Source organism: Cornus florida, unplaced genomic scaffold (assembly GCF_030987335.1).
Source record: "Cornus florida cultivar Cherokee Brave unplaced genomic scaffold, ASM3098733v1 CherokeeBrave_3.0.0_Hap2_Chr08, whole genome shotgun sequence".
Lineage (NCBI taxonomy): Eukaryota > Viridiplantae > Streptophyta > Magnoliopsida > Cornales > Cornaceae > Cornus > Cornus florida.
In genome coordinates, this window is record NW_026775578.1 from 54,346,818 (window position 1) to 54,407,527 (window position 60,710).

The 60,710-nt window shown below is 33.6% G+C and overlaps 1 protein-coding gene and 3 pseudogenes across 1 annotated transcript; 2 read left to right on the forward strand and 2 right to left on the reverse strand.

Annotated features, from left to right (window-relative positions):
* Positions 1–15,531: 15,531 nt before the first annotated feature.
* Positions 15,532–15,630, reverse strand: LOC132272221 (small nucleolar RNA R71; annotated as a pseudogene).
* Positions 15,631–23,186: 7,556 nt separating this feature from the next.
* LOC132272226 (small nucleolar RNA R71) lies at positions 23,187–23,285 on the forward strand (annotated as a pseudogene).
* Positions 23,286–33,870: 10,585 nt separating this feature from the next.
* LOC132270285 (glutaminyl-peptide cyclotransferase-like) lies at positions 33,871–41,852 on the forward strand (annotated as a pseudogene).
* Positions 41,853–44,537: 2,685 nt separating this feature from the next.
* On the reverse strand, positions 44,538–45,710 carry LOC132270286 (F-box protein SKIP23-like). The gene has a single exon (XM_059771472.1). The coding sequence runs from the start codon at positions 45,708–45,710 to the stop codon at positions 44,538–44,540; it is 1,173 nt and encodes a 390-aa protein (XP_059627455.1).
* Positions 45,711–60,710: the final 15,000 nt, after the last annotated feature.

Below are 60,710 nucleotides of genomic sequence, written 5' to 3' on the forward strand. Positions count from 1 at the left end.
ACAACAAAGCATCAATCCTAATCACTTAATGAGGCCCATACTCCCAAAATCAAATCAAAAATTAAAAATCTAACAAAATATATATACACGTATATACAAAGTGAGTCGAAGCTTTATCAATGGCAGAAATCATCATCAAAATAGCATGGATCTAACATTTAAAGCATGTATGCATCAAATCGAAGCTTGAAATCACAAGAGGGGTTCGGATCTCACCTAAAAACCGAGAGAGAAGTGGAGATGCGAAGGGGGTGAGATGCGAAATCCAAGGGGAGAGAGAGAAACGACGCTTTAGATGCTCGCCGGAGGTCTCGCCGGAGATGGAGAAGATTAGGTGCAGCGGCGATGAGGGACAAGGGTTTGAGAGTGAGAGAGGGTGAGATCGATCTTTGGAATCGATCTACAAACCCTTGGCTTCTATTTTTAAAAACTTTCCCGAACCGGTTCGATCGATCAAACTGAAACCTTAGATTGATCGAACTTGAATGATCTCTCCTTTGAATTTTTTTTTTTTATTTAGAATTTTTGAAATTTTTGAAAAATTAAACAAAAAATAATAATAATAAAAAAAAAAATTGAAAATATTTTTGAATTTTTGAAAAATAAAATAAAATGAAATAAAATCTTTTCGAATTTCAAAAATAAAATAAAATAAGATAATAAAATCTTTTTGGGATTTTTTTTTTAAATAAGAATTTAAAAATTAAAATTGGAAAATATTGAAAGTCAAAACAAAGTCAAAGATAGTGAGATGAAGAACAGAGATCGATCTCAACAAAATATTCGATCGATCTAACAGAGAGGTAAAAATATGCAGGTTTTTGAGTTCAAAAATTTTCTAAGTGTTGGACATTGCAGATCGATCCAATGGTAAGGTTGGATCAATTAAAGAATTTTAGATCGATCTAGGAATATCTTCGATCGATCTGACAGAGCAAAAATATGCAGATTTGTGCAGGCTCAAAATTTGTCTAAGTGTTGGAACTGAAGATCGATTGAACTTAAAGTTTGGATCGATCTGAGAACAAATTAGATCGATCTGACAGAGAGGTGATTTGGATGCAGGTTGAATGCAGGTCGAAAATTTTTCTAAGTGTTGGATGCAGGTAGAAGTTTGATCGATCTAATCCTCCTTGGAGATCGATCGAAATTATGCAAAATGCTCAATTCCAACATGAAAGCTCATGTAATCCTAATCACAAGTCCCAACAATGCATATGAACTCAAAGCAAATATCTAGACTTTGCAAAAAATGAAATGTAAGATAGAAATGAGGGAGAAATAGGGTTTTGACACCCTACGAAATGCTTTTGCTAGTCTTTAACGTCTCTAGCAAGACGTTGGGCTCTTTTAGCCTGGATCAAAAATCTTATAATGCATCCCCTCCTTGTTGGGGTTAGGGGTGGCAATATTTGACACGACACGCTGACACGACACGAGATAAGCGGGTTAAGGTTTGGGCTAATCGTGTTCATGTCATAATCGTGTCGACACGGATTGACCCGATTAATAATTGTGTCGTGTTCGTGTTTGACCCTGTAAACACGATTATGACACGATTAACCCGATTAACTAAACGTGTCAGATAACGTGTCGTGTTGTGTAAAAAATGACCCATTTAGCAAAATATGTCGTATTCGTGTCGAAAATGACTTAAATGTGTCTTTTCGTGTCGTGTCAAGTCTTGACCCATTTATTAAACAGGTTATGTGTGTCGTGTCGTGTTACATGTATAATAATCGTGTCGTGTTCGTATTAAGGGTCTTAGACACGATTAATAATCGTGTCATGTTCGTGTCAACCCTAATCGTGTCCGTGTCGTAATCGTGTTGACACGAACACGACATGCCAACACGACACGCCACCCCTAGTTAGGGTGATAAGTGTGTTGAACTCCACCTAACAAATGGTTCCCTAGAGAACTTGTTGAATTAAGCTCAAAAGAAGTTTTCGGTCTTTGGTCAAAAACTTGGTGTTGTCGCCATCGGCATAATGATCTACAAACCCTTGGCTTCTATTTTTAAAAACTTTTCCGAACCAGTTCGATCAATCGAACTGAAACCTCATATCGATCGAACTTGAATGATCTCTCTTTTGAATTTTTTTTTTTTTTTAGAATTTTTGAAAAATTAAACAAAAATAATAATAAAAATTAAAAATTGAAAATATTTTTGAGTTTTTGAAAAATAAAATAAAATAAAATCTTTTTGAATTTTAAAAATAAAATAAAATAAGATAATAAAATCTTTTTGGGATTTTTTTTAAAATAAAAATTAAAAATGGAAAATATTGAAAGTCAAAACAAAGTCAAAGATAGTGAGATGAAGAACAGAGATTGATCTAAACAAAATATTCGATCGATCTGACAGAGAGGTAAAAATATGCAGGTTTTTTAGTTCAAAAATTTTCTAAGAGTTGGACACTGTAGATCGATCCAATGGTAAGGTTGGATCAATCGAAGAATTTTAGATCGATCTAGGAATATCTTCGATCGATTTGATAGAGAACAAAAACATGCAGGTTTATGCAGGCTCAAAATTTGTCTAAGTGTTGGAACTGAAGATCAATCGAACTTAAAGTTTGGATCGATTTAAGAACTTATGATCGATTTGAGAACAAATTAGATCGATCTGACAGAAAGGTGATTTGGATGCAGGTTGAATGCAGGTCGAAAATTTTTCTAAGTGTTGGATGCAGGTAGAAGTTTGATCAATCTAATCCTCCTTGGAGATCGATCGAAATTACGTAAAATGCTCAATTCCAACAGGAAAGCTCATGCAATCCTAATCACAACTCCCAGCAATGCATATGAACTCAAAGCAAATATCTAGACTTTGCAAAAAATGAAATGTAAGATAGAAATGAGGGAGAAATAGGGTTTTGACACCCTACGAAATACTTTTGCTAATCTTTAACGTCTCTAGCAAGACGTTAGGCTCTTTTAGCCCGGATCAAAAATCTTATAATGCATCCCCCCTTTGTTGGGGTGATAAGTTTGTTAAACTCCACCCAACAAATGGTTCCCTAGAGAACTTGTTGAATTAAGCTCAAAAGAAGTTTTCGGTCCTTGGTCAATGCAATCTTTGGGCTTCCATGCCCTTTCACAACAAGAATTCGAAACAATTTTCTTAGAATGTAGGGTTGAAGATGAACCTTTAGAAACTTTGGTTTCACTTAAAAACTCTATTCCTTCACTTTTAAGGTCATGACATTTTTTTACAACATTAACCTTTTCATGCTTGTCAAATGAGTTGGGGGTTGGATTAAAAATATTCAACTTCACCTTCATGTGGCTAAATTATATTTTCATTATCCCCGTCCTACAATTGATGTTGGCATTTGCGGTTGCCAAGAAGGGACGGTCAAGGATAACGGGAATTTGGTTCTTAGAATTTGGAACCGGTTCTGTGTCAATGACAACGAAATGAATGGGAAAGAAGAATTTATCAATTTTAATCAAAACATCCTCAATGATACCCTTAGGCTTTTTGATTGATCGGTCGGCAAGTTGTAAAACCACCGACGTCTGTTTCAAGTCTCCTAAGCCTAATTTGACATAAATCGAGTATGGAAGAAGATTAACACTAGCTCCTAAGTCAAGAAGCGCCCGATTAACGATATGATCACCAATGATGCATGAAGTGGTAGGTGAACTGGGGTCCTTAAACTTAAGGAGAGTGTTATGCTGCAAAATTGAGCTCACTTGCTCGGTTAAGACCACTTTTTTGGGTACTTGGCTTTTGTTATTCCTCTTTTGGGTGCACAAGTCTTTCAAGAATTTGGCATAAGCCGGAATTTACTTGATCACATCCAAAAGTGGAAGATTAACTTTCACTTGCCTAAACACTTCCTTAATTTCATTTGTCTTGGCCTTTTGCTTGTCATTTGAAATGGATCCATTTAAGGCATCCGAAAACGGAGCTTTTGGCTCAAAAACCTTTTCAGAATTTTTCTTTGAAGTCTCTTCAACACAAGAAATTTTCAAATCATTTTGCTTCAAATCACTTTTCAATAAATCACTTTCAAGATTACTTTTCAAGACTTTCTCATTTATATGGTCATGCACATTGAATAAAAGAGGAATATGATATGAAACGGGATGGGTGTCAACTTGTGGTTGCACCGGTTCACTCTCTTCATTGGACATACCCACTTGGTTGTCCATAATCTTTCCGCATTTCAAGGTAGTCACCATATTGACATGCTTTATTGTGTGACCTTCCGATGAGGAATGAATCTCCACAACGCATTGTTGCTTTGGTAGGGCATTCATAGGCATTTTCCCCTTCCCTCTTGCATTTAATGTGCTAGCTATTTGCCCTACTTGGGTTCCTAGCTTTGCAATGGATTGAGAGTGAGAATGAAGTAATTGTGTGTTCGTCTCTTGATGAGCGCTGAAAAGTACATTTTTAAACCCCTTAAGCTTGAGTATTGTAGGACCTTTATCTATCTTATTTTCCTGTTTTAGTCTAATTTCATGTTATTACCGTTTTTAGGTGCTTATCCCAAAAATAAGCTAACTCATCCAAATAAGAGCTTAATTGAAGCAATTCTGGGATTAATCAAAGAAAGAAGCAAAGTGGAGCAAGAGAGAAGCAAAAGGAGCAAAAGGGTGGAATTCAGATTTTCGATCGATCCAAGATGAAGGTTCGATCGATCCAACATGGATCGATCTCAGCACTTCAAGATAGATCCAAACCTTGACCCTATACAGAAAGCCTAAAGTTCGATCGATCCAACATTACCATTCGATCGATCGAATACCTTTGTCCTTATCCAAATGATTGATCTTATCATGTTGTACCACCCTACCAACCACTTTTGTCCTTTTCCCAAAATATCTTAGATTTGTTCTTATCCAAAAAGGCACCGCCATCCTTGATCGATCCAGCCTAAATTCGATGGATCTCAACCATGTTCGATCGATCCAAGGTCAAGGTTCGATCGATCGAACTTCCTCCAGTGCGAAAAAGTTAAATTACCAGCTCATAAAAAGTTATCATCTATCCAATCATTGGGAGAACATTGGTGTGCGTGCCAGATCATTTTGGGGCTATATTCCTGACTTAGTGGCTAAGAAAAGGACTTTCTATATAAAGGGAAGTGACCCATTTTGTAAAAAGAGCTTTTTATCATTTTACTTTTACATTGTAATTTTATATTTCTCTCTCTAACAAAGTTAGAGATTAGGGTTAGAAGAATAGGGAGAAGTGGAGGCTCATCTCAAGAACACATCTCTAGACCCACTCTCTCTCCATCTCTAGAGCTTCAAAGAAGAAGAGGAAGAAAAATATGGAGCCATATTTGGAGCTTAATTCCATGACCATATCCACCTCCTCCATGATTGGCTAGATCTACACTTAGGGCTTGGATGAGCCCTAAGTCTTGTGTAATCTAAACCCTTGTATTTCTATTTTTGGGGATTTATATATATTGTTGTGATTTATGTTCTACCCTTCCTATTAATTCTCTAGTTTATTTACACGTCTATGTGTGATTAAATTAGGAATTATTTCTCACATGATTCATATGGATTAATTCTTTCTATTGATTCTCTATGTGATTACATGTTGTCTTATGTGTAATTATTTGGGCATTAATCTCTACACTAGTTTTTCTATATTAATTGCATGTCTATGTGTGGTTAATTGAGAATCTAGTGATGGCTAGACATGTGGTGTATTTGGATTGTGAGCGTAAAGAAAGAATTAATGGCTAGTTTTAATCTATTGTGCCTTTCACATGATGCTTAGACAATATATGCTTAATTGGTCATCCTTGCTTATTGAATGAACCAATTACACACACACCCCAATATTGGCTAGACATAGTTTTTCATTGAATGGGTTTGTCAATTAATTTGATGGTTTATACTTGTGCTTGATGGGTTGTTCTACAATTTAATTAATGCTTGTAGGTAGGTAAACAATCTATGCTTGTTTAGATACTCCATGGCTTATTATTGCAAATTCCATGATTTTCTAGATTGATGTGTGCTACAATTGTTACTAGTTTGATGGGTCATGCTTAGAATTGACGGGTTGTTCTACACTTAGTTTAGGTAAGACAATTTATGCCTAAATTAGATGGTCCATGCTTAATATTGCAATTTGTAGTCGCATTTTGTTCACAACAATGTATTCCCCATTAATGGAAAGTAAGTGGTTAATTACACGAGCTTAGTGGTGATTCCAACACCCTAAGTCCTCTCTTCATATCTCTTAAATCCCTATCTCTAACTAGTTTACTTTACTTGCATTTTAATTTCATTGTACCTTAGTTTAATCAAACCAATCTCTCTCTTTACAATCTTATGATACATTAGAGTTAAAGTTAAATTCCAACACGAATAATCCCTTAGGACGATCCCTACTCACTCTTGCTACGTTAGTAGTAGTGTTGGTTGTGGTTTTTATAAATTTAAATTTGACCCAAAAGGCTTTTCTTGAATTGCACATTCACTACATCAATTTGGCGTATAGGAACGACCTCGACCAAATTTTGGCGCCGTTGCCGGGGATTAACGGTTTTGTTGGACTTAAACTAGACAATAGTGTTTTCTAGATTGTTTCTATTTTTATTTTATTTTTCATTGTATATTCTTTTCTCTTGTTCTCATTATTATTTGTCAATTAGGTACTTGACTACAAGGAAGGCAAACTTTGGAACTTGAAGTAATCATTGGAGCTTAAAGCTAATGTTAAAATTTGAAGTTGCTTAAGGACTATTGTGAGCAATTCTTGGAACTCTTGTATTTTAATTGTGCATTTCTTTGCATGCTTGTGATTGCCCTTGTTGAGGCTCATTTTATTGTTTTATCTTTGTCCAAGCATAGGCCCTTGTCGAGGCCATTATTTGTTGCATTTGGGTTTTAATTGTGAATGAAGGAATTGTTTGATCCAAGTTTGGGGAGAAATTACATCCCTTCACCTTATGCCCCTCCATCATATTTTAATCCTTATGAGATTGAGTCCAATTCATTTCATGCATCATCTTATTATGGACTTGATCACTCATTTAATTCTTCTTATGACTATTACCCTCCCCCACCATTTTATAAAAAACCAAATCCATCACCTTCTAGGTACTCACCTGGATTTGAAGAAAAAGTGTTGACTTTACTTGATGGGCATATTTCACACACTTCACTTATTAATTCTCATTCTCAAACTTTAGCCAATTTAGAAGCTCAAGTTGAGCAAATTGCAAGTACTCTTTCTCGTCAAGAGGAGGAGGAAGAGGCAAATGAAAAAATGGCAAGAACTTCAATGTATATAGATGAAAATGAGGAGAGTGAGGAAGAAGTAGCAAGTGAGCTAATGCCTAGCACTCTATCTTGTATAGAGGAGGAAGTGGCAAGTGAGTTAATGGCTAATCCAATAAAACATAACATGATTAATGAGGACTTTTCTTGTTTTGATTATGATTTTATCTCGGACATTGCTACTTTAGAGAGTGAGGAGATGTTGACCACACTTGAGGTAGGAGAGAAGGTGGAGGAACTTGTTGAAGAGGGCCTTCCTTCTATTATCTCTAATGACCCTTTTGAGGAATGTCTTTTTGAAATGTATGAAAATTGTGGTTATGACTTTGAAAGCTCCAAAAATGAAGTGAACTCTCTAATGAACTCCTTAACTTACTTGGAAGGTGAAGAGATGGTTATTTTTTAGGGGGAGAAAAAGGATGAAGAGAAGGTATTTCTTGACATTCCAAATGAGTCTTTGAAAGACTTTACCTTGCCAAGTGCAAGGCCACTCATTATTGATTTTATTTTCAAGACCGTGGATGACAAGAACAATATCATCTCTTTTATTTCTTTTCAAGTTATTCTTTTGGAGGATGATTTCATTGTTGTAAGTGGGACATTAAATAAGAAAAGTGAAAAGAGGGTTAATAAAGATGTTTCATATCTAGTTTTTGATTTGTTTGATTAGTGAGTTGGCCCAACGTCTTGCTAGAGACGTTAAACACTAGTATTCGTAGAGTTTCACAACTCTATTCCTCCCTCATTTCTTTTTATTTTTTTATTTTTGTGTGCATTCTTCTATCTATTTTTCAATCTCCATTCTTGTTACCATCATTGGGGCTTAGCATAAGGATTGCATGAGCTTTCATGTCATAATTGAGCATTTTGCATAAGTTCAATCGATCTCAAATAAGAGTTCGATCGATCGAACTTCATTCCTGCATCAACCTGCATCCAAATCACCTCTCTGTCTAATCGATCTTGGAAAACCTGCATATTTTAGTTCTCTGTTCGATCGATCAGAAGATCTTCGATCGATCCAAATATCAAGTTCGATCGATCTGTGGTTTCAACTCTTAGAAAAATTTTAGAACCCAAAAACCTGCATATTTCACCTCTCTGTCAGATCGATTAAGCATTTTGTCAGATCGATCGAACATGTCTGCAGGTTTTGAAAATTTATTTTTACTTCTATTTTTTTTTTGTTTAAATTTCAAAAATCCCAAAAATATTTTATTTTATTTTATTTTATTTTTCAAAAAAAAATAAATAAATAAACTCCAAAAATATTTTCTTTTCTTTATTTTGTTTTATCTTTCAAAAATTCAAAAATATTTTCAATTTTTAATTTTCAAAAAAAAAAAAAAAAAAAAAAAAGACGATTTTTCAAAGTAGCATTCCGTCTTGCTAGAGACGTTAAACTTAGCACTCATTTTGTATATTTCTTACATTTTTCGTTTTTCTTTGCATGTTTTCACATAAAAAAAATAATAATAATAATAAAAAATTTTGCATCCCTTATTTCCTGGCATTTTCATTCCTTACATGTTTATTTGTTTTATTTTTGTGTGTGTGTGTATGCATATTTGTTATGTCATAAAAAAAAAATTTATTTTTATTTTTCATTATTTGGTTCTTGCATCCTTTCTTACTTTTATTTTTTAATTTTTTGCATTGTATATATTCTTTCATTACATTTTACCTTCTTTATTTTTCTTTTTATATTTTGTTCATGCATTTTATTCTTGGTTTTTCTTACATTTTGTATATATTTGTTTTCATTAAATGAAAAATATAAAAATATAAAAATATAAAAAAAATTCCATTGTGCCCTTATGTGTAGTCATACATATTTTATGATTTATTTTGGGCTTGATCTCATATCTCTTTTTCATCTTGTGCTATATTGCCTTAGATTGCATTATTTGATTATTCTTATCCTATTTGATATTTGATGTGAGTTTGCTAGTGTGATTATTCAAATAGGTTGTTGATTCCAAGTTTGGGGGAGACCCTTTTCATAGTGGATCATGACCGGGCTTCACGTCTACACCACCACGGTATACTCTTTCCATCTTTTTCATTGTTCTCATTGCACATTGAGGATAATGTGCGGTTTAAGTTTGGGGGTAAGGTGTCTTGTTGCATTCTACTTAAAAGTTGAACTTAAAATGCATAATTGAGAATTGAGATCTATGATTAGCGATGATTTTGATCTTTTGAGGACTATATTGCTTCAAATTTAAAAATTGCATGACTTGAGAGTCCAATACTCCTTGTATGCCTTGTGGATACCATTTATGAGTAAATTTTTCGAAAGATTGATATCTTGCTTGCATTTGTGGTCCACATCATCTTGATTTTGTGATTGTTTTGAGATTCATTCTAGGATTCTACACTAGCACAGGCGCATACTAGCATTCATTTGTGGGGTACATGCTTTGTTGATTATTGAATTGGTTATATCCAAATTGGGCTAGTAATGCATTGAAAGCTTTCATCTTGATAAAAGTGGATAACAAACCCTTTTCACTAAGTAGCTGGGATTCTAGTCTCATCAAGCATTGAATTTCTCGCGCCGAAAGGTGGAGGGCCCAAACTCTAGGTTAATAATTGAACTTGCTATTAAAAAAAAAAAAAAAAAGAAGTTGCAAAAGTAATAAAAAAAAGTGAGAACTTCTCCCAAAAGGTGAGAAGTGGGAAATAATTAGATGAAGGTTGTCTTGATTTGTAACCTAGTTGATTTGAGCTTGTAAGTCCGTAGGGGTGTTTGAACACCTAGTGCCCTAAAGCCGTCTGGTTTAGGAGTCATTGACCTAGCGCTCGATCTCATGAATCACTAGAAAGCTTAAGAGATCGACACATTGCACCATACTTCCATCTTTGATCCTCTAAAAATAAAATAAAAATATCGAGTGGAAAGAATAAGCGTACCTAGAACAATAAAACTTTAATAAAAGGTCCATTTTTTGTCTAGATGATCGGTACTAGATTTGTGTGCTAGTTTGAGGTTAAGGATGTGATTAATTCTTTAGTTGGTTAAGATAGCAACACATTTGATGCCAGTCCACTCAAAAGAATTCTAGAGTTGTTTTGATTTGCATGATCATTTTCTTGATGTATGGAGGACCATACTTGCTTGCTTGATGTTGAGATTTTGGGAGATTGCTTGGAAATGTTTGAAAAATTGCATATTTGAGGTAGTTTTCTCCCAATGCTTGTTTGCAATATTGGTGCCTCTTTTGAAAGAATGAGCTTAATGTTTGTGGGTATCATTTCTGGAAACCCTCACAAGACTTCACTCGTCCACTAGGGGTAACCTAGGGGTTTAAAAAGCTTGTTGCATATGCTAAATGCAATCGTGTTCCCTACGAAAGTGGCGTTATCCATTTATTGTTTTCTAGTTCATACTTGTATAGTTGTTCATTTCATTTCTTTACTTCGTAGTTCATTGCTAGGGACTAGCAATATTTAAGTTTGGGGGTGTGATGAGCGCTGAAAAGTACACTTTTAAACCCCTTAAGCTTGAGTATTCTAGGACCTTTATCTATCTTATTTTCCCGTTTTAGTCTAATTTCATGTTATTATCATTTTTAGGTGCTTATCCCACAAATAAGCTAACTCAGCCAAATAAGAGCTTAATTGAAGCAATTCTGGAATTAATCAAAGAAAGGAGCAAGGTTGAGCAAGAAAGAAGCAAAAGGAGCAAAAGGGTGGAATTCAGATTTTCAATCGATCCAACTTGGATCGATCTCAGCACTTCAAGATAGATCCAAACCTTGACCCTATACAGAAAGCCCAAAGTTCGATCGATCTAACATTACCATTCGATCGATCGAATACATTTGTCCTTATCCAAATGATTGCTCTTATCCAGTTGTACCACCCTACCAACCACTTTTGTCCTTTTCGTAAAATATCTCCAAAATATCTCAGATTTGTTCTTATCCAAAAATGTGCCGCCATCCTTGATCAATCCAGCCTAAATTCGATGGATCTCAGCTATGTTCGATCGATCCAAGATCAAGGTTTGATCGATTGAACTTCCTCCAGTGCGAAAAAGTTAAATTACCAGCTCATAAAAAGTTATCATCTATCCAATCATTGGGAGAACATTGGTGTGCGTGCCAGATCATTTTGGGGCTATATTCCTGACTTAGTGGCTAAGAAAAGGACTTTTTATATAAAGGAAAGTGACCCATTTTGTGAAAAGAGTTTTTTTATCATTTTACTTTTACATTGTAATTTTATATTTCTCTCTCTAGCAAAGTTAGAGATTAGGGTTAGAATAATAGGGAGAAGTGGAGGCTCATCTCAAGAACACATCTCTAGACCCACTCTCTCTCCATCTCTAGAGCTTCAAAGAAGAAGAAGAAGAAGAGGAAGAAAAATATGGAGCCATATTTGGAGCTTGATTCCATGACCACATCCACCTCCTCCATGATTGGCTAGATCTACACTTAGGGCTTGGATGAGCCTAAGTCTTGTGTAATCTAAACCCTTGTATTTCTATTTTTGAGGATTTATATATATTGTTGTGATTTATGTTCTAGCCTTGTGAATTTCATGAATCTTGGTATATTTCTATGGTTTAATTCTTCCTATTAATTCTTTAGTTTATTTACATGTCTATGTGTGATTAAATTAGGAATTATTTCTCACATGAATCATATGGATTAATTCTTTTTATTGATTCTCTATGTGATTACATGTTGTCTTATGTGTAATTATTTGGGAATTAATCTTTATACTAGTTTTTCTATATTAATTGCATGTCTATGTGTGGTTAATTGAGAATCTAGTGATGGCTAGACATGTGGTGTATTTGGATTGTGAGCTTAATGAAAGGATTAATGGCTTGTTTTGATCTATTGTGCCTTTCACATGTTGTTTAGACAATATATACTTCATTGATTAGATATATTGTGCCTTTCACATGATACTTAGACAATATATACTTAATTGGTCATCCTTACTTATTGAATCAACCAATTACACACACATTTCAATATTGGCTAGACATGGTTTTTCATTGAATGGGTTTGTCAATTAATTTGGGGGTTTATACTTGTGCTTGATGGGTTATTCTACAATTTAATTCATGCTTGTAGGTAGGTAGACAATCTATGCTTGTTTAGATACTCCATGGCTTATTATTGCGAATTCCATGATTTTCTAGATTGATGTGTGCTACAATTGTTACTAGTTTGATTGGTCATACTTAGAATTGATGGGTTGTTCTACACTTAGTTTAGGTAAGACAATTCATGCCTAAATTAGATGGTCCATGCTTAATATTGCAATTGGTAGTCGCATTTTGTTCACAACAATGTATTCCCCATTAATGGAAAGCAAGTGGTTAATTATGTAATACCCCAATATTTTAAATGATTTATTAATTAGGATTAATTAATTTTATTTTATATTGAAATGAATTGTTTGATTTAGATGTTTTTATTTTCTTTTTATACTATTTATTTTTATTTAAATGAGTGTTATGATTAATTATTTTATTTTTATTAAATTATATTTCGTGACTATATTTGATGAATTGGTGTGTTGGTTTGCTATATGAGAATGTCATGATTGTGTTGTTTTAAGTTGCTTATTTGACTAGGTGTAATTTTATGTTAATGTGATTTTATTGTGTTTTAATTGTAATTATTAGTTTTAATTTAAGTATTTTAATTAAGTGGTTTGGGCTTAAGGAAGGTTGGACCAAATGATATGGTCTTGGGCTTAAAGGAGGCCTTATTGGATTAATTAATAAAGGCCTATGGTTATTAATTATAAATATATATAAAATTATATATAAATATAATTAATTTATAATTGTTAGAGAAAGATATATATAGAGATATATATTTATGGATAGATGTAGGATTTATGATCTAATTAACCGATGGTTAATTATGGGAGATATGTATACGTATAAGTAATATAATATATGTTTATTATATTATTTAAATAATATTAGTTTAATATTTTAGTTAGTAATTCTACTAGTAATAGGATTTAGGATTTTATGCGTATAAATCTACACATAAGGATTAGGGTTAGAAAGTTAATACGTTAAAAAAATAAAAGAGTCAGAGAGAGAAGAAGAAGAGAAAACAGAGAAGGAGTAGGCCGGATCTGAGGAAGAGGATGTCGGGATTGGAGGAGACAACCAAAGATTAAAGCTTCGATTTCGTTTCGAAATCTTCAGGCAAGTTGTCTCTAACTCTCCTCTTAGGACCCATAAATTTAGCACCTTGGGTGCCGAAATTTTAAATTTAATTCATTAATTAAATCATGTTAGATCGGAATAATTAAAAATATAAATTATTATATATGATTTGTGGATTTTTGGGATTTTAATTGCGTGTATAGGTGATGTATATTTTTTTTAAATACTGTATAGGGGAATGTGTGACCCAAAAAGGGTTAATTATTTTTCTGGAATTTTTCTAGAATTTCTGGAATTTTATGCATTTTTCTGGATTTATTTTATATTGTTCTGATATTTTAGGAATTATATTTATTTATTTATGTGTATGATTATATATATATATATATATATATATATATATATATATAAATATATATACACACTGTGTACATACTGGAGATTATCGGCACCTAAATAGGGACTGAATCCAGTGTAGAGCGGCATATCGTAATTGTGTGTAGGTGGATCTTGGCCATTGGATTAGGATGATGAGGGGGCGAATGATCCAGTGAATCATGGTACAAGTTAATATGGTGCGCCCAAGATCTGGACCCTTAGATTTATTTAAGCTTAAAGTTGATGGATCCAGTGCATCGCAGCACATAGAAGTCTAGTGCACGCAAGCATCAGGACCATGGATGAGGTTTGGTCAAAGGTTGTTTAATCCAGTGCGGCGCGCGCATGAAAACTGAACACATTCAGCGAATGAGAGAGCGCCACATCAACCAGAGGAAGAATCAGGTGCATGTGCGGCGCGTGAGAGCGCGTGGGAGCATGTGAAGCCACGTGGATTCTTGTGGAGGCGCGTGCCAGAGTTTTAGGCGCGTTTGGCAGCGCGTGGGGGCGCGTAAGGAGGTGTTTGGAGTCCCAGAAAGGTCCTGTGGGGTCCGGTGAATTTTTAGAGTTGATGTTAAGCCTGTTAGGGTTGAAAATAACCACTTGAGGAGGTGTTCTTGATATTCTAAGAACCATAGAGTGTTACTATGAGGATTAGTAGTAATTATTTGGGGTAAATATAATAATCTATTATATTGTTATGGAAGGATGTAGATATGTGTATATATAAGTATATATATATTTACATATATGTATACAGGGATTTTATTTAAATTATGATTAGTAAGGAAAGAAGGATGTATATATATATATATACACATAGGATTTAAATAACCAAGGGTTATTAGGGAAAGATTATGCACATATATATTATGTAAATATGTGTATATGTGTGTATGTGAATTAAGATTATTATATTATTCTTTCTTATTTAATTTGGATAGACTAGTTATTAGATTGTAATATGCTTAAAATGTGCATGAGTTGTTTATGTATGAATTAGACATGGTTGAACTGTTGACATGGATGAGTTGTCATAGGTGTAATTATATTGCCTAGGTATTTGTATGAATAAAAAAATTCATACATAGGAAGCATGGATGAGTTGCTAGGTTGTTAGTATAAATAAATATACTTAGAGGGGGCATGGTTGAATTGCCAAATGTATAAATAAATATACTTAAAGGAGGCATGGTTGAGTTGCTAAATTTATAAATAAATATATTTATAAGGGCATGGTTGATTTGCCAAAGTATAAATATTGCTATGTGTTCGATGATTAAAATATATCATCTATAAGTATTGCATGTATAGGTTGGATTATGATTAATTAGATATTCTTAAATTAGAATAGTCTAATATTTTCAGGATAGTGTATTATTTTATACATGTTAACAAAATAATATTGGTGATGACATGGATGATTGGGCAAAGCCTAGTTGTGTGACTTAAATACTTATAAATGATGATTTTGGTCTAGGGATGATTAAATTAATCATGGACTTCCAAGTGAAGAACCTTACAAGCATTTGGATAAGTTTCTTGAAGTATGTTCCACTGTGAAATACACGGACATGCCGGAAGAGGTCTTAAGGCTTAAAGTTTTTCCATCCACCCTCAAAGATAAGGCAAAATATTGGTTTAACAATCTTAGGCCTTTTTCAATAACTTCTTGGGCAGAAATGCAACCAGAGTTCTTGAAAAAGTACTATCCGGTTTCTAAGACCAATGCCATGAGAACCTCAATTCGAGAATTTTCACATAGGGATGGGGAAACATTTCATAAGGCATGGGAACGCTTTAATGAATTGCTTAAGAAGTGTCCACATCCTGACATGCCCAAATGGCAATTAGTTCAATATTTCTTTGAAAGTCTATCGGACAATTATAAAGGCATGGTTAATGCCCATGGGTGGCTCTTACATTGATAGGCATGAGGATAACGTGTGGCATCTTTATGAGAGCATGAGTGAAAATTCTTTGCATCGAACTTTATCTTCCAAGAATGGTAGAAATTCTAGTGGTAGGAAGAGTGTTGGCTTACATTAAGTCGACCACTCTAATGAAATTGCCGCCGAGATGAAATCATTATCTCAAAGGTTTGATCAATTTTTGATCAACCAAAACTCAGCGAATCAAGTATCTTCTTTCCCTAACCATTCTCATTATGCAACTAATGAATTATGTATGACTTGTTCAAGTGTTTTACATTCTACTTCCAATTGTCCCCATGGACATGTGCAAATTGAACACCATGAACAAGCGAATGCTGTTTTTGCTAACCAAGGGAACAATCCTTATGGCAATCATTATAATCCTAGTTGGAGAAATCACCCGAACTTCTCTTGGAAAAGCCAAGGGGAAGGCTCAAACCCTCCCCAAGGTAGTTTTCAAGGAAAGTACATTTCACCTCCACTACAAAGCCAAGGTTCCCAAGGATATAGACCATACCAATCATAAGGCAACCAATTCTCAAATTCTCTTTTTCCCAATCAATCATATTCCCAAGGAAATGTTAGAAGTCCCGCTTTTGAGGAGAAAGTTTTGACCGCTTTAAGCACTTTAGAGGTGATCGGTGGCCATTCCTATACGCCAAATTGATGTAGTGAATGTGCGGTTCAAGAAAAGCCTTTTGGGTCAAATTTAAATTTATAAAAACCACTACCAACACTACTACTAACGTAGCAAGAGTGAGTAAGGATCGTCCCAAGGGATTATTCGTGTTGGAATTTAACTTTGACTCTAATGTATCACAAGATTGTAAATAGAGAGATTGGTTTGATTAAACTAAGGTATAATGAAATTAAAATGCAAGTAAAGTAAACTAGTTAGAGATAGGGATTTAAGAGATATGAAGAGAGGACTTAGGGTGTTGGAATCACCATTAAGCTCGTGTAATTTGTGATACCCCCACATTTCCACGTGTAGGCTGGCCAGGCCCACACCCGAAAATGCGGGAATATCAAAACAATATAGTACTTAAATGAACACAGAATACAAGAGGAATAAAAAAAATGAATAAATCGCTGAATGGAATTCTATTAATAAAATAAAATCTCTTTTACAAAAACATTTCATGAATTTTTAATTTAATCATAATCATCCCTAGACCAAAATCATAATCCAAAGTATAATCATAATCCAACAATTAATTTAATCATCCCTAGACCAAAATCATCATTTATAAGTATTTAAATCACACAACTAGGCTTTGCCCAATCATCCATGTCATCACCAATATTATTTTGTTAACATGTATAAAATAATACACTATCCTGAAAATATTAGACTATTCTAATTTAAGAATATCTAATTAATCATAATCCAACCTATACATGCAATACTTATAGATGATATATTTTAATCATCGAACACATAGCAATATTTATACCTTGGCAAATCAACCATGCACTTATAAATACATTTATTTATAAATTTGGCAACTCAACCATGCCTCCTTTAAGTATATTTATTTATACATTTAGCAATTCAACCATGCCCCCTCTAAGTATATTTATCTATACCTTTGGCAATTCAACCATGCCCCTCTAAGTATATTTATTTATACTAACAACCTAGCAACTCATCCATGCTTCCTATGTATGAATTTTTTTATTCATACAAATACCTAGGCAATATAATTACACCTATGATAACTCATCCATGTCAACAGTTCAACCATGTCTAATTCATACATAGACAACTCATGCACATTTTAAGCATATTACAATCTAATAACTAGTCTATCCAAATTAAATAAGAAAGAATAATATAATAATCTTAATTCACATACACACATATACACATATTTACATAATATATATGTGTATAATCTTTCCCTAATAACCCTTGGTTATTTAAATCCTATGTATATATATATATATATATATACATCCTTCTTTCCTTACTAATCATAATTTAAATAAAATCCCTGTATGCACATATATGTAAATATATATATACTTATATATACATATATCTACATCCTTCCATAACAATATAATAGATTGTTATATTTACCCCAAATAATTACTACTAATCCTCATAGTAACACTCTATGGTTCTTAGAATATCAAGAACACCTCCTCAAGTGGTTATTTTCAACCCTAACAGGCTTAACATCAACTCTAAAAATTCACCGGACCCCACAGGACCTTTCTGGGACTCCAAACACCTCCTTACGCGCCCCCACGCGCCGCCAAACGCGCCTAAAACTCTGGCACGCGCCTCCACAAGATCCACGTGGCTTCACGTGCTCCCACGCGCTCTCACGCGCCGCACATGCACCTAATTCTTCCTCTGGCTGATGTGACGCTCTCTCATTCGCTGAATGTGTTTAGTTTTCATGCGCGCGCCACACTGGATTAAACAACCTTTGACCAAACCTCATCCATGGTCCTGATGCTTGCGTGCACTAGACTTCTATGTGCTGCAATGCACTGGATCCATCAACTTTAAGCTTAAATAAATCTAAGGGTCCAGATCTTGGGCGCACCATATTAACTTGTACCATGATTCACTGGATCATCCGCCCCCTCATCATCCTAATCCAATGGCCAAGATCCACCTACACACAATTACAATATGCCGCTTTACACTGGATTCAGTCCCTATTTAGGCGCCGATAATCTCCAGTATGTACACAGTGTATATATATATATATATATATATATATATATATATATATATATATAATCATACACATAAATAAATAAATATAATTCCTAAAATATCAGAACAATATAAAATAAATCCAGAAAAATACATAAAAATTCCAGAAATTCTAGAAAAATTCCAGAAAAATAATTAACCCTTTTTGGGTCACACATTCCCCTATACAGTATTTAAAAAAAATATACATCACCTATACACGCAATTAAAATCCCAAAAATCCACAAATCATATATAATAATTTATATTTTTAATTATTCCGATCTAACATGATTTAATTAATGAATTAAATTTAAAATTTCGGCACCCAAGGTGCTAAATTTATGGGTCCTAAGAGGAGAGTTAGAGACAACTTGCCTGAAGATTTCGAAACGAAATCGAAGCTTTAATCTTTGGTTGTCTCCTCCAATCCCGGCATCCTCTTCCTCAGATCCGGCCTACTCCTTCTCTGTTTTCTCTTCTTCTTCTCTCTCTGACTCTTATTTTTTTAACGTATTAACTTTCTAACCCTAATCCTTATGTGTAGATTTATACACATAAAATCCTAAATCCTATTACTAGTAGGATTACTAACTGAAATATTAAACTAATATTATTTAAATAATATAATAAACATATATTATATTACTTATACGTATACATATCTCCCATAATTAACCATCGGTTAATTAGATCATAAATCCTACATCTATCCATAAATATATATCTCTATATATATCTTTCTCTAACAATTATTAATTAATTATATTTATATATAATTTTATATATATTTATAATTAATAACCATAGGCCTTTATTAATTAATCCAATAAGGCCTCCTTTAAGCCCAAGACCATATCATTTGGTCCAACCTTCCTTAAGCCCGAACCACTTAATTAAAATACTTAAATTAAAACTAATAATTAAAATTAAAACACAATAAAATCACATTAACATAAAATTACACCTAGTCAAATAAGCAACTTAAAACAACACAATCATGACATTCTCATATAACAAACCAACACACCAATTCATCAAATATAGTCACGAAATATAATTTAATAAAAATAAAATAATTAATCATAACACTCATTTAAATAAAAATAAATAGTATAAAAATAAAATAAAAACATCTAAATCAAACAATTCATTTCAATATAAAATAAAATTAATTAATCCTAATTAATAAATCATTTAAAATATCGGGGTATTACATTCTTCCCCCCTAACAAAAGGAATTCCGTCCTCGGAATTCACGAATCCATGAAAATGAAAACTTTGATTATTTAATTCATTTTTTCCTTTATCCGTGTGAAAATTAACCCATCCACACATACTCATAATTAGTAGACATATCTGGTAATTTATTAAGACGATGCTAAACTAATCCATATACTTGTTGCATTTATTTGCAACCTAACCTCACCAATTTACATGCGTTGAGAATTATCCCCATTACTGTATTTTCTTGCAGTAACACACCTAAAAACTCCTTTACACATATGGTGCAAAATACATATTTATATTCTTGCCAACTATAGGCTATTGCCTAATAAATAAAACATAAATCGTCACATAGTGATGCGATAATCTCCTTTCCTTTCTAATCAACATTACTTCCCCTATGTGATACAATTTGAGTAAAGACCCAATTGTCCATATTATCTAGGACTCCTTTTTTTTTTTTTGCTGCATGTACTTGCTACAACGAATAAACCACCTTGTCATCTAACTAGTGACGACCCCCATGGAAATAAACTTCCCTCATAACATGGATATTCCCACAATATTATTTGCAGAAATATCTCCCCTCCGCCACATTAATATGGAAAGTGACTGCACAACACTAACGATCTCTATTGATCACACCTAATAACGAACATACCAGATATCATTCTTATCTTCGATCTTAACATTCTATATTCTGATACGCCTTACCTTGTAGTTTACATACATTAATATTTGTATATCTCTAATTAGTTAATTCCATATATATTTATATAATTGATAAATATAAGTACACACTAGAGACTCTCACTGGACTAAAACAGTCTCATCCGGATAGTGGGTATCTTATTCAAAACGCACACAAAGGTGGTCACGAGTCCTCCTCCTACCTGGGCCCACACATCCTTAAATCCAGCTACCCATCTCAATCGGCAATATATGCCTCCATCCTATCCACTGATCCTGAGACTCAAGCTCATATTGTGGCACATATCCATACATATATAAAATCTATTATATCCAAGCATAAAAGTAAACTATCCAACCATATTATTTCAATGGCATGCCATCCAACTATTCCGTTGACCTGACACGAATAAGTAGGACTTAACTTTATGGTTAATCCGTTCCCTTATAAATATATAGGTAGGACTTAACTTCTTTGGTTAATCCGTCCTTAGAATGCTACCGTCCCACACCGGTGCATTAAACCATAAAATCCATAAATAAATAGGTATGACTTAACTTTTCCGTTAATCCGTCCCTAATGCCATCCAACTATTCCGTTGACCTGACACGAATAAGTAGGACTTAACTCTATGGTTAATCCGTTCTCTTATAAATATATAGGTAGGACTTAACTTCTTTGGTTAATCTGTCCCTAGAATGCCACTGTCCCATACCGGTGCATAATACATAAAACCCATAATTCATGCAACATATATAATTATACTTCAAATAATCCAGAAGTAATTATAATAAAAATTCGATAAATATATAATTATATTATATGCTAATACATGATTAAAATCACATAAATATACAATGAAATTGCTAGAATAATATTAAGCAACTAAATCATTCATTCACAACATGTGAGTTAATTAAAATTCCATATTGTTCAAGTCCTTGGCATATTAATGTATATTATGCATTCTGAGATTTTAACCAGTCTATTTCAACCATTTAAATCACCTAATTTGATTTAAATAACCTTGGAACACCCCAATCCTCAAAAAAAAAACTTAAAATCCAATTCTGCAATGACATGCATCCTCCCTGAACAATCCTGAGTGTAAAAGTAATAACTTCCCACAATTCAATTATCTACTCTATCTTACATTTATGTTTACTATGTGAACGTAAACTATCGACATTTGTAGTCTATGTCATTGCTCAGTTTCCACAATAAACGATTGTCTCCCTACATACTAATTTAGCATACGATCCTGGCACCTACGCTCTTGCCTCCTCAAATACCTTCCAAATCGATGTCCTACCATTTATTGACAAGACTAAACGATTTATCTTTAGGATTCACTAACGGACCGAATATAGAATACAATGAATCCTAAACTTAAGCTCTACATAAAAGAGTACACAACGCAGAAGTCACACAACGAAAGACACCCTAGGGACACTTGAACCTGGAGTGCTCTGATACCAACTGTGATACCCCCACATTTCCGCGTGTAGGCTGACCAGGCCCACACCCGAAAATACGGGAATATCAAAACAATATAGTACTTAAATGAACACTTGTATTAAATTCATGAAATGTTTTTGTAAAAGAGATTTTATTTTATTAATAGAATTCCATTCAGCGATTTATTCATTTTTTTTATTCCTCTTGTATTCTGTGTTCATTTAAGTACTATATTGTTTTGATATTCCCGCATTTTCGGGTGTGGGCCTGGCCAGCCTACACGTGGAAATGTGGGGGTATCACAAATTACACGAGCTTAATGGTGATTCCAACACCCTAAGTCCTCTCTTCATATCTCTTAAATCCCTATCTCTAACTAGTTTACTTTACTTGCATTTTAATTTCATTATACCTTAGTTTAATCAAACCAATCTCTTTCTTTACAATCTTGTGATACATTAGAGTCAAAGTTAAATTCCAACATGAATAATCCCTTGGGACGATCCTTACTCACTCTTGCTATGTTAGTAGTAGTGTTGGTAGTGGTTTTTATAAATTTAAATTTGACCCAAAAGGCTTTTCTTGAACCGCACATTCACTACATCAATTTGGCGTATAGGAATGGCCACCGATCACCTCTAAAGTGCCTAAGCGGTCAAAACTTTCTCCTCAAAAGCGGGACTTCTAACATTTCCTTGGGAATATGATTGATTGGGAAAATGAGAATTTGAGAATTGGTTGCCTTATGATTGGTATGGTCTATATCCTTGGGAACCTTGGCTTTGTAGTGGAGGTGAAATGTACTTTCCTTGAAAACTACCTTGGGGAGGGTTTAAGCCTTCCCCTTGGCTTTTCCAAGAGAAGTTCAGGTGATTTCTCCAACTAGGATTATAATGATTGCCATAAGGATTGTTCCCTTGGTTAGCAAAAACAGCATTCGCTTGTTCATAGTGTTCATTTTGCACATGTCCATGGGGACAATTGGAAGTAGAATGTAAAACACTTGAACAAGTCATACATGATTCATTAGTTGCATAAAAAGAATGGTTAGGGAAAGAAGATACTTGATTCGCTGAGTTTTGGTTGATCAAAAATTGATCAAACTTTTGAGATAATGATTTCATCTCAGCGGCAATTTCATTAGAGTGGTCGACTTAATGTAAGCCAACACTCTTCCTACCACTAGAATTTCTACCATTCTTGGAAGATAAAGTTCGATGCAAAGAATTTTCACTCATGCTTTCATAAAGACGCCACACGTTATCCTCATGCCTATCAATGTAAGAGCCACCCATGGAGCATCAACCATGCCTTTATAATTGTCCGATAGACTTTCGAAGAAATATTGAACTAATTGTCATTTGGGCATGTCAGGATGTGGACACTTCTTAAGCAATTCATTAAAGCGTTCCCATGCCTTATGAAATATTTCCCCATCCCTATGTGAAAATTCTCGAATTGAGGTTCTCATGGCATTGGTCTTAGAAACCGGATAGTACTTCTTCAAGAACTCTGGTTGCATTTCTGCCCAAGAAGTTATTGAAAAAGGCCTAAGATTGTTAAACCAATATTTTGCCTTGTCTTTGAGGGTGGATGGAAAAACTTTAAGCCTTAAGACCTCTTCCGGCATGTCCGTGTATTTCACAGTGGAACATACTTCAAGAAACTCATCCAAATGCTTGTAAGGTTCTTCACTTGGAAGTCCATGATAATTAGGAAGCATTTGAATGGTTTGTGGTTTGATTTCATAGTGGTGTACTCTAAATGGTGGCAATTGAATGCTTGTGGGTGCATTATATTCATTAGGCACATAGTGATCTCTTAAAGTAAGAGGTGGATTTGCAATTAGTGGTGCAACATGGGCACCTTGATGTCCTTGGATGATGGGTGGTTGTGGAGTATACATTGGCCTTGGTATTCCCAATGGAACTTGGCCTTGTTGTTGGTGTTGGTGTTGGTGAATGAATGTCTTAGGTATGCCTAATGGTACTTGCATGTTTTCCTGATGCACGTTGGGATGGAGGATACCTTGTTGGTCTATATGACCAAGGTCCTCTACATGCTCTTCATTATGGACATCCATTGATGAAATGGATTGAGTAGAACTTCCTCTTCCCCTAGGGTTTCGAACTACAGATTCAAGATGGAAATTAAGAGGGACAAGAATAGGTCTCAATGAGCGATGACCATGCATGCACAACAAAACTCAATAAGCAATAAACAACCACAATCATAAAAAATATGCCAGAATAACAAAAATTTGCCTCCACGCGGGCTCACGATTTATCTAAGAATGGAAAAACAAGCCTTCATGCGGGCCGACGATTTAACTAAGGGATTGAGTAAAGAAAAGCTCACAAAGGTCCTTTAGCACTTCAACTCCAAATTTAGCTTTTAGCTTAGCAAATTTTTTTTTTTATATATAATTTTTAGCTTTTTCCTTTGCCTTGCTTGGTAGCTCTTTTGGTTGCTTCCTAGCTAAATACTCATAATCAAACAAGAACAAACATAATAAGTAACAAAAATTGAAATGAAAATAAATTAAAGACACGATCAAAGAAGTACTAATTCCTAATTGATTTCACAAATACGACGTTGCCTTCAATCAATCCCCGGCAACGGCGCCAAAAACTTGGTGTTGTCGCCGCACCAATGCTTAAGAATGCGCTAAGAAGGTATGAGTGTGCAATGTGGCCAAGTTTTACATTTAGAAATTGCCACTACTACCTTTCACTAAAAATATAGCTAGGGCAAGTAGGGATCGTCCCAAGGGATTGGTATCGTATTTATTGTGAAATCAAGATTAGGGTTAGTAGGTCGAATGATCAAACAAGAGGTGGGTTGGTTGGATTAAACTAGAGAGCAATTTAACTAAAGTAAAAACAATAGAATGCAATAAATAGTAAGTAAGAGAGAGAGAAATCTTGGGGTTTAGAGATTACCACTAATCTTAACTTTTCTACACCCTTAACAAATGATTAATGAGGGAAGCATATGTTGCAACATTGGTGTGTGTGTGTTTGGTTGATTTAATTAGTAAGGATGACCAATTAAGTATATATTGTCTAAGCAACAAGTGAAAAGCACAATTTATCAAAGTAAGCCATTAATCCTTTCATTAAGCTCACAATCCAAACTCATCACAAGATTAGAGACATATGCTACTTGCATTCAAAAGAATGGAACATCGAACAACAAGCATAGATTGTCCTCCCATCTAACAAATATACTACAACTACACTACAATTAAGCTACTAGCATCAAATTAAACTAATTAAGCTAAGGAAGAGGCACAATCCATCAAGGAATAAGTATGAACCATCAAGCAAATGACAAGAGCATTCCATTAAGCACTTATGTTTTGACAATCTCTAAATCTATAACATCAATACACATAGACATGCATCAATAACACAAAATCTAGAGACAAACACATGAACATCTACTCTAGCATATATAGACATATGGATAGAATGAAATGATCAATTGGAAGCATTAAACCATATAAATCATTGAATAAACAAGATCTATATATATATAAATGTCAAAACATATATTACAATACAAATCCCTCAATAATACATAAATCAAGATGTAGAAAGCATGCTTAGGGCTAACTCTAGCCCCAAAAGGATGTCTAGCCACTCATGGATGTGCTCCTCCAACCCTCAAGGGCAAGCTCCATGGAAGAAATCTGCTCCTTGGTTGATATAGAACCTCCAATGGTGTCTCTAGCCTCCTCTCCTCCTTTTACTTCCTCACTAAGAATTCTCTAAAAAAAATCCTCTCTAGATGAATGCTATAAGGTATGATATGATATATGTAAAAAGTAATCCTTATCCGTATATAGGTAGGTCAAATGACACCAAAAATGAGCTGGGGTCGTACAACAAATATTCCCCAATGATTGGATAAAGGACAACTTTTTGTGAGCCGAAAATTTAACTTTTTCGCACTGGAGGAAGTTCGATCGATCGAACATGACTAAGATCTATCGAACTTAGGCTGGATCAATCCATGATGGCGGCGCCTTTTTGGATAAGAACAAGTTTGAGATATTTTTAGAGATATTTTTGGGAAAAGTACAAAAGCGGTTGGTAGGGTGGTATAGCTGGATAAGATCAATCATTTGGATAAGGATAAGAATGTTCGATCGATCATAAAAGGAAGTTGGATCGATCGAACTTTTGGGATCTCTGAAAATGACATGATGGCTTGGATCTATCTTTGAAGTGATGAGATCGATCATGTTGGATCGATCGAACTTTTCTCTGAGATCGATCGAAGATGTTGAATTTCACCATTTGCTTCCTTTTGCTTCTCTTTTACTCTTTTCTTTGATTCATCCCAGAATTGCTTCCTTTTTGCTCTTATTTGGCTGAGTTAGCTTATTTTAGGGATAAGTGCATGAAAATGGAAATAACACAAAATCAATACAAAATAGGAAAATAAAATAGATAAAGGTTCTAGAATACCTAAGCTTAAGTGGTTTAGATGCGCACTTTTCAACGCTCATCATCCGACGACGGTTGCAATGCTGTAGTCGGCCTCCACTGGGACGAATGATCATCCCATATTCGATTTTTATTTATTTATTTATTTTCCTTTAATTTTTGTTCCCAAGGCTTAATTTTGAGAATTTTGAAAAATTCATTCAACTGTTTATTGTTATCATTTTGAGTTTAATTAAGATGCTAACCCAATTGGGAATTTAGCAAAATTTATTCAATTATTTACTATTCAGCTGTATATTTCCCCAGAGGTTATGGACTGGGGTTTTTGAAGTGTTTAGCTAGAATTGGAATCTTTGTTAAGCAATTCAACCAGGAATATATTAGGTTCTTGTTAGATTTGTTGTTTATACTCGTTTTATGTATTTTGTCCAATGAATTTCAATTTCATTCTAAAATCAAGCATGGGCTTTGTATTTGGGATCCAGATTTCTCTCTCTGTGCATATGTTTTGTGTTGATTTGATTTCCATGTGTGTGTATATGTATTTTGCAGTCTTCAATTCAATTTCAGTATTGATTGGCTTTCTTTTTTTCCCATCAAATAAATGGAACTATTTCGAAATTCATTTTTCTCATCTTTTTTTACATATACACTTTCTCAATTTCAGTGTTGTTGCTGTTGTTGAAATAATTTCATAATCTGAGATTAAAAATAAATAAAAAATGTGTTTGATGATATTAGAGCGTCAGTGTTGATGTTCCGTGTGAAGAAGAGGTGGGATATATGAGTCTATTTGCAGCAAGCCTCCATGTTACTTAAATATAGGTTCTACTTGGTAATGTAGTGTTGGGATGTAATGTAGTGTTGGGATGTAATGTCTTGTTGTAATGATGTTTTTGCTCCAGAGCCATCTTTCTGGTGTAAATTTTAATCTCTAAATTAAAGCAAATTTTTTTATACCAATGTTTAAGTGACAAGTTCATCACAAATAATTAGTCACAGGATAGGGGGCTATATAATCAGGAATTGATAGTTTGATATATTGCAAAGTTATCTCTACCTTTTTAGACCACCTTCCAATTGTACAACTCTAGTATTAGATTCAATATTTCCATGGTTCGTGTTAGAAGTGTTTCAAGTGTTTATTAAATATAGGTTCTACTTGGTAATGTAGTGGTGGGAATGGTAGTTGAAAAAGAATAGTGGTTGTGTCAAAAAATAGCATTTTTCATGAAATACACCATTGGAGCAGAATTGCTAAAATATAGTATTTTGACACTATAACACCTGTCAAAATATAGATTTGTCATGCGAAAATGACTTTTAGCATTGGAGATGCTCTTAAGGAAGTATAAATTGGACTCTCACCGGGATACTCTACAGTCTACACCACTCAAACAAAAGAGTTGACCATCATAAGAATCCAAATTGAACTCTTACTAGCCCAGCAAAGACTGTTTATTAAAGTTTTATCGATGTAATTTTCTTTCAGTCATTTGCTTTTCTAATATTAATTATATGAAAAATATGCATATGAGTTTCAGTTTACTTCTTAATTTTTGTTCTTTAATTTTAATTAATTTTTTTATTTAGATTTTTTTCATTACACCAACGGGCCAGTGGCCTAGCGGTATCAGTCTCTTACCTCCCAAAGGGAGGTAAGTGGTTAAAGTCTCAGAAAAGACAAGTGTGTGTGAGTCCCAACTAGGAATTTTTTTTTTTTTCATTGTACATAATTAAAAATGTCATTTTAAATGCAATTAATAATCTAGTAGTAACTTTTTAATAATTTTGGGGATTAATCGCTTCAACAGGTAGCTAATCACGCAAAAGAATACTTTTTCGGCTTACACATTGCCACCAAGCATATTTGGACTCTTGTTTCCAACCATAAAGATAATTTATTGTTGTAAAGACTTTGTAAATTGTTATCATTATTTAATCATGTAATATGTTTATCTTAATTAATATATCAATGTAATTATTTTAAGAAATTAATTTTAATTATCATTGAGAAAATAATTATTTAATTATTTTGTTGAATATTAATTTTAAATTAGATTTTACTCGTGTGTATTACGGTTTACTAGTTATTATTAAAAGTGTAAGGAATTTTAGTATTTATTTATTAATATAAAAAATATTTTTTAATTGATATAAAAAGAATTTTTAAAAGAGTTTCTATAAAAATCTAACGCAAATCAGTAATTTATTATGAGTTTTTATTTTTTAATTAATATAAGATGTTTAAAAGAGTTTCTATAAAACTCAAATTACTTATTTATTATGTGAGTTTTTTAATTAGAAAAGAAAATATACAAATAAAATAAATTAATTTAACCTCTCTAATTAGACAAGAAAATTTATCAATCAATCTATCTATAGATTAAAAGTACAAGGGTTGTCAATAATTTCAAATTATTATTAAAAATAAATAAATAATCTATATTTTATTTTATTATTTATCTTATTATTATATTTTCTTAAATTTTGTTAAGTTAACAATAATCAGGCCTCCACCCGATGATGAAGTTATCCTATCTTATTGATGGCCCATCCCTGGCTGTATTTATTAATCAGTTCATGAAATTAGATTGGAAAATACGCGCCGTCAAAGACCTTAAAAGGTAATAAATCTAACTGGTAACTTAGATAAAAGAAAAATAAAAATTCGGGCAACTTAGATCTTTAAACAATTAAAAAATAAGAAATAAATCTTGGTAACTTAGACAATTAAACAATTAAAAAATAATTACCTATTTAAATTAGACAAAAATTAAACAATTACTTATGTAATTATCAATTTAAATTTCAATCAAACAAATACCAATTTAAATTTCAATTAAACAATTACATATTTAATTTTAAGGGAGAAGATATTGATACTCCACCTTTCAACATTTTTTTACAATCTTAAATGAAATGACAATTTTAATTTTAATTTTACAAGTAAATAATAATAATTTTTTAAATGACACAACTGCCCTTTCAGACTTTTTCTCCTTATCTTTAATATTTTAGTTCTTTTTTGACAAGACAAATATATATATATATGTTGAATAAATTGCCTCTTTTGACAAGATGAAAAAAAAATAAAAAGTAACTATTAAAAATTATATCTTTTGACATGAAAAAAATATATTTATTGAAGAAATAATCTCTTTTGTCAAGATTCCAAAAAATAATAATAATAATAATAGAGTACAAAAAGAAGAGGATTAATATATATATATATATATATATATATATATATATATATATCCAATAAATTATTTATTTTGAGATTATCCATCAAAAATTACCAATTAAAAATTACCAAAAAAATACTTGGAAAAAAGTTAAATTTGTTAAATAAATATCTCATTCGATTGTATATATATAAAAAAATGTTACTATGGAATAAATTATCTCTTTTGACAAAAATAAAATTATTAATGTGAAATAAATTATTTTATTTGAGAGGACCTCCCGGAAAAAAATATATATATAGTAAAGAAAGTAAAAAAGATAAAAATATATATATAAAATTGTATAAATGGTAGTTATGACATTATAAATTAAGGGATGGTATATTAATGAATTCAAAACCTTCTTGTCATTTCCTTTAAACCAAAAAAGGAAAAAAAGTGAAGTGCAATATAGCTCCCTAAATTTAATAGGTAACTTAAACGAGGAATGCTAAGGACAGTTATTGGATGCTTTTAAAACTCATTAAATACTTGTCTCCTTATTTAATGAGACACTAAAAATATGTAGTATGTATGTATGTATGTTTATATAAAAAATCACTTCATAATATACAAAATGTACAATTAATCCCTTGTTGTTAGTAAAACCCCCTACATTATACAATTTGTGCAAATAAAAACATTAGGCCAATTTGGTCATTGAAATGTCTAAAATACCCAAATAACAAAATAAAAAAATATATAATAATAAAAATCAAAATGTCTCCTCTCTCTCTCTCTCTCTTTCCAACTACTTTCATATTTATTTGTCTCTCTATCTTTTCTTTTGCAGCAACTTTCATATATTTATTGTTCTTGTCACACACACACACACATATATATATATACACACATATATATATATATACATATATATATATATATATATATCATGAATTCAAACAAATAAGCTCCATGGTCATACACGAAACTGAAGCAAATTGAGATGATGCATATAGATTCAAGACATGTTGAAAATACACATCTCAAGGGAATATCACTAATATGTATATTTCAAGTTACACAAAATAAAAACGTTCATTCACTGTCCTCTCCATGTCTTTATCAATTAAATACAATTAAATATTTTGTGGTGCTAGTTTCATATTATATATATATATATATATATATATATATATATTTATAAAATCTTGAAATTATATATATATATATATATATATATATATATATATATATATCTTGAAATTTTATATTGTTTTTCAAACAATTTGCTTTAGAAATTATCTGAATACTTAGTTTTTGATCAAAGTAGTAAATTTTTCACAATAATATATATAGAAATTATCTGAATACTTAGTTTTTGATCAAAGTAGTAAATTTTTCGCAATAATATATATATATATATATATATATATATATATATATATATATATATATATAGCTGATACATGTATGAATCAAGACAGGAAAGAGAAGAAAAGTTTTAAGGATATGTTTGTCCTATAAGATAACTTTTTTAGTCTTCCTTCCGGGAAAAAAATAAAAATAAAAATAAATAACTTTTTTAGTCTCCCACTAGTTAAGGAAACAAGTAATTAACAAAGTTAAAAGTGGCCAATGACTCTTGCCTGATTGTTCTTGAGAAATTATTAAACATTTATGAACCATTAACACTTGATGAATCACTTAAATATAAACTCTCAAGTTGAAAAAATGGTTCCATAAGAGTATATTAATAAATTATAAAATTTCATAATAGGAAGATTTTATTGAATTAATCGACCAAGTATCAAATAGATCAAAACCATATAATAATTTCACATTGAATTTACCTCACCCTATAAAATAAATAACAATTGGGTATACAAAGTGTATATATGCATATATGTGTGTGTGAAAAGATTATGTTAAGGTGATCCTGTCGTGACCCGGGTTTTGATTCAACCTGGTGGGTAAGTGATGAACTAAGGATTGACCCGTGTATGGATTCAGATGCGGAAGCAAATGATAAACCAAGACCTCTAGGGTTACTACATGTCTATAAGACACCAATGTTACCCTCAATGAAATCACATAACCCATAGAAAACAAATACGAAAACGATGTTCCAAGAAGGGCAAGAATGAGCCTAAGGGAAAAACAGTCTTTTCCATACTGAAAGTGGGTACCAACAAACACACCATTGGAAAGACAATGAAAAATTAATGAAAATAGACTCAAGAATCACTTGATTCGGAGTCTGGACGGAAAAGATATGAATTTAGCAAGAAGTGGCATCCTCCGTTTAAAAGTTACCACAACCCTACCTCACTAAAACTGCAATAAATCTCACTACAGTTGGAGTTTTAGTGCACAGCTAGTTCTATTGGAAAACTAACTTCAGGCTAATGAGTTTAGGCTCAATAATCACCCCATTTGGATTAGAATTGAGCAAGATATGGCCGTTCAAAGTCGGAACAGTAGTGCTGAAATTGAACTGAAACTAGGCTCGGGATAAGGCTATTTCGGTCAACCGAAATGATGGTACTAAGACCTGAAATCATGAAGAAAAGGTTCGTGTTGCTTCGATAGACCGAAATAAGGGTTCGGTCGACCGAAATGACCCTTGAACAGTGTTTTTCGCTACTGGAATGTGATGTTACTGTGCATTGGCAATTCCATTTGCCATCGGTCCACCGAAATGGAGTTTCGGTCGACCGAAACACCACGAAAAGCTGTTATATTGCTAGGAAAATGGTTCTTAGTCCAATTCTAAGGTGGTGCATGCATCCTATATGATCCGAACACACTTAGAAACATTTCTTAGCCTCAAAGGAACATTCCTAACATGCTAAAACAAAAGAGAACTTAAAACATACTTCAATGCATGAATTTTTGTATAAAACTTCATAATTCATCCATAATTAGTTCAAAAGTCAAAACTTACGAGTTTTGTGAGATATGAGCATGCACACAAACGTAAAATAGTAAAGTAGACGCGCTACAATGGCCTACGGCCTCGTGGGACCTCATATGCAAAATATGACCCTTCAATGGATAAAATTCCTTAAATTCCACATACAACTATGAAGATAAAGTAACATATATGGCATATAAGTGTCTTTGGCCATTGGCCTCATTACATACATATCTAAAGAGTGTCAAAAGATACACTTAAGTGCACATTACATGTCTTGAACAATAAATACAAGTTTTAACATAACAACCAAAAATGAAATAAGATATGCTAGCAAGTGCATATTATAACTTAGTAAAGACACTCCAAGTAGTCTAGCAAGTCTAAGATTGTTGTGCATCCCACAACATGGCTTCTTTACCTGAAAAACACCCAGTAACTTCGGGGTGAGTAAACAAGTTTACTCGTAGGGAATGCATAGATTTAACTTGTTGCAAGATTTGCATTTTAACATAATTCAATCCATACTATTAAAGTGACATTAAAACTTTCAACATAGCATGATGAGATGCAAATTCACAAAGTTAACAACTTGGAATTTAAATGCGAAATCAAACCAAAGTGAATACTTGGATATTGTCCAGATTAAAACCATACTCTTGAGATCACTTTAGGGCTATTAACCCATGGGTACCTTTCCCCTAGTGCGCACTATAATGTAGGGAGCTCTTTATCTCCCGTACTAGAACCAAGTCCTAGTCAAGTCATGTTCTTGATAATATCCCAAGTTTCCAAAATCAATAAGTATAACAACAAGTCATGATATGTGATAAAACACAACAAGTTCCATGAATTGAATGACTAAATCATTAGAACATTGAGATAAAAATTAATTAAACCAATTTAAGTAATTTCTCTAGATTTCAAGAGTTGTCCAAATGATTCCAATTTAATATATGACAAGTAATAACTCATGGATATGCCATATATCAAGTCAAAAATGGAATTTAAGCATAGTACAATCAAGTAAGATTTAAATCGATTTAAATCAATTAATTCTCTAGATTTAAAAGCTCATTTAAATCATGCCGAATTAATATACAACAAGGATCATGTCATTGCCATGCCATTTATCAAGACTAGTGTGAATTATATGCAAGCTATCATTAGTCATTTATCTCATAAATTAATATAGGACATGCACACAACTTTTATATCATTACAAGAACAATTAAATCACTTGAAAAAATTAAATTAAACACCCCCTACCTCAATAGAGAATAGAATCTTTATAATCCAAGGTAACCAAGCTCAAAATGAAAAACTAATCAAGGGTTTTATAGAGGGGAGTGAGAGGAACCTAAAGTATTCTAAGTTCAAAGTTCTAAGGTGAGTGAGAGGGCACCAAAAATAAAGTCAAAGCTACTGGTCAATCTTTTCTTCAATGGTGGCTTCCTTATGATTCTTGAGAGGAAAGTGATGAATGAATTAAAATGCGTAAATCATAAGCTAAATTGGTGTGCTATTCCACTCACCAGGTGCTCTTGCCTCTTTGTCGTCGTCGTCTCGTTTTAGTTACAAATATATCTCTATGGTTTCGATCGTTTTGATTATAAATAATGTCGTTCTGTTGAGCAAATCGTCGAACATGTGGAGCATAGTTGAAATCAATGCCCATTCCAACAATCTTGACTCCATCGAAGTAGTCAACGAGTTCCCTCACGACCCCAAAGCCTTCACTCAGGTCCAACCTTCGTTTCAAATCTCGAATTTTATATTAGTTTTGTTTATGCTGAATGACTTCACTATATAGAACTTTCGTGTTTGGATCAATCAAGAAACACTGTTTTCCTTTTATTTTTTATAATTATTTATTTATTTATTTTGGTTAAATTAAGTGTTTGGAGATTATTTTACTCTACAATTGTGAAGTTTTAGTTAATTATCTAAATTCATTGTATCGGTGAACTCCTCATGAAGTAGTACTTAGGCAGTTTCTTCATTTCATTGTGAAGAACCCTATTAGAGGACTCGAAACACGAGATTAGAAAATGATAATAACAATTGGATTCGAGTTGGGAAAAATTATCTCTGTGAAAGGTTTTTGCTAATAACAACGACTGTAACAGATGTCTTCTTCCTTTTGCATGTGTCATTGGCATGGTCATGGAAATTAGTTCTCTATTTTGATGGGATTGAGAACTTCATACAAAATATCAAAGTAAATTTATTTGATTGTTCCATCAATTAATTTGTTGGAGCGTATTGTACCATGCATGTATCATGTGTACACTTCTGTAGATTATCAATATGGATGGTTGTTTGCTTTCAGGGACTTCTTTACGGAGGAAACGATACCCTACTTGAGTCAACGGGGCTTTACAGGCAGGTTACTTTTCAACATTGTTGTCTTGTTTATTTTTCTCCAATTTTTTCATTCTTTAGAATAATGATGATATTAACACATTTTAGCTGCAAGTTATGATATAATTTCAGTTTAACATTATAGAATTCTAAATATAAATTCTGTCCACGTTTTGATGTTATTGCCCCCATTTCCAGTGCCGTCAATTTTTTTTTTTTTTTCCTTTCATTTTATATGAAATGTTTAAAATTTAGTATTTTGTTGATATCTGCGCTATTAATTTTCCTTTACATCTGTCCATGCAATTCATGACTTGACATTTTTATTTTTGTCATCCCAGTCAACAGTCCGTAAAGTAGCTATTCAAACTGGGAAGGTAAATATCTTTAGTATTCATACTCTTATATGGACACCTTAACTTATTCAAAATCTTCTCATCTTTCACCTTGTATCTGCCATTAGTTTATTTGGCTGCAGTTAATAAATGTAATTTTTTCAGAAATGTACTGTTCTTTTGGTTTGTATAACCAAAGTTAGAAAAAGACCTAGGGCAATATGCAATGCATTTAAATATACCCATTTATTTCCTCTTATTTTCACAGGTTGAGGCACTTCAAAAAATGGATGATTCTCAATTTGGAGAGGGTTTAACTCTTCTTGGTGAAAGGTTTGTAAGGAAAATGTATCCGTGGCAGTTCATTTATTCTTTCTGATTTAGCAAATAAGGAATTGAAGATACAGAACAAAATAAATAGAAAATCAATTTTTTTTTTTTCCTTTGTAACTTCGCGGTATCTCGTCTGGAACAAATTGTAAAACGTTATCTGAATCATTTCTGACGTTATATTAATTGATTACTGATGTGGCAACATAGTCTTTCTCTAAATTTTGCATCTATTAATATGGTATTACCTACCATGGCATTCAATCATCGTTTTATATGTACAATGAATTTATGCAGCTTCCTGTTAGTTATTGCCTATTGCATATATAGTTTCTGTGTTTACAGTTGCATTTTCATTGCAACCTCTTATCCTAGTTAATTTTGATCAGTGTTTAGATTTTAGATAATTTTCATGGTGGTGATCTCAAGCCATGAAAACCCGTTATTGCGTGATGCACTGGTGGTTAATGGGAAAGACACTAATATATAGTAGGCTGATATGTAGAATATCATTATGATATTTCACCAAATTAATTGTTTGAAAGGCTACGTGATTCCACAATTTAAAAAATTCATTTGTAGGATATTATATTTAAACAAGGTAATAAAGATATGTAAATAAAGTAATAAAGTAAAGTTTTTAGCTAATAGAATGGATTTATGGAGAAAAAAAGAAAAGAGAAAGAGGACAATACTAAAAACTGAGCATAGCCTTTTCCTTCTCGCTAGATATTTGGGGTTTTTAATCTTTTTTATCACTAGCATTTAGCTTGACTTATATCTCGTCATTGCGGAAGTGCCAAGTGAAATGTGTGGTGCAAAAGTCAAGGTTTTTGCGTGGGGGTTTCCCCACTCTAGTTTTCATATTGTCTTCTCTTAGAAGTGAAACACCATGGATCTTTTGGACATGAGTTCATCATATATCATGCTCTGTATGCGTCTCCTCATGTTGAAATATTTTCCTACAATTAGTTGGTGTATCCATTTGGCCACACCATCCTGTCACGATCACTAGCTATTACTTGCTCTCCTTTTTGGAACAGTGCTAGGAGGAGGAAAGAGAATAATAACCTTGGGATGGAAATAATATTTGCGCTTTACTTTGTACTCTTGCACTCCACTTTGTTTGTTCAAAAAAGGAAATAACGCAATTATTCTTCAGAGGTACTCTCACGCTCCACAGTTATTCTCTCCCCCAAGGCGGTCTCAGCTTTCACCCTATTGTGTTCTTTTGGGATCTACATTATCCTATATATGATGAATTCATTTCCGTCACCAGACCTAGGCATTCATGTTTTAACAATCGTGCCAGGGAAATTTCATGTTTACACTCAGGTCAACCGCCATTGGTGACCATCCTGCAGCCTGAGTTGTAAGCAAGTATTATGGCATCCATTCATTGACCAAGATTTAGCAACCGGTATTAGCACCCAGTAAATCAATTAACTTGAAAAAATAGAGTAAAATTAGGCTCTCATTTTGCAAATGCTATTAGCTCTGGATAATTGTGTCTTACTATTCCATGCCCATGCCACAATGCCCACTGCTGGCAATAACGTCATCGATCGTGGCACATTACTAGTCTGCAATAGACAATATGTCAGTACCATTAGTCACCATCATACTGAGCCCACCCACTGATAACCCTGCTCGCTAATTGATACACCATTGCATTTGCTACCATCTCCAGCCAAGGCTCCAACTGGTCATGTTATGCTCTGAAGTAGGATCCCCACTCACAAAAAAGATCAAACTCACTATCCTCTTTGTTAGATCTCAGTATTTGTTCTTATTTGATTTGGATCACGATAAAACCCTAGCCCGAGGTGTACCTTGCTCTAAAATTTTAAGGTTCAATGGCAAGAATCCCATTTCTCATAACTCATAAGCGCGTGGCTTTTTTCATCAAGTTAGTTTGATAGCATAGGAATAACAGATTTTTTCTTTTTTCTTTTTCATGGATCCACTCTCTAACCTCCAATATTAGTTCTTTGATCAGCTTGCCATTTCTACTTCAAAAAGGCTCAAAGCCGCCTGGCATATTACTGCAATCATGGAGGCACACTTTGAGGAATGCATTGTTATACATATATTCTCCTACAGCTATCGTCAGATTTGTCCCCATCTTCTGCTCTCTTGAACTATAAATGAAGAGGCTCTCCAATGTCATGGAAGAACCTTTTTGGAACATTACTAGAAGGAAAGGAGAACAACGACATTGAGTTTCCTCTGGATTTTCTCCTAAAGCTACCTCTGCTTTCACGTAGTTGTTAATTTGTTCTCCTGGGACCTCCATTATCTTGTTTGTGATATTAGCATCTCCATTACTAGACCCAGTTACCCTGGCAAGGTTCACTCTTGGAAACACGGTGAGTGTGTCTGTTGACTCTGTTCTATACTTGTAGAAAACTATCAATTTCTATCAATGAAGTGGACATAGAGTTCTGAAGTTGAAGAACTTCTACAACAGTATTTGTGTTTTTTGTAATTTCTATTAAGGAATTGTTCAACATATGTAACTGAGACAATTAAGATTTTTCTTTCCTCCATTTCACTACATTTTTGGTTCATTTATCTTCATTAACAGCGTTAATATTCAGAAGAATCCTCAGGTCTGATATAGTGTTCTTATGTACTTTTGTAGGTTGTATCAAGTAACTTGGTTGAAGAAAACTGGTTTCATATATGATTGATATAATTTAAGCAAAGTTTGTGCTTAACCTTTTCCTTGAATTCATTGTTTATATTTTTGTTGTTTGTGGTGTGTTCTATGGTTTCTTGTTTTTTGTGTGCTTTTGGTTGAATTCTTATAGGGTGTTTTATTTTTTCATTTCATGATATTGTGAGTAGAATGTTGAAGAAGAAACTACCAAACTTTCTTACCTTTTTTGTTTGACTGTCTAGAGCTTCCATATATTTTACCTGAACTGGTTTCACTTTTGCATTTGATATGCATGCTTAGAGTTGAACTTTATTCACACTAGCAATTCAAATTTCATGAATCATCAAATTCCTTAATTTAAATCCTCTGCAGTGGCTGAAATTTAATCCAAAGATGGAGGTTGTAAAAACCTAGGTGAAATGTCTATAAGATAAAAGTGTTCAATCTTGTCATATTCCCTAACTTATGAACATGGACACATATGTCTCCTCCTGATGTAAACACAACCATTTGACTAGTGTCATGTTGACAAATGACCAACCCTTTAATTGTTGGAAGGGAGTAATGCCCAATATACTGTTGATCATAGTAACTGCAATTTTCCAGGTTTCTACCCTTCTGCTTAGTATAAAGTGATTTGGATCTCACCATACAGTATCTTGATCTGTTGCTTGAAGTTCAAATTTCAGATTTTTGTTTTTATTGAATGAGTGGGAATCATTATTTATGTGGTCCATGAAAAGGAGGAAATCACTACTATGCGAACAGAAAATTGAACTCAGGCATCGGATTGAAAAGTTAATATGATCAAAAAGCTGTGTTGCATGGGTGTGGACAAAGACATGGGGTATGGATTTGACACAATAGGGACATGATAAAGAAAAAAAGAAAGAGAGTCGAATTAGGATATTGTCACACAGTTGTGCAACGGAAAAACAAGTGAATTTAGAACGTGTTTCTTTGCAATCAAATGGAGCATATAACAGGGACTATAAAGGTCTAGATCTTACTTTTAGGGTAAATGGAATATATATGTTTTCTATTCAATTAAACTATCTTGATTCACTGTTTTCTTTATTTAGCAATTACTTAATATAACTCCATTTTCATAATCCAATGTTCCCACAGTTGTAGGATTGATGTGATCTTCTTCACCTCCCATTGACTAAACAGTTTAGTTCTTCTAGGAATGTTCTTCCCGGCTGAGTTTCTTTTGGGTTCTTTATCAGTTGCTGGTCTGGGTCTGTGATAATTTTCACGCTTTATTACTGGCTGCAGTTGGATAAATTTACTCATCAGATGCAAGATGGTTGGGGGCTAGCAACTGATGGGAAAGTTTTGTTTGGAACTGATGGAACTTCAATGTTGTATCAGATTGATCCTCTGACATTTAAAGGTTTCTATCGAACAAAGTTAATAATCATGCCCAATTTCTTGTCCTTTCTTCGTCTTCTTCTTTTGGTGTGTTAAAGCTATTCTATGTGCATATTGCTGAATCTAAATCTTTTATCATTATGCAGTCATTGTAAAAAGAACTATCCGGTACAAAGGTCATGAAGTGCATAACCTCAATGAACTAGAATATGTAAATGGTGAAGTTTGGGCAAATGTATGGCAGGTATAAGAATGAATGCTAGTTTTGCTGATCTATTTTAGTTGTTTAATGTTTTGTTACTTTGGGTAGCCTGTGTACAGCATCTTGGTGAAGACATTAGCATAATATTTGGTCGGTGAGGTTTCATTCCTTTGCCTTGGGAAAGTTGTGATGAGCGTCATAATAAAAAAAATCAAAATTTTGGAAATAGAAATTTGCATAAAGAGCTTTAATAGGAGTAAGGACCTGACTAGATAAACAGCTGTTTTTCTTTTATAAATCCTGATTTATGTCTCTCTTTCATGTACTAAAGAATTGGATGGCATTCAAAAAGGAAGCCTATGTAGTTCTTTGAGTTTTTTATTTTTTATTTTTAAAATTCCCTGGCATGTCTTGAATTTACTCTTGAGGGCTTGATCATAATAATGGATCTGAGTTTGGTTGAAAGTAAATCTATTGCTGATCAATGTTTAGCTTAGTATTGAGTGCTAGATTAATGAGTTGTTGTGTTCACTTGTGATGCCAAAACTGATCAGTAGTAGATAATTTGATTGATTCCCCTGGATAGGTTTTTATTTGTATGGCTGTTACAGTAGTTCTTTAAAGCATGTGAAGATTGCTTAGATATTCTTTATTAAAATGTTTTGCCAAATTTATATATAAATTCTCTGTTTCCGATGCATTGGGTTGCTGGTTTAGATTTGGTTGCTGGTTTTGATGATTAGATCTAATTTCATTGCAGAGGCCAAAACTGAACAACTTGAGTAACCACCTTCCTAACATATGTTTAGTGGTTTTTGAGGCTGTAGCTCCAGTAATCAATTATTATTTTTATTTCTTACACATGTTTTCTCTTTCTTTGAATTAATCCCTCATCCCTTGTATGCCCTGGATCTGCTAGTAACTCTTTTCCAAAAACTTTTTCTTGCATGAAAGATGGTCTTGTGCATGTGTGGTTCCTAGATTGAGTGATTCATACCCTGAGAATTTTCATCCGGTGATGTGGATAATTGCTGCAACAGAAGAAATTTACATAGCTGCAATTATGTATCTTTTCTTTTGTCGGTACTATGAGCCTGACTTGTTCAATGAATTATGAGTTTTGCTTTCATTTGTTCTCTTTGCAGGCAAGAATCTTAGCACTGAATTCATCATATATCCTCACTGCAAGTTAATGAGGAAATTATGGCAGATATATAGCAGCAGTCTAAATAAACAGCTACAACAGCTCCTTTATGCCAGACTTTTTCTCTAACCTATGAACAAACAGAGTCAGAGAGACATTCTAAGAGATAATGTGACCGCCACTCTAACTATTTTATTAATTTTTCCCCAATTACCCAAAGTACTATTCCGTGAAACTTATCTTTCCTGGACAACACCCCTCTCAGACTATGCGCAAAGCTATTCAAACACAAAACGAACAATCATCTATCTCTTATAATGTGTCTCTAACTCTATCTTCTCTCATAGATTACTCTTATTTCTCTCTTGCAGTCATTCTCTCTAGCTCTCTCTTCTCTCACTTCGTATTTATATAGAGTTTGCATTGAAATACGTAGTCCTGTAACTAGAAAATCAGTGTCACTCTCTCTCTCTACATATAAGCATATTATACATATATACATATGTGTGTATTAGAGCTGATTGATTTATCAGCATGTACTGAACTCTGTTTCTCTCTTAAAAATATATTTGACATACCTGTGCTGTTAGGGCTAAAAGTAATCATTGCATGTAGTCAATTATGAAGTATAAGCAGCTATTGGAGCTCAAATGGGAATCTAAAGCAGCTATTGAAGCTGAATTATGTTTGATTGGGACTCGGCTATTGAAGTTCTCATCAATGCATGTGTTTGATTTTGGGCCAACTGATTTCCTGCGGACAATAAGGTTAGAAAATTTGATTTCCTGCACATGATTTTCTATTTCTCTGTTTGGTTGTTTTGAAATGAAATGGAAATTGTGCTTGATTGTGTTTATGGTTTTTGTTTGAACACTTTTCATTTGAAGAGTTGAAAGAGAAAGATTGAGCATGGTTTTTGTATGAACTCTTTGCATTTGAAGAGTTGAAAGAGAAAGATTGAGGAAAAATAATAATTGATCTGGTTTTCCTTTATATTTATCGTAATTTACACTATCATGCAGACAACACATATTTAATTTGATGTATGTAGTATAGGTTGGATAGCAAAGTTCTTCAAACAAGTGCAACATTCAATTTTTATGGCTTTAGTGTGAATATGGTTATATTAGGAGTTATCAATCTCAGTAGAAAATTTATCTCATCATACATGACTTTAAGGGACAAAATGATTGATCTGGTTTTCCCTTTATGTTTATTGTAATTTACACTATCATACAGACATATTTCAATTAATGTATGTAGTATAAACAAATGCAACATTTATCTTATCATACATGACTTTACAACACATGTTTTGATGCTTTGGAATAATGCCAAGGACTTTCAGAAGTTATTCCGATGGTGAAGATAATAGACATTTTGTTAGGATAGAATTTAATTATAGTTAGAAGCATACACCAAGGAAGCTTAGTGGCCTGCAGGTCATAACATAACCATTGGTTTGGCATGGTTTCTAAATCCTGTTTTGTTGCACATATTTGGCAGAATTTTTCAGTTTTGTATCTAATAAGAGAATAATTAGAACTTGTTGAGTTGCCTTAAAAGGTGTCACGTGGACACAGAATATTTTCGGATATGGTTTAGTTATGCATTTCTTTTTATCTGTTTTAGCTACCAGGGTAAGTTTGTCTGCAGGGGTCAAATGCCTCTGTAAATGATTGCTATTGCAGCTTATAAACACCCTGACGTGAAATCAGCTTATAACAATGTAATCTGATCAGTTGTGTTTCACAAAGTAAATGTTCTTACCTGATGTCGATTTTTGAAAGCACCGATTCGATTGTTAGTGATAAATCTTAATAACTGATATTCTGCCTTTTTTATTTATACTATTCTTATCTTCTAGAAATTGGTTAAGTGATTCTTATTTTGGTGTAAACTTGATGCAGACACTCAGAAAATGCAACAATTATCGTTTATTTCGGTGAATAAATTTTGTTCTCTCTCTTGGACCATAAGCAAGTCTCCATTTATTGGATTCTGCAATTGCATGTTGGCATGAGTTTTAGCCTTTTACTACCAATGGAAAAAATCATTATGAGTATGCTTAACATTTTTACGGACTCCACTAATTTGAGCTTTTTGTGGTCATGGTAATTTCAGAACTTTTCCTTTATTGGTAAATTAGATAAAAGAAGGAAAAAAGTGAAGTACTTGTGACCATTCAAATTTAAGTATATAGGATTTTCCTCCCCTGTAATCTAGCTGAGGCCTAAACTAAAATTTCAAAATGCAAGCTATCTTTCAAAAATTTATAAACTTAACAACCAAAGGGCCTCTAGCCCACTGGTATGCTCTCTTTCAACAACCCCAACCCCCGAGAAGGGGAGGTTGTGAATTTGAGTCCCACTAGGGACATATTGTGGATAAGGAATGAGCTTTTGCTTCAACTTCAAAAAAAAAAAAAAAAAAAACGAAAAAAGAAAATATGCACTTAATAAATTGAATGACAGAACTATTGTTAGCTTTTAATTTTAATTTTAATTTTTTTAATATTCTATTTTCGGGTTGCTTGAAGAATAGGATAACACATGCAGAATGATTGTCTAGAATTTTATGATCATTTTCTATTTCCTTATGGTTTAATGTTTATGTTAAGGATGTGTGGCAGTTAAAATACTTTATAGGGTTAATTGCAAATAACCCCTCCTTATATATAAAATGTGCAAAAAACACCCCTACTAGTTAATAAGTGCATATAAATTCCTGTATTTTCAAAGTTTGGAGCAAATTGCCCCCTATTTGTCAATTTTGACCCATTTTTTTTTTTATAAAATTCCCAAAAATGCCCTTACTGCTGATGTCAGCAAAAAAGTTATATAATTAAATAATTCATAGGCCTCGATTTACTCTGTCTATATATATATATATATATATATATATATATATATATATATATATTATATATCCCTCTCCCAATTCTCTCTCCTGTCCAACTACTGCTGCCACCTCCCCCCACCACTTCCTCCACCACCATGAACATCATCCATTAACAGTACCACCCACCGCCCAGCTCCACCCCGCTGCCCAATGTTACTCCTTTGAGATGTCTTTGTGGTGGGTTTGGCCATCACCTTTGCTTCCTTCGGTAAGCTTGATTGGCACCTGCTTCACCACTGCCTCTGTCGACCTTATGCTGAGATTGCAAACTTAGTGATTCAACTAAATGCCCATAGACCATGAAACCTAATCACTGAATAAAGAAAGCAATTAGAACCTCCCAAATAATCAATTAAAAATGAACCTCCTTTACTCCTCAAAGGATTACTGAGAACATCCTAGAGCATAATCGGTTATCAACTTATCATATAGACTAAAATGAAACAATAAGATATTGACACATTAATTCTATTTCAAAACTATAAGATATGGACACATTAATTCATCCGAGACTTAAAAGTAATCGGTTTATGGACTATAAGATATGGATTTATGGACGTTAAGTAATCTGGTTCACATCTGGATAAAAGATCTATTCATCGGTTACTATGGTGGCTCCATGGATTCCTGTGGCTATGGCGTCCATTGATTCCAGCGGCAATCCGCTGGTGGTTGTGAGGTGGGAATGGTGGTGATGATGATGGGGATGGTGGTGCGGTGGCGGCCGTGGTTGTGGTGATGTTGCCGTCTCTGGTTGTGTTGATGTTGCACCGCTGATTGTGGTGACGGGTAAACACAGAGATCTGGGGAAGAAAGGTTGGTTTTTGAAATTACTTATATGTCTAAATTTTTAATGACATGGGAGGTTCTAATGGGGCTTTTTTTGTCCAATTAAAATGGAGACAAGCTTATCATCCCGTGAAGGCGTCCCAAAGCTTCCATTCTCTATGTTAAAGATACCAATGTCCCGGCGACCATATTGGGGATGGTGAACAAAGTTAATATAATCGTCAGTGTAGTATATGGAATTTGGTTGACACCCGGGCCAGTTGGAAGATGAAACACAAGTTGAATGATTATCTCCCAAAAACAAACTGTCTCCACATAAGCTCTTCATTTCAACCCGCTTAGCGAAACCCTCTTCAGTTTGTTGTAAAAGTATCTTGAAAACCTTAAACACTGAGGTTGCAAGCTGATGGTGTATATATTTTAGATACCTTTCTACAACAAGTAGATTTTCACTAGATGATTCCACGAGATACATCCGCATTTGATTGACCCTATAAGTCTGCGGCAGTGTAATTACTTTCTGTTGGGGAACCTTACTCTCCCGAGCACTTCTATTAAGATTAATCATTTTGATTTTACCCCAAAGATCAACAGCAAGAATCTGACCTTTATAATATATGACATCTTCGTAAGCGCTATTGAATTTATCTGGATTAGTATAAGTCCAAACTTTGTCTCTTGGCTGAATGAATGCCAATCTTCCATTAATATTATCATAGATTGCGGAAACAATATAGTCATTAACCGATAAAGCAGGGTCAGCTAACAATGCAACCTTCTTAACTACAAACTCAACCTCAACTTGAGTTGTGTCATCATCGGAATCGTCATCGCTGTCATGACGTTTGAATTTTGAGCGGTCAATAATCGGAGGAAGCTCAATGGTGGCCCCACAGAATGGGTTGATTAGGGTTAAGGCAAAGGATTCTTCAACGGTAAATAACCAACCATGTGAGGAACCACAAAACCTCTTTTTGTAAGGTACCTGTAACTGAAAATCATATAGTTTATTGTGAGTAATGCTGTATAGACTACGTCTTTTCTTGCTATTATCTTCTGTAGGGACCATCAACAATGGAACTTGTTGATTCTTTTTAAAGAATTGAACTCTGTTCTGTATTGCCAATGATTGCCATTCTTTACAGACGGCACCAAAGCGAATATAGTCGGAAAGAGAAACTAAATTGTCCAGAATCATATCCAATAAGTGATTCGGAAGCCATGCCCAATTGGACTTCGATACTGAGCCCATATCCAGAATCAATAGCACTGCAATGACGACAAATCAAAAAAATTGATTGGCAAAAATTCGAATGGGATAATGGGATTCCTAAACTGAATGATTAAATAAAATAATAATAATAATAATAATAAGTTATAGTTGTAATTTTCATCAAACGAATTATATACATATAATACGTAAGAAACTATAGCCAACTTAGATTTGTTGTTATCCATTTATATAAAAAAAGAAATAAAAGAGATATTTACATGAATTTAATCAAGCATATGAATACATGGGTAGAATAATCGTAATTTCAGCCGATATATGAATCTGTATAATCACAATAACTTTCCTGAAGCGACTTAAACAAGTAAAAGAGAATCAAAAAAACAAGTGAACTAAGTGATATATTAATATGACAGGGATGATAGTGATATATATATATATATATATAAAGTGTTAAATGACAGTAGTATCCCTGTTATTCCTTGCACGCTTTCTGGCTTCTCTATCTTGTATCTGTATCTAAATTGTGTTTAATTACATCAGTAATTGGGTTACAATTTGTGACTAGTCTGATTTCATAGTATGGTGTTGGTTTGGCTATTTTTCCATGAAATATTTGTGGAATAAATTTGATAATCAAGAATTTTAAAGAAAATATCAAATAAAATGTAAGTTTTCATATTATTTATATTAATAAAATACTATTTTTTAATTTCTCATATATTTATTGACAAATTTAAAAGAAAAATAAAATTTAAAGGGCTAAGAGCTCTTTTCATGCAAAAGAAAATAAAGAAATCATAAGGTAAAGAAAAAAATTTGTTAAGCCTAAACCCAAAAGGTGAAAGAAACATAAAAAAATAAAAATAAATAAATAAAAAAAGAAAAGGGAAACTAAAAAAATTACAATACGTATATCTATAAGTATATGTGATCGGTAATTTGATCAAACAATTTGATGGATACAATTGAATTTTTATTAGAAAAAGTATTTGAATGACATAAAATAGTAGGCTTTTCTCTTATTTTGTTTAGTTGAATAAAAAAATAAAAAATTTTTTTTGAGGGGAAAGACTGTTGCACAATTTAACTATGCTATATATATGCAAAAGAAATAAAATGTAGTTGCATTCATAATTATGTCACGTAAGCAGAACGTACCTTGAACTCACACGGAAGAAAAAAAAAAAAAAGAAGTCAGAGAAATCTAATAATATATTAATAATTGAATGAATGATAGTACAAGTATTTATAATAATGGAAATTCTAAAACAGAAAGGAAACTGCTAAAAAATAAACTTGCTCGGAGTATTCTATAAAATAAGAAAAGAAACCTAATTATTAAAATAAGAAAAGAAACTAAATTACTAAAAAATTTAGTGGTTTAGAAGTTAAATAAAAAATAATTTTAAATTAAGACTTATTGCCTTATTGGTCTTAATGAAAAGTCTGGAACCTTGAACGCCCATGGGATTAGTCCAAATAATGGGCTTCAGTAAGCTGAATGGAGGGCCCAAAGGCATAGTCCCGACTCCTGAGCTTTGATAGGACTTTGAATATGGGCTAACATTGGACTTCGTAGATAACATTGATAAGAAGGTATTAAGTAAACCCGGAGCACCTCGATTTCATTGAAACTAGGTCAAAGAAATCCTTCCAATCGGAGCTTTGATAAGGAACTATTAGTTTCACAGTTCTATACTGCTGTCAATACCATAAGACACGGGCGTATCTAGGGGGTGGACTGGAGCCCATCCCAAAATAATTTAGTATTAGTATTAACCCACTCAAAAAAATATTAACCCATCACATTGACAATTCCTAAATCCACCCTTGCCGTTATTGACATGGCACCGAACTATGTAGGCAGCAGCAATAACATAAACATTCTTCAACCAAATGGCCAATTTGGATCTCGTTACCTAGTAAGGACAACAAACAACTTCCAGCTCTCCAAATTGATACAAAAAGTTATTATTTTTGCTTTTACTTTCATTTCCTAGATTAATTGGTTCTTTAACAGGGAGGCAAAGATCATGGTAAAGCTTGACATATATCCCTGTTTTATTTGAATGATATTTGGTCTGGTTTGGTGGAAAATAAAAATAAGGGAACAAAGGAAAACAGAAAATTTCTAGGTCTCAAGATGTCTGTTGTCTGTCATTTTTAGCTTTCAAAATTCTTAAACTTCACTGTACAAAATTACTTTGGGATGTGAAACCATGAAAGCAGGTCTCCTTTATAAAAGTTCCTCAAAACACATTGTATCACAAAACAATTTCAAAGGCACAATGTTCACACTCATATACAATGAATCACAACAAAATCATGTATAAGAAAAGACATGTCTCAAGTCTCGAGAGGCATTGACATCCATTTTAAGATTTGAAAATCAATTTAGTAGTTAAGAAATTCGGTTAAGTTGATCCTCATCAAGCTAAATTGAAATGAAATGATCACGTAGCTTACTTTTTCAGAGTAGATGGTTGCTAACATGGTAATTAGCTTGAACCCACAAGGAAGAAAAAAAAGAAGTCGCAGAGAAATCTAGTAATATATTAATAATTAAATAAATGATCTACTTTGCAGTATACGTATTTATAATAAAGGAAATTCTAAAACCGTAAGGAAACTAGCAGTGCAAGGAATTTGCTCAAAAATAAACATATTCTGTAAAATAAGAAAAGAAACCTAATTATTAAAATAAGGAAAGAAACCTAATTACTAAAAAATTTAGTGGTTTAGAAGTTAAATAAAAAATAATTTTAAATTAAGACTTATTGCCTTATTGGTCTTAATGAAAAGTCTGGAACCTTGAACGCCCATGGGATTATTCCAAATAATGGGCTTCAGTAAGCTAAATGGAGGGCCCAAAGGCATAGTCCTGACTCCTGAGCCTGATAGGACTTTGAATATGGGCTAACATTGGACTTTGTAGACAACATTGATAAGAAAGTATTGAGTGAGCCCGGCACACCGTGTCTCGATTTCATTCTATTAATAGTATATTTAAGAAGGTATTGTCTATCTTGTATATATATAACTTTGCTTTGTTTTAAATTGATACAGTTCTCATTGTTTTTGCAAACTGGTACTTACCTTGATAAGAAGTAGAAGCTTAAAAAATATAGCGACTTTGTCAACAAAGAGTTTATACTGTTTTCAATGAAAGAACTTTGATGGTCAATTCCTTTAATGGTTGAGGTCTTAAAACTAGGTCATAGAAAGATCTTTTTCTCTTCTTCCAAGCGGGGCTTTGACAAGGAACTATTAGTTTCACCATTCTACTTATTATGACAATTATGATTACATTGATTAAGAGAATGAGCATTCTACAGTCAATACCATTATTTTCTGTAATTTTTCAATTATCCGATTATGTTGGGGCATCCCCTTTATAAGGGTTCAATTGTCCTAGTATGTAAGGGCATCCAAGGGTGACAAATAGACAATTTTAGCCTTGGTATATGACACTATTTTCACACTTTATTTGGGTTTTTTTTTTCCTTCCGAAATGTAAAATATTTGTATATATGTTGAATGTACAGATGGGCCGAAGCCCCAAAATAAAGCCCAAAAGACACCCTTGAGCACCAAACTTGCCCATACCCAAAGGTAAAGCAGAAAACAAAAACTTGCCCTAATCGTTACGCAAATATGCCAACCACAATCCGGTGAGTGAAGATGAGACTAAACTTGCCCTAACATTGTTCAATGTTCTTAGAAATACATCTTTGGTGCAATGAATGTATAATAAAGATAATGTTCTTATTTAGATTTTTTCATTGTGCATAGTTAAAAATGTCATTTTATAGGCAATTAACAATCTAACTTTTAATAATTTAGGGGATTAGTTGCTTCAATAGGTAGCTAATCATGCAAAAGAACACTTTTTCAGCTTACACATTGCAACCAAGCTTATTTGGACTCTTGTTTTTGGCTCAATGGGTGAGGACTCAATTGGTTCGGGATAGATGTTTTTTGGACTATGAGCATTCCATAAGCTTGCTCTTCCACGTAAATGAATAATAAAACTAGAATTTACAACACACAGCCTCAGTACTAAGAAAACATGTCAATTCATTCATATATATGGATGTGCACACACACACACACACACACACATATATATATATATATATATATATATATATATATATAGAGAGAGAGAGAGAGAGAGAAAGAGAAAGAGAGAACACTTATTTGCTTCGCAGCATTTACCTTTGATGCTGCAGACAAAGACTCATTCTACCCATTTATCCTCTAATAGCTTAAAGCAATTACTGGATGTGACCGACTGCAGTGATCCAATATGACACAGTAAATTATTGAATGTGACCGACTGCAGTGATCCTTTACATGGTGAGGACTCTTATTTCCAACCATAAAGATAACCTAGGACTATTTATTTGTTTGGTTGTTTTGAAATGAAATGGAAATATGTCTTAGATCATGTTTATGATTTTTGTTTGAATCTTTTTCATTTGAAGAGTTGAAAGAGAAACATTGAGCATGGTTTTTGTATGAACTCTTTGCATTTGAAGAGTTTTTTTTTTTTTTTTTTTTTAAAGTTAAATTCAATTAATAAGAAACGAAATAGTACAAGGCTAGCAATAGCTAACCAATGGAACATGGATGCCCGAAAATACAACATACAACGGCCTACAATACAAGGCTCAGAAATGGAGCCCAAAATAAGGAACCCCACAATTTCGATGAAGACAAGAAATGCATTTTGGGAAGGGATAATTGGCTTTAAAAAGGGAACTAGACATCAGTTTATGGCATTGACCGCGTTGACCGACGTTGACTTTTTCGGCCGAGGATGCATTTTGGCTACTTTTGAGGTAAGGGTCTTCTAATGCTTCGATATTTGCCTCTTAATTGAGTAATTTTATCTCTACTGCAAGTATATTTTGAAGATTTCTAAATTTTGAAATGAAATTGTTGCCTTGTGTATGTTAATAATGTGTTAAGTGCCTTGAGCATAAATTGCTTTCAATTATGTGTTAAAAGCATGCTTAACTTTGTTTTATGGAAGTTATGTCAATGTATAGTTGATAACATGATGTTGGCATGTATGTGACCCTTTATTGAGCATGTTTATGGTTAATTCTTGTGAATGTCTTATTTGAAATAGTAATGTGAAGGATGTTCGTGTTATAGTGGAATTATGAAGTATGCCATATTTATATATTAATGTTGTTTCATGAATGAAGGTGTTGCATCGCATGTCATGGCAAGAAAAGGGGTTTTGAAAAGGTTTCTGAAAAGGGGAGTTTTATAAAAAGGAAAAGTTTTATTCGAAAGGTGAAGTTTTCCTAAATTAAACCGAATTTCACGAGTCCGGGGTTAGCGTGACTTAGAGGGAGCACGGCCCAGTGTAGGGCGTGAAAAAGTTGATACTAGGTTCTTTAACGGTTGTCGGCATTTGCCAGAATTGGAACTAGGGATAGCTATCAATCTCGCCTTAGTAAAGTCAGTTAGCGGTTTTCGAAAAGTGAAAAGTGGATCGTTAGACACCAAGTACGGGACAGGGTGCATTACATTTCATATCATGCATGTCATTCATTGGAATGTGGTTGTTGGTTCGTTTATGTTATAGTATGATTGGAATTCCCATTGCATGACCCCGACTTCTTTTCCATCCCATACATGTTACGTGGCTCAAAGAAGTCCAAAGCTGACGCCTTAAGCGACTTCTACTGAGCCGTTGTGCTCACCTCTTATTTTATTACATTTTTCAGGTCACGGAAAGGAAGTGGCGGACGACGCTCCTTCACAAATTTGAATGGGGTTAATGGACTATTTTGACATCTTTTATATTAGTGATCTCATTTTTTTATATAGCCTTGGGATGGCAAGTATATTATGTATCGACCTTGGAATGAACCATAGTGCCCTTAGACGAGTTAGGGTATGGGTAAGGACTCGGTTAGCGATTCGGGCCCCGGGTTCGGGTCGTTATATATATATATATATATATATATATATATATATATATATAGAGCACTTGTTAATTGGCCAGCATTTACCTATGATGCTACAGATAAAGACTCATTCTACCTATTTATCCTTTAACAACTTAAAGCAATTACTGAATGTGATCGACTGCAGTGATCCATTATGACACAATAAATTACTGAATGTGACCGACTGCAATGATCCTTTACGTGGTGAGGCCTCTTGTTTCCAACCATAAAGATAAACTAGGACTATTTATTTGTTTGGTTGTTTTGAAATGAAATGGAAATTTATGTTAGATCATGTTTATGGTTTTTGTTTGAACCCTTTTCATTTGAAGAGTTGAAAAAGAAAGATTGAGCATGGTTTTTGTATGAACTTTTTGCATTTGAAGAGTTTTTTTTTGAAAGCTAAATTCAATTAATAAGAAACGAAATAGTACAAGGCTAGCAATAGCTAATCAATGGACCATGGAGGCCCGGATACACAACATACAACGGCGCACAATATAAGGCTCAGAAATGGAGCCCAAAATGAGGAACCTATAATTCCAATGAAGAAGAGAAATGCATTTTGGGAAGGGATAATTGGCTGCAAGAAGGGAACTAGACATCAGTTTATGGCATTGACCGCGTTGACCGACGTTGACTTTCCCGGCCGAGGATGCATTTTGGCTTCTTTTGAGGTAGCGGTCTTCTAATGCTTCGATCTTTATCTCTTAATTGAGTAATTATTTCTCTACTACAAGTATATTTTGAAGATTGGTAAATTTTTGAAATTTAATTGTTGCCTTGTATATGTTAATAATGTGTTAAGTGCCTTAAGCATAAATTGCTTTCAATTATGTGTTAAAAGCATGCTTGACTTTGTTTTATGGAAGTTGTGTTAATGTATAATTGATAACATGATGTTGGCATGTATGTGACCCTTTATTGAGCATGTTTATGGTTAATTCTCGTGAATGCCTTATTTGAAATAGTGGTGTGAAGGATGTTCATGTTATAGTGGAATTATGAAGTATGCCATGTTTATTTACTATTGTTGTTTTATGAATGAAGGTGTTGCATCGTATGTCATGGCAAGAAAAGGGGTTTTGAAAAGGTTTCTGAAAATGGGAGTTTTATAAAAAGGAAAAGTTTTATTCAAAAGGTGAGGTTTTCCTAAATTAAACCGGATATCACGAGTCTGGGATTAGTTTGACCTAGAGAGAGCGCGGCCCGATGTAGGGCATGAAAAAGTTGATGCTAGGCCTTTAACGGTTGTTAGGCATTGCCAAAATTGGAACTGGGAATAACTATCAATCTCGTCTTAGTAAAGTCAGTTAGCGGTTTTCAAAAAGTGGAAAGTGGATTGGTAGAGACCAAGTATGGGACATGGTGCATTACATTTCATATCATGTACGTCATTCGTTGGAATGTGGTTATTGGTTGATGAAAATGTTCGTTTATGTTATAGTTTGATTTGAATTCCCATTGCATGACCCCAATTTCTTTTCCATCCCATACATGTTACGTGGCTTAAGGGAGTCCAAAGCTGACGCCTTAGGCGACTTCTACTGAGCTGTTATGCTCACCTCTTATTTTATTACATTTTTCAGGTCACGGGAAAGAAGTGCGGACGACGCTCCTCCACAAGTTTGAATGGGGTTAGTGGATTGTTTTGACATCTTTTATATTAGGGATCTTATTTTTTTGTATAGCCTTGGGATGGCACATATATTATGTATCGATCTTGTAATGAACCATAGTGCCGTTAGACGATCTCGGGTTTGGGTAAGGACCAGGTTAGCGATTTGGGCCCCCGGGTTCGTGCCATTATAAATATATTTATATTATATATATATATATAGAGAGAGAGAGAGAGAGAGTACTTGTTAGTTGCCAGCATTTACCTTTGATACTGTAGACAAAGACTCATTTTACCCATTCATCCTTTAACAGTTTAAAGCAATTAATGAAAGTGACCGACTACAGTGATCCATTATGACACAGTAAATTACTGAATGTGACCAACTACAGTGATCCTTTACGTGGTGAGGACTCTTGTTTCTAACCATAAAGATAACCTAGGAATATTTATATGTTTGGTTGTTTTGAAATAAGATGAAAATTTGTGCTAGATCATGTTTATTGTTTTTGTTTGAACCCTTTTCATTTAAAGAGTTGAAAGAGAAAGATTGAACATGGTTTTTGTATGAACTCTTTGCATTTAAAGAGTTTTTTTTTTTTTTGAAAGTTAAATTCAATTAAGAAGAAACGGAATAGTACAAGGCTAGTAATAGCTAACCAATGGACAATGGAGGCCCGGAGACACAACATACAACAATGCACAGAAGTGGAGCCCAAAATAAGGAACCCTACAATTCTAATGAAGAAGAGAAATGCATTTTGGGAAGGGATAATTGGCTGCAAGAAGGGAACTAGACATCAGTTTATGGCATTGACTGCGTTGACTTTTTCGACCGAGGATGCATTTTGGCTACTTTTGAGATGGGGGTCTTCTAATGCTTCATTCTTTATCTCTTAATTGAGTAATTTTATCTCTATTACAACTATATTTTGAAGATCTGTAAATTTTGAAATGAAATTGTTGCCTTGTATATTTTAAAAATGTGTTAAGTGCCTCAAGCATAAATTGCATTTAATTATGTGTTAAAAGTATGCTTGACTTCGTTTTATGAAAGTTGTGTTAATGTATAGTTGATAACATGATATTGGTATATATGTGACCTTTTATTGAACATGTTTATGGTTAATTCTTGTGTATGCCTTATTTGAAATAGTGATGTGAAGGATATTCATGTTATAGTGGAATTATGAAGTATGCCATGTTTATATATTAATGTTGTTTCATGAATGAAGGTGTTACATCGCATATCATGGCAAGAAAAAGGGTTTTGAAAAGGTTTTTGAAAGTGGAGTTTTATAAAAAGGAAAAGTTTTATTCGAAAGGTGAAATTTTCCTAAATTAAACCGAATTTCGCAAGTCCAGGGCTAGCTTGACCTAGAGGGCGTGCGGCCCGGTGTAGGGCGTGAAAAAAGTTGATATCCTTTAACGGTTGTCAGGCATTGCCAGAATTGGAACTGGGGATAGCTATCAATCTCGCCTTAATAAAGTCAGTTAACGGTTTTTGAAAAGTGGAAAGTGGATCGGTAGAGACCAAGTATGGGACAAAGTGCATTACATTTCGTATCATGCACGTTATTCATTGGAATGTGGTTATTGGTTAATCGAAATGTTTGTTTATTTTATAGTATGATTTGAATTCCCATTGCATTACCCCGACTTCTTTTCCATCCCATATATGTTACGTGGCTTAAAGAAGACCAAAGCTAATGCTTTAGGCAACTTCTACTGAGCTGTTATGCTCACCTCTTATTTTATTACATTTTTCAGGTTACAGAAAGGAAGTGGCGGACGACGCTCCTGCACAAGTTTGAATAGGGTTATTGGATTATTTTGACATCTTTTATATTAGTGATCTTATTTTTTTTGTATAGCCTTGGGATGACACATATATTATGTATCGACCTTGGAATAAACCATAGTGCCTTTAGACGACCTCGGGTTCGAGTAAAGACCAATTAACAATTCGTGCCCCTGGGTTCGAGTCGTTACAAATATATATATATTATATATAGAGAGAGAGAGAGCACTTGTTAGCTAGCCAGCATTTACCTTTGATGCTGCAGACAAAGACTCATTCTACCCATTTATCCTCTAACAACTTAAAGCAATTACTGAATGTGACCTACTGCAGTGATCCATTATGACATATTAAATTACTGAATGTGACCGACTGCAATGATCCTTTATGTGGTGAGGACTCTTGTTTCCAACCATAGAGATAACCTAGGACTATTTATTTGTTTGGTTGTTTTGAAATGAAATGGAAATTTGTGCTAGATCATGTTTATGGTTTTTGTTTAAACCCTTTTCATTTGAAGAGTTGAAAGAGAAAGATTGAGTATGGTTTTTGTATGAGCTTTTTGCATTTGGAGAGTTTTTTTTTTTTTTTTTTAGAGTTAAATTAAATTAATAAGAAACGGAATGGTACAATGCTAGCAATAGCTAACCAATGGACCATGGAGGCCTGGAGACACAACTTACAACGGCCCAAAATATAAGGCCCAGGAATGTAGCCCGAAATGAGGAACCCCATAATTGAAATGGTAAGACCGTTATTAGTCTACCACACAATTCAAATGGCCTGGAGACACAATATACAACGGCATAACACAAGGCCAGGAGGCCGAAATGAGGAACCCCGCAATTTCAATGGTAAGACCGTTGAGAGAAAAAAAATGATTGATCTGATTTTTAATGGAATTGGGGGGCAAAATGAATTCATTTTGTCAACTGAGATTATGGTTCCAGTCCAAGTGCAAAGGTAAACAAGCAAATGAAGAAGAGAGATGCATTTTGGGAAGGGATAATTGGCTGCAAGAAGGGAACTAGACATTAGTTTCAGGCTTGTCAAGTTTGTATTTTGTTGTGTGTAACTTGTTCTAGTGATTGTAATTTATAGTGTGATGATACAGACATGATCTGAGAGCAACGAGCCTTCTTTTTCAATTGAAACTGGCATTGAAAATATAAAGTAATAATGAATGAGAACGCCTTTTACCCGGCAGGTAGCTGATGAACGCTGAATATTGCATATTTGAGCCCCTTAATATACGTATGTTAAGATCTAAAGTGATACATCTATCCTATTTTATATTGATTTATGTTTATTTCATGTTTTTAGGTGTTTTCCCAAAGAAGCAATTAAAACCGGGCTTTTATGATGAAAAGAATGATAATGGAGTTTGTCGCGTCGTTGCCGGTCATAAGAAGCAAGCCGGGAGTCAAAATGGTGAATTTTGGAAGAATTTAAGTTTAGAAACTCGAGCCTGAACTTTAGAGCTTGAGCCTAACTTAAGGGTGCTCGAGCCTTTACCTAAAAGCTCGAGCACATGAAGCGTCAGAATGTGAAAAGTTGATCCAAGCTCCCAAGACCTCATGCCAAGCCTCAGGGATCGAGCATTAATACTTAGAGCTCGAGCCCAACACCTTGGGATCGAGCACCCTAAAGAGAGGATCAAGCACCATTAACAAAAAGACGTTTCGGAACAATTTTGCTCCCAGAGCTCGAGTTTGAGCTTTAAGGCTCGAGCACCACCACTTCGGGCTCGAGCATGGTTGAAAACTCTGAACCCGCTTCAGTATTTTGGACATAATGTTTTACTTGGAACTCCAAATTGAGCAATCTCAGCGGCTCTAGAAAGAAGACTCGATGCCCTACGTTTTTGTCTCTAATAGCCATCTTGAGATTCGCACTCGAAATAGGTCAAAATCGCTCAGGCTTGAGGTTTTTTCTTAGAGGCTCGAGCCTTATACTTGAAGCTCGAGCCTGGGACTCTGAAGCTCGAGCCTGGATGTACTGGAAGTCGAAAATAAATGCTGGAATTACCAAAGATCATCTTTCTTTATTTCCTTAAAAGCGCAATTGTTACCAAAAGCTAGAAAACCAATCCAAATGGGATTGGAACTTGTTCTCCACTGTAAAAGAAAACGAGAAGGGCACAGAAAATCTATCCATCAATCTCTCATCCATCATATCTCTTTTCTAGTTATTATTCATTTCTCTCACGGCGGCTTTTAGGGTTTTGAAGGGAAGTCCCCAAGAGAGAAGTGCAAACCTTGGCGATGAAGACTGCACCAACACAGATGAAATCTAGCGTCGTCATGAGTGGCTAATTCCTCTCTTAGGGCATTGATGTAACCCGATCCGATTACTATGGTTTGATTGTTTATACTTTGGGAATTTAATAATTTATATACTTTGATTATATGATTTTGTGCAATTAAGCCAAATCAATTGGCGTTTTAATGAATTAATAGTTTCTGAATAGTTATTACTCTGTCTTAGATATAACTATTTATAAACTGTTCTCAACCCATTCTTATTGGACGGTATCTGGCGGAGTCCTACCGGACATAAGAATGGAGATCATGTAATGGTGTTTAAACATTTTTTGTGAATGAATATTTTTATATGCTATGCTTAGGAAAGATGGATTATACTGCAAAATTAGTTAGAAGTAGGTAGGTGGATAGTCCATGCTAACCGTAGATAGGTTATAGTTAATTGAAATTTATGAAACATCTTTCTTTAAAACTAAATTAAATGAATGTTATTGACTTTAATTCATATGGTATGTAAATTGTTGAAATTCCAAGGTTGAACAGTTGACCATAGTAGGAGGATCGTGGTGAAGTCAATCCCTAACTATCTCTACCGTTGATCTTTTCTTTTTACTTTATTTATTTTCTATTTATGTTATTGAAAGACAACAAATCAAATCCTCTTTCTAAATTAAAATAGCAATTAATTGAAGACTTGATAAACTTCCACAGTCCTTGAGGTTCGACACCCTCAACATAACCTTATCCTACAAGGATTCGTTCTATTGCGAGTGGTTAATTTATTATTGACACACATTAGTAGCCATAATCAAAACTTAAAACTGTCATATAGAACAACAGAACAATAGAAACTATATTAAAACAGTCAAGCATAACAACAGAAACTAAGAACGCAATCAACCATCCCTACAAGCCCACTTACAATCCTAATCTATCAGTGAGCCCTTTCCCGGTGTTCCGCCATCTCTGGTTCATTTCTGAATTTGATGTTACATGAGGCACACTTTGGATCATTTATGTGTTTTGAGGCTTGATGATTCACCAAAGCTAAATGTTTGTCACACAATTTGTTACATAGGTTGCAAGAAAATGCTTCCAACCTTTGCGCCCCGGGTGCGCACGCACACATTCTAGGATTCTCTATATTATGAACCACTATGTAACCAAAACAATTCTTGCAGACTTTGTTTGGCATCGTTTTGACCTGCAATATCAAATGGCTACATAACTCAATATATATGACTAGGAATCCAAATATTGTTCCTTCACAAAAATTTTAGAGACCTACGTTCATCAACATAAAACAGAAACATAATGATTAACAAAATTAATTATAAACTAATTAATGTTATGCAATCTTGAGATTTTTTTTTCAAGATTAGGGTGCTGGAATTTGATTAATACGTAGATGTATACGTATAAATATAGTATATAAAACATGAAGATTTGATTAAATGAATGACTTATGTATAAACAAGAAAACGAACAATAACATCTATTACAACAAAGGAAGAAAAAACTCAATTGATATATATAAATTAAAAAGAAAGATGTGATTATAGAACCAAAAAAACATATGTTTTCCATTCTAGAATGTTATTCACCTGTCAATGTATTCCGACACAAGAAACTTACAACAAATAATCCATTAGAGGAGGACAAATTTAATTACTGGTTTAATCTATCTAGTAGTAACTCTAGCCATTATAAGTGGAAGGCTGAACTTATCTATATATATGTGTGTGCATGCGCGCGTGCGCGCACTCAGACACGCATATAACACAAAGGAAAAGTTTAAATGCATGGCTGTGGCCACATGGTGCTTGTGTCTAATGACTCCATCCTAACACAAATGCGGATGATTTTCACACTAAAACGGTTACTTTAGTCGATAATTCAGACCTAAAACATCTATCCAAAAGTTCTTACACCCTTGAATTATAGTCTCACTTGAAATATACCTAACAGTAAATAAATCTTGGAGTCTTTTAAGCTCGAATTTTCTATTTAAATGTCATTTTTCTTTCCACGGGGTCATTGTCTACTACAATAGGAAAAAAAAAATTTTGGACTAATAAATGTGAGGTCCAGGGTCACGGTTTGAGTGTGAAATCAGTGACGATGCAATTAAAGTTCGTCTTCTCCTCCAAATAGACCGTAAGAGAAATAATTTTGTGCAAATTAATATAAAATATATACATAATAATGCCTGATATATATATATGAAGAAACAGGAGCAAAGCTTTCTTAAGCCCCTAAAATTGAGTGGTGCCCACTGCCACCCACCACACTTTTCAAATAAAACAAGTGAGTGTAAATACTAAATAGTTGAAGCAGTTTGAACTAATATTTCTTTCCAAAACAAACATGGATGCAAAACAAAATAATTATAGACTGAAAAATAATACTGATAGATGCTGTGGATGATTACCGTTGTAGTTTTGACAGGATATTCTAGTTTTTGCGTCTAAAATATTAATAAGAAAAAGTGTAAAAAGACTTACATGTTAAATTTGGCTGGATCTATGCAAAACAAAAAACAATGTTGACAAACAACAGAACTACTACCTATTGATAGTGTAACCTCTTAAATAAAAAATAAAGCTTGAGTCATACTAGAGAGAAGGGTTCAGTGCAAGAAAGATAAGATGAGGAAATGTATTGTGTGTGTGTGTGTATATATAATGGAGCTTGTATGTGTGTGTGTGTGTGTATAATGGTAGTAAGATAGATAATATATATCTATTATATGTGTGTATAAATGAAGTTCTTTGCCCAGCCCTTGTTTTAAAGCTGTAGTGTGCTGTGCAGAGTAAGAGATAGATAGAGACCGGGAGAGACGTGCTAGAGAGAGGGGTTTAGTGCAGGACAAATATGGTGAGGAAGGGTATTGTGTGTGTGTGTGTGTGTGTGTGTGTGTGTGTGTGTGTGTATAATGGTCAAACGGTAAAGGGTGAAGAAAATGAAGCTTCTCTTCTTTGAGAGCCAAAAATAGGTAGCTTTGCCAATGGGTTTCTTTTCTTCATAGCATTCGCCAGAGGTCCCTAAATACTTATAAATTTATTGAAAAATGTTACTCAATATAACAATAATGTGCTTCGAATACCAAGGGGCAATGCCATTTCATATTCAGACTCATCACATGAGGAGAGGGAAATAGAGTGTGTATGTGTTAAAAACATGCTTGACTTTGTTTTATAGAAGTTGTGTTAATTTATAGTTGATAACATGATGTTGGCATGTTTATGATTAATTCTTGTAAATGCCTTATTTGAAATAGTGATGTGAAGGATGTTCGTGTTATAGTGGAATTATGAAGTATACCATGTTTATATATTAATGTTATTTCATGAATGAAGGTGTTGC

What these genes read in the sequence shown, in the direction of transcription:
- LOC132270286 (XM_059771472.1), bottom strand. Translation starts at nt 45,710, where the DNA reads ATGGGCTCAGTATCGAAGTCCAATTGGGCATGGCTTCCGAATCACTTA.